General features: G+C 44.8%; 14 protein-coding genes across 14 annotated transcripts; 11 read left to right on the top strand and 3 right to left on the bottom strand.

The window, feature by feature from the left end:
• Positions 1 to 18,550: 18,550 nt before the first annotated feature.
• DFJ58DRAFT_723360 (uncharacterized protein) lies at positions 18,551 to 19,878 on the top strand (the record flags this gene model as incomplete). The annotated part of the gene is made up of 4 exons (XM_041384996.1): positions 18,551 to 18,652; positions 18,710 to 19,143; positions 19,197 to 19,457; positions 19,707 to 19,878. The coding sequence occupies 4 exons, from the start codon at positions 18,551 to 18,553 to the stop codon at positions 19,876 to 19,878; spliced, it is 969 nt and encodes a 322-aa protein (XP_041248408.1).
• A 1,533-nt stretch (positions 19,879 to 21,411) lies between these two features.
• Positions 21,412 to 21,690, bottom strand: DFJ58DRAFT_723359 (uncharacterized protein; the record flags this gene model as incomplete). Its single annotated transcript, XM_041384995.1, has 2 exons — positions 21,412 to 21,456; positions 21,514 to 21,690. The coding sequence occupies 2 exons, from the start codon at positions 21,688 to 21,690 to the stop codon at positions 21,412 to 21,414; spliced, it is 222 nt and encodes a 73-aa protein (XP_041248407.1).
• A 147-nt stretch (positions 21,691 to 21,837) lies between these two features.
• DFJ58DRAFT_723358 (uncharacterized protein) lies at positions 21,838 to 22,365 on the bottom strand (the record flags this gene model as incomplete). Its single annotated transcript, XM_041384994.1, has 3 exons — positions 21,838 to 21,918; positions 21,973 to 22,173; positions 22,225 to 22,365. 3 exons carry the CDS (start codon positions 22,363 to 22,365, stop codon positions 21,838 to 21,840), a joined length of 423 nt encoding a protein of 140 aa, XP_041248406.1.
• A 3,216-nt stretch (positions 22,366 to 25,581) lies between these two features.
• Positions 25,582 to 25,749, top strand: DFJ58DRAFT_627731 (uncharacterized protein; the record flags this gene model as incomplete). The annotated part of the gene is made up of 1 exon (XM_041381145.1): positions 25,582 to 25,749. A coding segment is annotated over one exon (168 nt), but the record flags the coding sequence as incomplete, so codon positions are not given.
• Positions 25,750 to 33,924: 8,175 nt separating this feature from the next.
• On the top strand, positions 33,925 to 35,944 carry DFJ58DRAFT_857143 (uncharacterized protein; the record flags this gene model as incomplete). Its single annotated transcript, XM_041393941.1, has 3 exons — positions 33,925 to 33,983; positions 34,044 to 34,309; positions 35,634 to 35,944. 3 exons carry the CDS (start codon positions 33,925 to 33,927, stop codon positions 35,942 to 35,944), a joined length of 636 nt encoding a protein of 211 aa, XP_041248404.1.
• A 2,016-nt stretch (positions 35,945 to 37,960) lies between these two features.
• DFJ58DRAFT_723355 (uncharacterized protein) lies at positions 37,961 to 39,054 on the top strand (the record flags this gene model as incomplete). Its single annotated transcript, XM_041384993.1, has 3 exons — positions 37,961 to 38,373; positions 38,422 to 38,716; positions 38,764 to 39,054. 3 exons carry the CDS (start codon positions 37,961 to 37,963, stop codon positions 39,052 to 39,054), a joined length of 999 nt encoding a protein of 332 aa, XP_041248403.1.
• A 1,660-nt stretch (positions 39,055 to 40,714) lies between these two features.
• DFJ58DRAFT_837785 (uncharacterized protein) lies at positions 40,715 to 41,648 on the top strand (the record flags this gene model as incomplete). Its single annotated transcript, XM_041392412.1, has 4 exons — positions 40,715 to 40,746; positions 40,830 to 40,959; positions 41,208 to 41,457; positions 41,515 to 41,648. 4 exons carry the CDS (start codon positions 40,715 to 40,717, stop codon positions 41,646 to 41,648), a joined length of 546 nt encoding a protein of 181 aa, XP_041248402.1.
• Positions 41,649 to 42,830: 1,182 nt separating this feature from the next.
• DFJ58DRAFT_837784 (uncharacterized protein) lies at positions 42,831 to 43,427 on the top strand (the record flags this gene model as incomplete). Its single annotated transcript, XM_041392411.1, has 1 exon — positions 42,831 to 43,427. The coding sequence occupies one exon, from the start codon at positions 42,831 to 42,833 to the stop codon at positions 43,425 to 43,427; it is 597 nt and encodes a 198-aa protein (XP_041248401.1).
• Positions 43,428 to 44,785: 1,358 nt separating this feature from the next.
• DFJ58DRAFT_837783 (uncharacterized protein) lies at positions 44,786 to 45,401 on the top strand (the record flags this gene model as incomplete). The annotated part of the gene is made up of 3 exons (XM_041392410.1): positions 44,786 to 44,913; positions 45,110 to 45,194; positions 45,270 to 45,401. 3 exons carry the CDS (start codon positions 44,786 to 44,788, stop codon positions 45,399 to 45,401), a joined length of 345 nt encoding a protein of 114 aa, XP_041248400.1.
• A 1,847-nt stretch (positions 45,402 to 47,248) lies between these two features.
• On the top strand, positions 47,249 to 48,341 carry DFJ58DRAFT_837782 (uncharacterized protein; the record flags this gene model as incomplete). Its single annotated transcript, XM_041392409.1, has 4 exons — positions 47,249 to 47,283; positions 47,342 to 47,928; positions 47,952 to 47,995; positions 48,123 to 48,341. 4 exons carry the CDS (start codon positions 47,249 to 47,251, stop codon positions 48,339 to 48,341), a joined length of 885 nt encoding a protein of 294 aa, XP_041248399.1.
• A 367-nt stretch (positions 48,342 to 48,708) lies between these two features.
• Positions 48,709 to 49,823, top strand: DFJ58DRAFT_837781 (uncharacterized protein; the record flags this gene model as incomplete). Its single annotated transcript, XM_041392408.1, has 5 exons — positions 48,709 to 49,068; positions 49,228 to 49,266; positions 49,321 to 49,639; positions 49,718 to 49,736; positions 49,793 to 49,823. 5 exons carry the CDS (start codon positions 48,709 to 48,711, stop codon positions 49,821 to 49,823), a joined length of 768 nt encoding a protein of 255 aa, XP_041248398.1.
• Positions 49,824 to 50,687: 864 nt separating this feature from the next.
• Positions 50,688 to 53,801, top strand: DFJ58DRAFT_837780 (uncharacterized protein; the record flags this gene model as incomplete). The annotated part of the gene is made up of 10 exons (XM_041392407.1): positions 50,688 to 50,916; positions 51,052 to 51,185; positions 51,335 to 51,439; positions 51,541 to 51,766; positions 51,814 to 51,927; positions 51,987 to 52,007; positions 52,172 to 52,189; positions 52,250 to 52,473; positions 53,558 to 53,633; positions 53,692 to 53,801. 10 exons carry the CDS (start codon positions 50,688 to 50,690, stop codon positions 53,799 to 53,801), a joined length of 1,257 nt encoding a protein of 418 aa, XP_041248397.1.
• A 7,209-nt stretch (positions 53,802 to 61,010) lies between these two features.
• Positions 61,011 to 62,022, top strand: DFJ58DRAFT_837778 (uncharacterized protein; the record flags this gene model as incomplete). The annotated part of the gene is made up of 5 exons (XM_041392406.1): positions 61,011 to 61,331; positions 61,368 to 61,392; positions 61,466 to 61,691; positions 61,789 to 61,818; positions 61,884 to 62,022. 5 exons carry the CDS (start codon positions 61,011 to 61,013, stop codon positions 62,020 to 62,022), a joined length of 741 nt encoding a protein of 246 aa, XP_041248396.1.
• Positions 62,023 to 64,733: 2,711 nt separating this feature from the next.
• On the bottom strand, positions 64,734 to 66,231 carry DFJ58DRAFT_723350 (uncharacterized protein; the record flags this gene model as incomplete). The annotated part of the gene is made up of 6 exons (XM_041384992.1): positions 64,734 to 65,120; positions 65,172 to 65,374; positions 65,607 to 65,712; positions 65,771 to 65,859; positions 65,929 to 66,110; positions 66,167 to 66,231. The coding sequence occupies 6 exons, from the start codon at positions 66,229 to 66,231 to the stop codon at positions 64,734 to 64,736; spliced, it is 1,032 nt and encodes a 343-aa protein (XP_041248395.1).
• Positions 66,232 to 70,713: the final 4,482 nt, after the last annotated feature.

Here is a 70,713-nt window from a genome sequence, read left to right as displayed (position 1 = left end):
CCAAATCTTTAGTCTTTACCATAGCAACATCATGTATCCTTACTTCACTTTCACAATCACTTCAGTTGCCACAAAGCATTGCTGCACATAGAAGTAGTAGTTGGGCCAGCCTCAGTAGCGCTAGCAGAGGCAGGAGGAATATTGACAGGGGCAGTATTTGTGACATTGGCTGAATCAGTACTTCCTCCTCTTGTTCCTCCCCTAGTCCCTCTCGTTCCTCTCATTTGGCCTCTTGTTCTGCCTTGTGTGGTCCTCTGTGGGTCGCTCATGGGTGATATGGGGGTGGTAGTTAGCCTTTGCAGTTGTTCAGACCGCCGTACATGAGGGTGAAGGGCAGGCATGGGTACTTCAAACTCCACATGAAAATTGCCGTATGGATGCCGTGCATTGGGCTGTGTTAGAGCGCTTACTGAATTTTTAGGAAGCGACTCTGAATGACACTCATATTGAGTCATTGGATATCATATAGCAAGATTAAATCATTGGGTATTGCATAGCAGGTGGATACATTTCACATGTGAATTGGTGTGATAACACATAAGATTTCATGGAGCAACATTAGGAAAGTAATACATGAGATGGTAATGAAACACAAGAGTAAAGGATACATGGCACAGCAAAAAATGTAAATAATCCAAGCAACAACAAATCTCAGGCAGTTGTAACCTGCAAAAGATCAGCATATCATTTATCTTCAAAACACTTCCTCTTGCTGACAGGACATAAGTCAGACCAAAGCCACCAATTAGTCTGTGACATGTAAAATTGCTTAAGTTCCTTGTGGTCCTCCATAAGGGTTGGCTACAGCTCAGGAGAATCAGCATTAAGCCATGCTTCCTTCTAATGAAGGTAAGTGTTGAAGATATTAAGAACACCTTTGTGTGTTTTGATAGCCTCAAACCCTCTAGTGTTATTGTGACCAAATTGTCCTGCAATGCCATCTGAACTATAGGTCATCCTAATGAAGCTTTGCCAGTCTGACATTTTCTTCAGCTTCTGTCATCGAGGAGATATACCTTGCTGAGAATGTCCTCTGCAATTGCTGCACAAGAGCATAAAGAGCTGGGTAGCCCTCAAAGAGGGGGGTTGTAGATGTAATGGAAGACTTCAATTGCAGGAAGTTTGCCTTCCTCAAACCTTCTGAATCCTGGACTTGCTCAGGGTCCAGGGTTGTGTGCAATAAGTGCAATTGTTGGGCATCACTGATACAAAACACCGTGAATATGAACATGATCCATAGGATCACATAGAACATTGACTCCATTCATCCTGGAAATCATAAGGTGTGTTCATGTTGGCAACAAGACGAGCAGAGATGAACTGCCATGTCCCTATCAGCCATTATCAGGATTCATGAGTCATGATTATTACCAAGATGAAATATACATACCATTCTGGTAATTTGTCTTGGCCCCAAGTTATGAGTTGATTTAGTGAGATCCTAGTCTGTGAGAACACCTTTGTTCTCATGCACCATGATATTACCTACACTCAGGTCACAATGTGAGATGTTGCAATCCTTCATGCATCCTGGTGAGCTAGAGATAATAGTAGCTAAGATTGCAATCACCAGAAAATATGGAGAATTATGTACATATTAAAGCATCTCAAATTACTTCAATGACTTGATGAGAACTGACAAATGATGTAATCAGGGTGGCAACAATATTAAGGACAAGGCAATGGTGAACATGGGACACAAGTACAGTTCCTGTAGGATGGACCCATGGTGCATCCTTAAAGCGACCAGGTTGGGTGGTATGTGTGTTTGAGCCACCTAAAACATCACCAGAGGCTAAGCGTATTGCAACATGATGAACATGCTTCTTGTTCAGACGCTTGTATACATCCCCCTCTGAAATGATGTCTGGCAAAATGACATGTCATGTGTCCTTCAGGAACACAAAACCATCTCCCTTGGTGTCATATGCAGAAAATCTGCATATATTGCACCCTATGGGGGAGAGTTCCATTGCAACTGGAGCAGGGACTAAGTATATCAAGTCTGAGCCATCTGTATCTTGCATTGTGATCTGGAAGATTCTGGCATTCAATGATAAACTGAGTATTTTTCTGGCGGTGTCTTCTTAGATAGATGATCTATAAATAAACACCTATAAAAACAAATATCACCATGGTCAGTGGTTCAGACAAATACCAATGACTAACAACATGATTATACATGAGTGACTGTTGGTGAGCTGGGTCTGGTTCATCCTCAGTGTTTGGGAATTGGTATCATATAGGATTAGTCATGACATGATTTTCAAGCAAAGGGGGCAGTTCCTCATGATAGGATGCATAGAAGGCTAAGGAAAGGACTATCTAAAGACCTTAAAGAATAGCTGGGAAGATGACAAACAGATCAAAAAAGGGTAAAGTTAAATGGTATGCACACTTTGAACTAATCTAGTGGTAAAGGAGGTAAGGGACCTAGGCTTCTCACTTGCTTCAGTAAATTGTCCAAGCAGTTTGTCCTTGGAACTGCATACCAATATCTCTCCACCAGGATTGTTAGTACCACTGTCAGAACTCTCAGTTCCTTCAAGCACCTTCTGGGAGTCTTCCAATGCCTGTCTAACTGATGCTGATGTTGGAGGGTAGTAGGTGTAAAGGTGGTCAATGGTCTCCAAGCACCAATGTATGAAGTGGCCTTGAGGGGACAAGCAAATGATGCCAACTGGCAAAGTAAGGCAGATGTAAGGAGGGAGACCAGGGTTTCTCAGGCTGTGGTGATAGCTGACTGAGGTGACTTTAACAATCAGGGTGCTCTCATAGTGTGCTATCACTTGGGAAATTCATCCAATGAATAATTTGTGGTAGACAGAAGTGTCATCCAAGCACACAATGTTGCTAAAGGGGATATGGATGCAATAACTGTGGCACATGTGCAGGTATGTCCACTGCTGCTTTGGTGCACTGGTATACCAGTCAGGCATTGTGCAAATAGTAGGGTACTAATGCTCAGGGTCAAGATATGGGGTAGTGGGATGGTGGTGAAAAAGCATAGTTAGAGGGTGCAAATAGATTTGTGAAAAGAAGTGATAGTGAGTAGTGCTGTTTCTGATGCAGCAAAAAACTGAGGGACACTATGGATTGCTCCTACTTTTTCTCTTAACAATATGTCAATGTTGGAAACTCCTAGGATGCTTTGTGTTTTTGATTGACACCTTCAATGCAGAACTCAATGAGGCTATTGCAATCTGAATATGAACAATTCGAGAATCCAGAAACTCACCCCACACCATCCTATCCTTATCCAACCACCAAATAACTTCCACATGCTATTTCTGTGGAGGACCATGCTACACATGCTTGATTGGCTGCAGGGGAGTACTTGTGAGCCAGATGAATCATTTGAGATAGGTAGTACTTCACCTTCTGTCATATCCTGTATTCTGGACCTATGTCTGATAACATTCCCATGCCTTCCAGACATACATCTGGACCTCCATACCCTTATCCATGTCTCCAGACCTTCAGTCCACTGTTGGTCTGGATCCATGCACCTTCGCACATCCGATATCCAGATGCCTGATCCGATATCTGGATCTGTACCTTCATATCCAGACTCAAACCTTAAATCAGTGTCTATCCCCTTATGGTAATCCCCTTGACTCCGGACTGTGGTTATCTGTGTTTCAGTTGATTTATTTATGTTCCGTCTCACTTACTAATGTGTTTCCATATGCTCGTACATAGCCTTAGTCCTCTGCTTACTGATCCTCTCATATGTCCTCCAGTATATAAACCTCTGTACAACTCCTGTAGAGTTTCCTCAGTTCAAATATCATCTTAGACTTTGCTCTTCTTACCCAATCTTCTTCTAGACTTTGGTCCATCTGAGTTCTGTCCTTTCTGAGTCTAGGGATTGACTTCCTAGGCCGGAAATCCAGACCTTCAGATTTGTCTCCTATGTCTCTGTTCTGAATCTAGGGATTGATTCCCTAGACTGGAGTTTTGCCTTTCCAGCACTTACTGTCTTTCTGGACTTCAGTCCAATCCCCATCTATCTGACTCTACCTTAGTGTAGTCTACCTCTGTCTGTTTCTACTTTGGACTGTGTCCAATGTAGCCCCTATCTGTATTCCATACCTCTGGGACTATATCCTATCCTGCTGTCCTTTGTACCTTTTCCTTTGGACTTTCCTGTACTCCTCCAGAACTCATCTTGTGTTTATCCAGACATTTCCCACACTCCTCTGGAAGTCCTCTAGCACTCTACTAGAGTAGCCAGCCTCCCAAAGTCCTTCAGACTTCATCAGACCATCATTGGACTTCATCCAAAATCAAGGGCACCATACTCGGGTAAGGGGCACAGCATATGAGCTGAGGCCAAGCCCTTCGGATCTGTTAACCCTTGACCACGGTCTCAACACATGAACACAATCCATTATTTTGAACTTTTGATATTTGTTTGTTTAGGTCAAATATTATTTATTTGAGATATTTGCCAGGTACAAACACTAGTCTTGCCTTCTATAGCCACTAATCTATTTTAACAGTCTCCTGGTGTTCCCCCTTGAGAACAGTTTGAAAGAGTCTTCATAGACAAATTTCACAACATAGAACATTCTTGCCAAAAAATTTAGTAAAATAAAAATGCAGATCACCCACTTGTTAGCTACAGTGTCTCTACACTACCTGGCACTCTTTGTCAAATTATTCAGTGTTAAGGCTCTAGAGCTTGCCAAGGTCAGATCATCAATAAACTGTTGAGAAATTGAAATACATATTGTCCCTATGCAGCCTTTGAGTCACCTGAGTTATGCTTTGAATAGATATTCAGAGAATAAAGAACATATGATCATATTCTCTTCCTTGCAAGGTAACACTTAACTCTTTTATATCCAAAAACAGGTGTGCTGTCTATTATTACAATCTATTTAAAGCCAAAAACACCAAGGCATACAGTATACTATTGCTTTTGCACAGGGCATAGACAGATCTAATGTCTGAAAAATAGTGATCTTTAGGCCATCATACAGACTCATAGTCAATAGTCAGATGCTAGATTATATAGCTCAAGATGAAGAGAAGTCTTATATATTTAATGTTCAACACCCCTTATGTTTCTGTTCTTCTATTGGAAATGTTTTTAACAGAGGTACCAATAATGCTATGCAAAGTACATCTTCTGCATCTGTATCAGCATTAGGACTCCTCTTTTTTTAAAAAAAAATAATCCTTGTTTATTGTCCATTGGAGCCAGGCCTTATGATAGACAGTACGTACAGGTAGTGGTAGCTGCATGTTTGTAATCATGGTGTGACTTTAATATTGGTCCAAGTGTGAATGAGGACAGTAACACCTGACTAAGGTGGAAAGTAATGGTAGTAACTTCCCAATATATCTGTACATCCCTCCTCTTTTTCTCATACAACCCTCCAGCATCTGTTCTTTCAAGGATAAATAAGTGGTAAATCATGTGATACCTCAACCTACACGTGACCTCTTAACTCTCCCTTTCCCACCTGATTAACATCAGCACTGATGGGCCTCAGTTCAGGGCTGAAATTGGTACTTAGATAGTTTCTCAGGTCAACCACTCCTGGACATGCAGGCCCCTAACTCCACATGCCACCATCAGTTCCCAGTATCAGTATCTTACTAGACTACCCGCACTTTCAAATGTGGAGTTGAGCAAGGAAGTGTTTGTTTGGTATTGTGGTTTTTGTGGCTGTGATAATCACAGTCTGCAAGTGGCCAAAAACCAAAGGAAATAAAAATAAATTTTCCTCCAGGGTAGGAGCAGGGCTTGAACTTGAGTCCTTGTCTTGCTTATATCCCAGTTTACCCAGGTAAGCAGGCAATGGTACCACTACACCCACTACACCTTGCAGCCCCCTATTAGGACTCTTACATCAGATGGTTATAGATATTGCTATAAATGTAATAATGTCATATAATATCTTCCTTTATATTTATAATGTATCACAGGAGCCTGTCTCCATTTAACCAATAACCTAGGATAGTGATTTGATATATGACAACTTCAACTTGTAAATAATCCTATCTTAAGCTTTGGTTCTTGATGCCATGAAGGCCATTTATTAGCCTGTCAGTTGCTCTAATATCATAAATGCTACTGAAGCTGACTTGTCTGTCTTGCATAGTACTCCTAGAAAATGGAGAGTAACAACCTCTTTATGGTGTGACACCATTACTTCTATTGTCTGATGTTTGGGAGCTGACAGGCTCAACAGTTAGCATTTCAACTATCCACCACCTTTTTATGGGTAGAATTGCCCCTTCCTTTATTGCTCCCTAGCAATTTCTGCATTGTTTAGTTGTCTTATATGCACCTCCTACCTCAACAAGTATATGCAAGTCTTGAAAGACTATTACCTGTTTTACTTTGGAAGAGATGTAAAGCTAATCTTGGAAGTTAATCGCAATAGTTGCACTTACATGAATGCCATACATATGAATGAACACTATGCCTTCAAAAGATATTTACATTTGCTCCTTTCTCTTATTGCTTCCAATGTTGCTTACCCTAGTTAAAAAAATTTAATAGCAAGCAACCAGTATGCATGATCAAACATACTATTTATGTAAGATGCTAAAATAGGATATATACAAGGGAGAAATGCAACAAGATGTATGACTGTCATATACCATATTCCCGGGTACAGATCTGAAGATCCAGATCCGATGGACATATCTGTCGTCCAGTCCACAGATCCGATCTAATCCTTGTTTCATGTCCTGTTCATATAACTCTAACTATTGTTCATCTCCTTTCAGCATTCCTGTGCACCAGTATATACCGGTTATTCTTTACTTCCGTTATGCTTACTGATCCGCTACACTTACTGATCCGCTTTAGCTTAGACTTCATTCCTGGTTATGATTCGTTATCCATCCGACTTACCAATATGCTGTACACATACTTTGCTTATACTTCGTACATAGCCTCGCGTCCTGCTTATTGATCATTCCATTAGTTATCCGTAGTATATAAACCCTTGTACATGCGCTGTAGTAGATCAGTTCAAATATCATCTTAGATTGCACTCATTCTGTCTGGACTCTGAGTCCCTCCGTTATCCGTCCGGACTTGAGTACGATACTCTTGTCTACTCCAAGACTTAGGATTGATTCCTATAGTCTATATATCCGTCTCTGTCTTCGGACAGTCCTCACCCGTTAGTTCTAGTTCGGATCCGATCCGGATTAGCCGTTACTATATATGTTCGATATCCAGAAGCCATAACAGATCCGTTATGAGACTTATCCATCTCAATATACACGATACTATAGTACTCTGAAATAAGGGGCAAGACTCGGGAAAGGGGCACAGCGCATGAGCTGAGGCCAAAGCCCTTTGGATCCGATACTACTTGAGTATGGTCTTAACAGTATATTTGAACTCATACCTGTCCGAGTTACTTACACCTATCATGCCTCCAACCAAGACACAAACAACTCTGCACGCGGTCGGACTTACCTCCCTCCGTCGTGATCCGACACCCATAGTCAACACCTTCACCAGTTTCTCTCAGCGACGCGTTAGTCGCGGACCCGCTCAAACCATATCCGAACTCCTAAATCGTCGACACCCAGAAACCCCTACACGCACTCCTGCCGCAGGACCTCCAGACGATGATGATGATCCTGATGATGGTGATGATGACTTCCCTGTTAATCCACCCGATGATAACAGTGGTGATCTGGACGATGATCCGGATGATGATGATGATGAAAACGACGGCCCTAAACCCACAGGACCGCATTATGCTTCGACTATCAGAAGCCATCGATAACCATGCTCGCAATAATTGTCGCGCACCCGCATCCAAAGATTCCAAAGTCAAGGTCCACGAACCGGATACCTTTGACGGATCCAAACCACGGAAGCTCTGTACGTTCTTCGTACAGTGTGAGCTTAACTTCCAGAGCAAGCCTAAGGCTTTCCGTACCGGAAGGGCTAAAGTCAACTTCGCCCAATCCTACCTTAAGGGTATGGCTCTTGAATAGTTTGAACCGGATCTCCTGTCTGATGATTTGGATGATCGTCCGGATTGGATGAGCGACTATTCCGTGTTCATGCTTGAACTCCAAACCAATTTTGGACCTCACGACCCATCCGGTGATGCAGAAATGCAGCTTGAACAGCTCCACATGCGTGACGGACAGCGCATCAACAAGTATGTTGTGGAATTCCAGTGTCTTGCTTCACAGGTCCGTGGCTGGGGTGACAGAGCCTTACAACGCCAGTTCTATAACGGACTTCTGGCCCGAATCAAGGATGAAATCAGTTGCATGGGTAAACCCTCTACTCTTTCCGAATACAAAACCCTCACTCAGACTATCGATGCCCGATACTGGGAACAGAAGGAGAGATCTCCCGAGAGACTAAATCCGCTTCATCCACTACCCCTAAGCAATCCGCTTCTGACCGGACCAACGCCAATGCGTCCGGATCCGGAAATAACAAATCCGGAAACTCCAACTCCAATAACCAGAAATCTGCAAAGCCATCCGTGTCCTCGAGCTTGTCCGCTCCTAGGGTTCTGGACCTTAATTCCAAGCTGGGTAAGGACAGAAAGTTAACGTCCGAAGAGCGGCAGAGAAGATTGGACAAGAAACTCTGCTCGTTTTGTGGCGGACCCGGCCATACGGCTCAGGAATGCAATAAGTCTACTTTGCGCGCTGCCAAAGGTCGCGCTGCAGTAGTCGCTCCGGAAGTCAAACCGGAGGTCTCTACTGAGACAAAAAATAGTCCGCAACCCTCCTAGCTCCGTGCAGGAAGAGGGTCGCGTTGACTCTGCCTGCACAAAGGAGTTAAGACTCAACGCTGTCGCGCTCTCAGATCCGACTTCCCTCTGTCCATATGTTTCACTTCCGTTACTCCCATCCGGTATCCGATTTTCCAGCTCTTGTAGATTGTGGTTCTTCTCATTGTTTCATAGACTCTGCGTTCGTCCGAAAACATAAAATCCCTACATATCCGATACCTCCGATTCTGCTCTGCTTGTTTGATGGTACTTGTAATCACTGCGGGCATTTACTAATTTTCCTCCAAAGAACATCCAAAAAACATTGATTTAGAAGATAGAAAATTTCCTGTATTTTACTTGTGAAAAAATTGAAAAAAAAAAATATGTCTCAAAGATTTTCTGTACATAGAACATGAGTCAAAAATTAGTCATTTTTCTCAAGGAAAATGCTAAATTTTTCATTTATTTTCTTTCAAATAACAGCTTACAACAATGTTATTTTTTTTTCTGTGTTTTTCAAGTGTTCTGTGCATCAAGAGTCTCAATTACTTTATCCCGTTCACTACATATTTGATCCAAGAACATTGAAAAAAAAAATATAACAAAAAATACAAATATTTTTTGAATGTTTTGTTGAGGAAAAGCAAAGAAACTCTCAAAAGTTCCTTTTTCATATTTGGTAAGAGAAAATTTGTGAAACATCTTCCATGTTTTGTAAGAAAAATAAATAATGTTTGCAGTATATTCCTCCTGGACAACACTTGTAAAAAATTTATTATGTTCAGAGAAACAAATGAAACATGATTGCAGGATGCTCCTTCTCAGAACATGAATAAATTATACATTTTATTCTGCACCATAAAATATAATATGTTCTGTGAGATATCATTGAACATGATTGCAGGATACTCCTCCTCAGAACATGAATAAATTATACATTTTATTCTGCACCATAAAATACAATATGTTCTGTGAGATCTCATTGAGAGAAGAGGTGCTGATAAGACGGCAGGTAAATCAGAGGTGTCTGCCGGGCTGCTACTAAGTTCCAGCGTGCTTCCTAAGGCTTGAGAGTGGATACTCTTAGTAAGGGTGGCAATCAATAAGGGAATCAAAGATAATAGATGAGAGCGGCTGAAAGTGCTTTGGTGCATTCAAGCGTGAGTGAGACAAACTCGAGTGGATTCAGATGATAACTGCTGCTATGGACTGCAATGGTTGTGGAATGGAAGTAAGTATTGCTAAGCACTTTCCCATGGTGTGGAGCCAAGCAAGTGAGTATGTATCATATGTAAGGGCACATAAGTAAGGGTCCATGACACAGGAATGTCGTACGACACTGAAGTATTGTCAGGATAACACTGATAAGAGAAAATATGCACCAATGGACTGGGAAGGACATGGACAGGACATTCAAAGGACATGCGATGGGATCCGGCGTGTAAGCGCATGTGACTGTTGGTGCTCATGCCCTGTGCTTGGCCATAGTGCTAAGGCAGCTGTCCTGCACTGCGCTGTAAGTGCGGCTCACTGTGGCTAGTGAAGGCATTGAGAAAGGAAGTGAGATTATGCTCATTATGCACCTGTAGAGGCATGAGTCTCTACACTGCACCCATGATGCTCTGACCTGGGTGGGTATGGGTAGGCCTCTGAAAATGTTGGTACCCACAGGTCAACCCATACCCTAGTCTAATGCAATAATTCAAGTTATGCCTCTCATTTACTCTTCCAAGTTGCTCTTCCTCATCAACCATTCTTGTGACATCCAACACTTGCCTGATGAAGAGAACCTCTACTGACAATTTATAGGTTCGGTTTGGGTTTGGACCAGAAAAAAAAACCCCAGACCATGAGAGAAGTAGTAGTTTTAAAGAACTGTGATGAGGGTGGGCTGTCCATTATATATGGCAGCAGCAGAATTAGAACTTCTATTGAACATTGCAAGACAATGAGCAGCCAACTGCCTCATACATTTGGCATAGTGTGCCTTCCCAATCTACCCCCAGGCCCGATACCTCATCACCCAACTGTATGCACCACCAACTTGATGTCTTCCTACATTAATTCTACTTTGCATGACGATTGTCATATACCATATATCCGGTTACAGATCCGATGATCTGGATCTCAGATCCGATCCAGATCCGATGAACATATCCGTCGTCCGGTCCACAGATCCGCTTTGATTCTTATTTCATTTCCTGTTCATATAACTCTAACTATCGTTCATCTCCTTTCGGTATTCCTGTACACCGGTATACCGGTTATCCTTTACTTCCGCTTTGCTTACTTCCGCTTTGCTTACTTATCCGCTATGCTTACTGATCCGCTACACTTACGAATCCGCTTTTACTTGTACTTCATTCCCGGTTCATGATTCGTGATCCATCCAACTTACCAATACGCTCCACTTAGACTTTGCTTATACTTTCGTACATAGCCTCGCACCTTTGCTTATGGATCATTCCGTTAGCTATCCGTAGTATATAAACCTTTGTATATGCGCTGTAGTAGATCAGTTCGAATATCATCTTAGATTGCACTCATTCCGTCTGGACTCTGAGTCCCTCCGTTATCCATCCGGACTTGAGTACGCTACTCTTGTCAACTCCGAGACTTAGGATAGATTCCTATAGTCTACATATCCGCCTCTGTCTTCGGACAGTCCTCACCCGTTAGTTTCTAGTCCGGATCCGATCCGGATTGGCCGTTACTCTATATACGCGATACTGTAGCTCTCTGAAATAAGGGGCAAGACTCGGGAAAGGGGCACAGCGCACGAGCTGAGGCCGAAGCCCTTCGGATCCGATACTACTTGAGTACGGTCTTAACAACGATGTTTTGGTGTACTCATTCATGATTCTTGTTTTAAAAGTTTTCACTCCAGTGAATGCCTTCATTCCATATGCTTGAAAAAAAATATGCATATATCACAAATGCAAACACCATCTAGATCCAATATGCATAATCAGTAGCAAATAGGGATCCACATGGGTATACCCTGGGGTGTCAGAGGCCTCACCCACACCCACACCCCAACAAGGGGTACAGGTTTTGCACCCAACCCAGACTTGTTGAGGGTCCACCCATGGGTCAGTAGTCAAAGAGACTGCTCCAGGTGCTGAGGCAAAGCAGTACATGAGTTGATTTGGCTGAAAGATGTGAGCAGACATGCGAGAGTAAGAGATGTTCACAGCTAAATAGTTGTTTGATGTCAACAGATGTGGCTGTTAGTAACTAGTTAGCTATCTAGTCCGTTTCATCAACGGTTCTGGCAGACTGAAAGCATCATTTGGTGATGTTCCACTCCCTTGCACGCCTGCAGACAGATGACCCGTCGTTTTTTCCCCCCTTGTAGATAACTGTAACATCGAAAACATTGATCCTCCTCCCTCCCTCCAAACCTCCTTCCACAAACTCGCCTACATGGAATCACTATGCCTCTTCCTGGAATAAATCAGTGAATCCGACAGGACCTACCGTCAAACCTCCAGTCCTTCAGAAAACCCATATCACTGTATTCAGACCGATTCCTGTACTAGCCCGCAAGGGTCAAGTATGCGTTACACTTTCCATTTTGATAGCTATTTACTACTTATGCACACTACCCAAAGTCATCTCATCTTCATTGAAATGCGCATCTAAAATGACTGGCAGGAACAGCGGACTGGTGGGGTACGCCCTACACCAGGGCATTTGTGGTTTCAGAGATGCGCACAGGGCACTGGGGGCCCTTAGACTAGATCACATTGTCCTACATAGAGTTTACTCTGAAAGGACAAAAATTGGAATTATAAAATAAAAAATAGGTAGCTATTTGTTAGTAATTACAATGCAGAATAAAACTTACCAGGGATTCACAGTGAGAACAGCCGAAAATGAGCACAAACAAGCACAAGTGTTTGCAAGATATATCAAATGGGCCAAAAAACACTCATAATTCATGTAGATACATACATGGATCAATAGAATTTGCTAGATGCAGAACATACAAGGTGAGCGCAAAGAAGGTGCAAATGAATGTGAAAGAGGTGCAAGAGGGTGTGAGAAGACAGGCAGTGCAAAGGATTGAGAGGTGTGAGATGCATGCATTTGAAGGAGTGACATGGTGATGTGCTGGAGTAGCTGCTCAACATGAAAAACAACAATATTATGTAGGATAGATTATCAGATTTGAGCACTGGGGAGCAAAATGCACAATACACACACCTTTGTAGCTTAGATAATGATGCAATCCATCCTTTGTGCACCTAGACCATGCTCAACACCATCAACCTCCAGTAAAATGTTGGAGCTCATTTCAATCACCACACTGCTGCAAGACTTAAAACAGTGAGTGGATTGTATGTCTTAATGATATCTCACAGAACATATTGTATTTTATGGTGCAGAATAAAATGTATAATTTATTCATGTTCTGAGGAGGAGTATCCTGCAATCATGTTCAATGATATCTCACAGAACATATTGTATTTTATGGTGCAGAATAAAATGTATAATTTATTCATGTTCTGAGAAGGAGCATCCTGCAATCATGTTTCATTTGTTTCTCTGAACATAGTAAGATTTTTTACAAGTGTTGTCCAGGAGGAATATACTGCAAACATTATTTATTTTTTCTTACAAAACATGGAAGATGTTTCACAAATTTTCTCTACCAAATATGAAAAGGAACTTTTGAGAGCTTCTTTGCTTTTCCTCAACAAAACATTCAAAAAATATTTTGTATTTTTTGTTATCTTTTTTTTCAATGTTCTTGGATCAAATATGTAGTGAACGGGATAAAGTAATTGAGCCTCTTGATGCACAGAACATTTGAAAAACACAGAAAAAAAAATAACATTGTTGTAAGCTGTTATTTGAAAGAAAATAAATGAAAATTTAGCATTTCCTTGAGAAAAAATGACTAATTTTTGACTCATATTCTATGTACAGAAAATCTTTGAGACATAATTTTTTCTTTTCAATGTTTTCACAAGTGAAATACAGGGAATTTTCTATCTTTTAATTCAATGTTTTTTGGATGTTCTTTGGAGGAAAATGAGTAAATGCCCGCAGTGAATAATACTATTTCCGAAGCTATAGATTTGTCCGTCCGTTTTCTGTCCAGTGTAGTCACCTCCGATACATTCTACATTACCCCTTTGGATTCATCTTGTTTTAATCGTTCTTGGATATAGCTGGCTCACCCGACACAATCCGTTGATTGACTGGGTTTTGGGCAGCATCGAATTCTGGACGACATCTCATGGAATGCCATCGACCCCTCCGACGTCACTTCCGTCCTCGGATATCCCTCCTTCGACGGAAACCATACCTCCTCCGACTACATCCGTACCCTCCGCTGATAACACCGTTCCTAACATATCCCTAAACAATGCAGTTGCCTTTTGCCGGGCCTGCAAGTTAGAAGGATCGGTCCAGTTCAGTATATACCTTTGTCCATCCGGTGTCGATCTCCAGTCCGCGTCTCTCTCGTCTGATCCTCCGGATCTATCCAAAATCCCTTCGGACTATCATGAGTTTGCGGATGTCTTCGACAAGGGAAAGGCTGGCCAACTTCCTCCACATCGTCCTTATGATCTGAACATAGATCTGGAAGAAGGAACTAGTCCTCCCCTCGGAACTATCTATTCTCTATCCCTGGTTGAGCTTGCAGCCTCTCCGGAAGTTTCTTGATGAAAATATTGCCTCTGGACTCCTCCGCTCCTCATCCTCTCCTCACAGAGCTCCGGTCCTATTTGTCAAGAAAAAGGACGGCTCTCTCCGCCTTTGTGTGGATTTCCGTGGACTCAACCAGATCACTAAGAAAGACCGATATCCGTTACCCCTCATTGCCGACCTATTAGACTCTCCGAGCCGCGCTAAAGTTTATACCAAAATCGACCTCTGATCCGCTTATCATCTCGTCCGGATAGCGGAAGGGGACGAATGGAAGACTGCCTTCCAAACGCGCTATGGCTCTTATGAATGGTTGGTAATGCTGGAAGGTCTCACTAACGCTCCAGCAGCATTCCAACGCTTTGTCAATGGCATGTTTGCTGATATGCTGGATGTATGCTGTTATCGTATATCTGGACGACATCCTTATCTATTCCCATGATCTTGCGTCCCACAAACAACACATCCGAGAAGTACTCTGTCGACTCCGTAAACATTGTCTCTATGCCAAACCCGAAAAATGCGAATTCCATTCCACCTCCGTTGAATACCTCAGATACCTCCTATCTCCGGATGGCTTGACTATGTCATCCGAGAAGATCCAAGCTATTACTGACTGGCCGGAACCTCGGAAAGTCAAGGATATTCAGTCCTTCCTCAGATTCGCAAATTTCTATAGACGGTTTATATTCAACTACTCGGATATCGTGGTTCCGTTAACATGGCTTACACGCAAGGATGCTCCGTGGAACTTTTCCGAAGATTGTCGGAAATCCTTCGAAGAACTCAAGAAAGATTTCACTACCGCTCCAGTGCTTACGCATTGGATGCCGGATGTTCCTATAGTAGTGGAAACCGATGCCTCTGACTATGCTATAGCTGGAATACTTTCCATTGTATGTCCGGACTCAGAGCTTCGTCCGGTAGTGTTTTACTCTCAGTATGCTAACCGCTCCGGAACTCAACTATGACACCCACGACAAGGAACTCCTAGCTATATACGAAGCTTTCCGGACCTGGCAACATTATCTAGAAGGCTCGGCTGAGCCTGTAGATGTTGTTACGGACCACAAAAGCCTTGAGTACTTCGCCACTACCAAACTCCTCTCTCGCCGTCAGGCTTGCTGGTCGGAATTCCTCCATCAGTTCAATCTCATCATCTGTTTCCGTCCCGGAAAACTCGGAGTTAAACCAGATTCCCTTACTAGACGCTGGGACGTCTATCCCAAAGAGGGGGATAAGGACTATGCTCAAGTTAACCCTCATAACTTCCGTCCAGTATTCATGTCTGAACAGTTAGCTTCGTCCCTACGAGCCTCAACCTTAGCAACTCCAGTTCTTAGAGCAGCTGTTCTAATGGATATTGATGACCTTCGGAAAGACATCCTGACCGCGTTCCCTAATGACCCTATTGCAACCAACCATCTTCCGGTACCTTTGGATCCGAGATGGACAGTGGACGATAGGGGTTTCCTCCGTTGCGACAACCGTATATATGTCCCAGAATCTGATAACCTTTGACTTCGCGTCCTCCGTAATACTCATGATCACCCCTTATCCGGACACTTTGGTCAAAACCGAACCTTAGACCTCATCCGACGCGAGTATACATGGCCGGGTATATGCACCTATGTTAAGGACTACTGTCCGATCCCGCACTACCTGCGCCCGAGCCAAGGTTCCGAGACATAAGCCCTACGGATTGCTCAAACAACTCCCCATACTGGAAAAGCCATGGAATTCCATCTCTATGGATTTCAAAGAGCAACTTACAGACTCATCCGGCTTTACAGCCATCCTCGTTATCATAGATCGGCTATCCAAGCAAGCAATATTTGTTCCGACTCACGATACCATTACCTCCCCTGACCTCGCTCGCCTGTTCCTACTTCACATGTTTTCCAAGCACGGAGTTCCGTCCCATGTTACCTCGGACCGTGGTACAGAATTTGTATCCCACTTCTTCCGGTCCTTAGGAAAAGCATTGGATATGGTCCTCCACTTCACATCCGGATATCATCCGGAAGGGGACGGACAAACCGAGCGTGCCAACCAAACCCTAGAACAATACCTTCAGATATATTGCAATTATCAGCAGGACAACTGGTCGGAACTACTTCCCTTAGCAGAGTTCGCCTACAACAATGCTCCAAGTGCTACTACCGGAGTATCGCCCTTCTTTGCTAATAAGGGTTATCATCCGAACATATCCATCCATCCGGAACAGCGATCTATCCTCCACCCGTGCTCGCGACTATGCTATAGACCTTGACGACCTTCATCAATTCCTCCGAGAAGAAATGGCTCACGCCCAAGAAAGATATCAAGGACCTGCGGACGCTAGACGGAAACCCGCTCCGGATATCAATATCGGAGATCAAGTCTTTGTCAAGGCTAAGTACTTCCGGTCCACTCGCCCATCTAAGAAACTCTCAGGAAAAGAACCTAGGTCCGTTTGAAGTCATATCTCGTCCAGGTACACACTCCTTTACCATCCGACTTCCCGAATCCATGAAATCCGTCCATCCCATTTTCCATGTCTCTCAGTTGGAACCATCCGTTCCGAACATCATTCCTAATCGTATCCAGCCCCCTCCACCTCCGGTCGAAGTCGACGGAGAACCAGAATATGAGATATCCGAAATCCTAGACTCGAAGCTAGACCGTCGTAGACGTCAATGCCAACTCTTATACCTCGTCCGATGGTCCGTATACGAAGGAACGGACGAAGAGACTTTGTGGTTACTAGCCATGGAACTTGGAAACGCGTCCGATCTAGTCTCGGCTTTCCACACCGCATATCCAGACAAACCCGGTCCTATTGCTATACAATGAATATACAAAACGGATATACAAGTACATTAGTAGCAGAGAAAGCGGATCCGGAAATCCTTAGCCATCCATCTCCATGTCCCCAGCGGATCCAGATCCGGATCCGGATTCATCAGCGTCCTTCTCAGTGGCCTCAGATTGGGCTGCCTCAGTGATCCAAATTCCATTCCGGATCCCCTCAAGAAGGATGTTCTGGAACTCCCTCTGCTGCTCCAAAAACGCCTCCAAGTTAGTATTCATCCTCTCCATAGCAGCCCTACTCCCTTCCACCGCTCCGATGCTCTGCTGGAGTAATCTGTTGGTCTGGACCAGCTCCACTACAATGTTGTTAGCAGCAGCAACCCAGGCCTGATCATCATACTCCACTTCCACCTCATCCGCTACTGCCATCTTCATATCCGGATCCGGAGTCGGACTCTGCTGGCGCTTCTTACCCTTGCCTCTCGGAGATGGGTTCTCAGCAGCGCGTTGCCTCTTCTTAGACTTGGAATCCTTGACAAGTCCAGGCCTTCCGGGGCAGGTAACCTTATCCTTCCGGCACGGATTGCAAGCCTTGATCTATCCGAACGTTAAGAGTCACGGATCCGAAAAATCAAGGACGACTCACCAAGGAATTGCTATCGGCATCGGACCATAGACAGATCCAATTCTTCTTAGCGCAACGGGTACAGGACCCATCCTTATCCGCTGAAATAGTGCGAGTCTATGAAATCCGATAAGGGATGGATCCGATAAGCCACGGGTCCAATGGTACAAATCATAACTCACCATTTCCGCTACAATACGCTTCCCTTCAGATCTCAGCCTGTTCAATCTTCCTAATCCCATCCAAGCGTTTCCGTTCCGCCTCCTCCTCTTGTTGCTTCCGCCTTTCAGCCTCTTCCTCCTTCTGGACCTCGGCCTCAGCAGCAGCCAGCGCGGCCTGTACATCCGCTAGAGTCTGCCTAGCAGTCTTCTTAGAGCCGGATCCGTTATCAGCCATGTTTGAGTTAAGCTAGTGGTAGTGAAAAAGTGGGGAAAGGAAGGAACACCTGCGACGCTTTGGCATCCGTATATCTGTCGAAAATCCAAACTCAGCAACTTCTCCCATCAACTTCTCTATTGTCTCGCACTCATACCATTCGTTCCGGATCGCTGATTCTCGTGCCTCTAGGGATCGGCCCTAAGGGGGGGATACTGTCATATACCATATTCCCGGGTACAGATCCGAAGATCTGGATCTCAGATCCGATCCAGATCCAATGGACATATCCATTGTCCAGTCCACAGATCCGATCTAATCCTTGTTTCATGTCCTGTTCATATAACTCTAACTAAAAATGACTTGGCCCATGGCCATCATCAATCTCAGCCTGGAGTCGATGAAGGATGACTACTTGGCTGCTACAGTCAAGCTCGAGGCAGAAAATTATTACCAATTGATGCCCGACAAGGTAAGCACTGACTATGGAGCTCTGGCTTGCAATACTGATTATTCTTTGGCTGGGCAGTTGTTTGTCTCTACATTGCGCATGTGCAGTGGCGCCCATGTCTCGGTGTTGAAAAAGCTGGCTCCTGGGCTTCAATTTCTGTGGGACAACACGGCTACTGGGTTCCCGCCGAATACTTTTATTGTCATCAACACACATTCTGATGAATGGACAGGCATGCTGCAGCATACCGGTGGATCCGCTGGCGGCACCAGCACTTCAATTGGGGAAATCCCGATGGTGTACCTTGGGGAGGAGTGTCTGGATGCCTTGATGAGATTGTTGATCGCTGCAAGGAGCCACAAGACTGAGCACAAAATGGTCAATGGCAGGGCACCTTGGTGCAATCTCAGTGCTCATGGCAGAGGAGGGTGGAGGGGAGTCTTCATGGTCAGCTGTGGCCCTGCAATTGGGGTGGTGCACCACTTCGACCAAGTGATGGCGTTGGTGAGGGAGTAAGCACGCTCCTCTATCGACATTGTGCTCAGACCAACTGACTCTGCTTCAGAAATAAAGTCGACTTTGTGCTGGCATTCGGAGGTTCTGGGACGCTGCTGTCCATGATCTCCAGTGCTGTCCACTCCCTCCTTCTCGAAATTGGTGTCTTCAGTGAGATGGATATCTGGTCAGCATTGTGCAAAGTCCTATCCACCTCCAATGACCTTTTAGACTACACTACAGTGGTGCTAGTGTATGCCATCACATCCAAATCACGTCCAACAACCAACGCGTTGTCGAATGCCGTCAGATCGGCAAGGACATTCATGGGGTGCGCGCCTTCGGGTACGAGTTCAGGTCTTGCACCACCCTGGGATGTCAACCGACAGTAGCAGATCTGCGTGTTTACAACCGGGATACAAAGGTTCACGTGCACTGCTTGAAATGCCATTGGAGGTCTGCAGCTGTTAGTAACAATGAGGACAACAAGCACTTCAGGAGGATAGACAAGGTGCATGCACCCGCCTTGTTCTGGCATCATTATCCTGCCTCCCCTGAACTACAGAACTTCTTTGTCAAGCAAACCGCCTGCCCAGGAAGATGCCGAGCACCCTGACAAAGGAAAGGGAAAGAAAGGCGGAAACAAGAAAGGGAAGGCCAAGCATAAGGACGTCGCTGCCCACATAAAGGAAGGTTCAGAGATGGTGTGCAATTGCCCTGACAGTCAGTTCTCCATGGATGTTGAAGAATGAATGACTCTTAGCTACCTTGTCATCTTGACCTTGAGCTAATACAAGTCGAATCTGTTGTATTTGTATAATGGAAATTTGTTTGGCTGCTACAGGATTGAATTGAGATCTAGATCAGAAGGATGTCAAACTCACGATCAAACGACGGTTGGTGCATACAAGAAGGGTGGAGTCGCAACGGTCTCTCAATCTAACCTTCAATGCCAGAGTGATCCTATGAATGATCAGAAGGATGTTCAACCCACAATCTACCACCGTTCAGGTATACCAGAATGTGTTCTTGTTGCCTGCATGTGAGGCGATCCTTCAGGTATACCTGAACAGTAGTTGATCATGGGTTTAACATCCTTCCGATCTTTCATGTGACCGCTCTTGCATTTGCAGCAACATTGAAGGAACGTGGTGAGGCGACCCATCTGGTATACCTGAACAGTTGTAGACCATGGGTTGAACATCCCTCTGATCTTTCATCGGATCACTCTTGAATTTAAGGTAAGATTCAAGAGTGATCCTATGAAAGATCAGAAGGATGTTCAACCCATGATCTACGACCGTATAGGATCAGAAGGATGTTCAACCATGATCTACGACCGTATAGGATCAGAAGGATGTTCAACCTGTGGTCTACGACCGTTCAAGTATATCAGAAGGGTTGCCTCACCGCGCTCCTTCAATCTTACTGCAAATGCAAAGCGGTGGCATGAAAGATCAGAAGGATGTTAAACCCATGATCAAATACTGTTCAGGTATACCTGAAGGATCGCCTCACAAGTCTCCTGCTGCTCCAGACCTCAGTTCATTTCTACCATGCAGACAACACGAACACATTCATTTGACAATCGGTTATGACAGGCATACACAAAAGAACGTAGGTCAATAGTACTTGTACAGTTGATTGAAGGCATGCATGTAAACTGGACAATCAAGTGTCGGAGTCCAACTCTATATCAAGCCAGCAGCTACTGGAAGTCTTGCCTTGCACCATGATGTGCGCCTTAGCTGGTTTGTCAAACCTCAGCAACTTCCTGCAAGAGTCGTTCCTACATTCGAAAAAGTAAGTTCCTCCTTTGCTTGCAGATCTCCAAGTGTTCACCCAACCACACACTGGGCATTGGATCGGCAAGTTCTGCCACCATGGACGGTGGGCAATATTTGCCCAGCTGTATTTAGTCACACTCAATTCTCTCGTGAGTGGCTCCATCCGCATCAAAATGATATTGGTGTGCCGTCCAAGGTTCTTGGACTGGCCCAGCATCTTCTGAAATGCATTGCAGATTGAGATGCATTCAATGAGCACGAGTTTGACAAAGGCAAGGAGAAGGTGCGATGTGAAACTTGGCTAGAAATGCACTGCATTGAAGGCAATGCTGGCAGTGATGCGGTGACTGGGATGATGTAAGGCAAACCAGGACAAATGAAACTGAGGAAACAGACATACTAGAGTAGAGATTTCTGCAAGGCCATGAAGGACTCACTGTTGTTGACCAAAGCGCCGCAGGAAAAAAACCACAGACACCACAGGAAGGATTCCTTGGCTTAATTGATCAAAGGTTTCCATGGATCGAGAATGATCTCAAGGAACTAAGCATGCATCAGTGGTTGAAGTCAGTTATGATTGGAACAGATCAGAGCACTCACATTGTCCACCAGAGCGGAGATGTACTTCCCATTGACATAACCTGCAAATGGGTCGCCAGTGTCATTGTCCGTGTGATTGGTGATTGCCATCATGACTTGAGACCAAGTTCGCTGCTTCCGGAGGTTGTCCACTAGCGTTTTTACCTGTTCTTGATAGTTCGCTGCCTTTGGGCCCATGGTAATGTCAAAGATTACATCTTTATAGTCAATTCCACCACAGGGAAAGTATAGTTCAAGGAACCTGTAGGCAAGTTCAAATGGCCCACAGGTAGTGTTGTGGTCGATCAGAGTCAGATGAACAAAGACAACCAAGGAAGAGGATATCTAGGCTTGTTTGGAGACTTCAAGAGTGGCGAGGATCGGGAGGAATTTGTCCAATACCTCCAGCCCACCCCTGTAGAAGCCCTGCAGAACACATAAATCAATGTCAACGCCAGGTTAATCATTTCAATCACTTACAAAGTATGGCTGGGGGGTTTCATCCACCAGTTGCTGGCCGATGTGGCACATGATGCCCCAGAAGATCACGTCCTCAGACATGATTGCCTGTCGGAACTGCTGTGGAATGTCCATGCAGTTCAGGCAAGTAACCTGGGGGCAATAATTGCAGCATATGAGTGAGTTGGCCTTGTCAGAGCCGTCTCTGCAGATGATACAAAACTAAGTTTGATCAGTTTAAATGACAATTTCAATGAACGGCGCAACACTCACATTGTTATGGTCGGACCCGTCATCGCATACATCCATGCCTTGAACCGGTGCAACTGAGGAGCTCTGGTCAGGCATTGTAAGCACCATCTGAGGAGCCACACCTCCAGTGGACTTTTTCACCATCATCTTCATTGCAGGCATTGTGAATCGCAAAAGGAGCAAATATGTGTGATGGAGGTTGAGGACAAGTGGGGGCGTTTGTGGATGCCAGCATTTTATTTTCTTGCCATGAGGTTGAACAAATAACAAACAATATTCAAATATTCAACCCAGCTTCACGCCGCCCATCGTGAACCGAGTTACATGAGATTCGAGTGTTGTTACATCCCAACTGGAGTTTTAATGGAGTGTGGACTAATCCACACTTGAAAATTCATTGTCGCGTCTGGAGTTTCAATGGAGTGTGGACTAATCCACACTTGAAAATTCATTGTCACATTCAACAGCAGCCTAATCAAGCAGTGTTCCCTCGCGCCACTGTGGAAGATCATTCTCGTGTGTTCATCATGTTCAAATACATACAATAATGTACTTTACTTTATTTTTGTGCACGCAGTGTTGCTCAGGCACTCCAAAATGAAAGATAATTGGACTGAGCACATTTAAGTACACACATATGGCGGGTACTTGACATAATATAGTCAGTTCAATCCATGCGGCCTCTCAGTGTACATAAATATATTTCATTGAGTTGAATTAAGAGGCTGATTTTGACGCTGAAGGATGAGGCGGCGCGCCCTTTACCATATTTGGTCATGGATCACATGATCATTTTGACCATTGTGTATTTCACTGATGTGGCGCGTTTGTTTGTAACTATTGTATTTGTTTGTATTGGTCGTGGTTCATTTTCTGTTCGTTCTCTCTCTCTTTCTCTTTTCTTTCTTCCATCCATCTCCCAACTACCTAGCACGTCTCTCTTCAATGAGAGGTGTCTCTTATACACTCCAAAGTCTCCCTCCCTCCCTTCCAGCCACCTACCACGCTTCTTGCTATCATGGGAGCCACCTCTCAGTTCTCCCTGGTCGCTCCTCCTTCCATCCCAACCATCTAATGTGCAGCTTCCTGTACTGGAAGGCGATTCTTGTTTAGTGAAGTGTCGCGTTAGTTGGGGCGGGACCACCTCTGCCCTTAAGGGTCAAGAGCGCCCTGAGCTGTACAGCCTGGGTGGGGTCACCGTTGGGACTGGATATACAGTGGTTTACCGTCTCTCTTTGTATCCTTTTTACTAACTGTTTGCCTTAACTGCAGCCTTTCTTTTTGGCTGTGCATGTCCTTGTCAGTGGACTGCTGCCTTTGTGGGTTTTCTGGGGGGTTAGGCTTTGCATGTCCTTTTCAGTGGACTGCCGCCTGTGTGGGTTTTCTGGGGGCACTCGTTTACAGTACCAACCATGTATCACATGACTCCTTGCATGAGGAGGCGACTCTGGCTTTAGCCAGAATTGTGATATATGGGGCGGTGCTCCCTCTGCCCTTTACAGGGCAGAGTATTGGGCCGTATGGCTTGAGCGGAGTTGTCGTTGGATCTGCTGTCTAATTTTCTGGTCTTGTTGCAGTCCCGACCGTGTACCATACAATTCCGTGTATGAGGAGGCGACTCTGGCTTTGGCCAGAATTGTGATATATGGGGCGGTGCTCCCTCTGCCCTTTAGAGGGCAGAGTATTGGGCCATATGGCTTGGGTGGAGTTGCTGCCCTTTAGAGGGCAGAGTGTCAGGTCTTAAGACTTGCAAGGAGCAGCCAAAATCCACTCTGGCGTGACTGATCTAATTTAACACCCTAAGTTGTTTCTTTTGACCATCCTCCTGCCTGCACTAAAATACTTTATGTTAGATCTCAGTGCTCCTGAGGTAAGATTTCTATAACGAGAAGCCACCCGCTCCTCCTCCTGGAGATTCATCTAGTGTCATTTGAGGCTCTCTTTTTGTGCATCTCCTGGTTACAATCCACTTTGATGACAAGCCCTGGGTCAGTTACTAACCACTAACCCATCCGCTGTAGAGAACGCTACCTGCTTGCAATCCACTCTGATGACAAGCCCCAGGTCAGTAGCGGACCCTCGTGCACTGTATGGAATGCTGCCTGCTTGGATGTTGCATCGTGACATCTACATTGACTGCTTTGCCAAGATGTCCCCAAGATCCATAGCTGTAATGAAACATTAGGTATCCTTAGTTTAGCCACTCTAACCACATCGCCTCTTACATGATGGGATGCCCGACTACATAGACAAGTCTCTTAAGGAGATCCAGGGGTGATCATGCACAGGTAACTGCAAATTTTGTGGAAGTATCTGAAGAGCCCCTTGTCAACAGTGAATGGATCAATCACCGACATTGTAACATCATAAGGTTTTACTTTACAGTGAGCTCGGCATTTCTCAGCAGTTTGCTTCCTTTGCTTTAACATCGATCTCATGCTTGTGAGCCTAACTTTTTGACTTGAAGTTCTATATTGTTGACACGGATCGCATTTTGATCTAGCCATAACTTTGAAATCGTGTTCGATTACTGTCATCTGGAGTTATCCAATATTCATCGATAAACCCACAGAACAACTTTTTTAAGGTGTCCCTCTCCGTAAATTCCATGGCCCAATCACTCATATAACCTGCAAGTTGCAGCATGTTTGAAGATGATGAAGACTCTCTCTTTGGCTCACCACCTCCATCTCCAGCTAGAGGTAGGTCACCAGCATTTACCGCTCAAGCAGCCCAAGAGAGGGGCGCAGGCATAACACAAAATGTGGGGGCCATTGCACTTCCTGGTTCCCATATGTCATGTTCTGAACTACCAGCCGACCTATTAGCCTTGCCATTCGGCAGCTTTAACACTTGCAAGCAAAGCACCTTGCAAGCGCTGCAATCACCTTGTGTTGCCCTCATCAGTACATTTTTCAACATCTCGCCCCTCTTTGAGGGCCACAGGAAAATGCAAAACAACGAAATCACAATCAGCAACACCCTGTCCTGCACCCCCTGCCTATACCATTCCCTGACCCAGATGAACCACTACCTTCTAATTTCTTGTGAAACCAGGAAGCGTTATTAGGCATAGCTGGCCTCGTCAGAAACATGAAGCCAACCAGCCTTCCACAACAAACAATCTGCGGGTCTATGCCTTCTAACCCCATCATTTTTAAGGAATCTGATCCGATGTGCCTGCCTCATGTCGATCCTAGTCAGCTCATCTCTGAAGATGCTATCACCTCCCTCATCAGACACCTGTTATCAAGCATTGTGAAACTCCTGGGCAACTCTCCAGCTGTGTCCATCCACCCACTTTCTACCAATGATGGTGCATCTTCATGCCAATGTAGTGAGTCCTCAACGACTGCTCCACCCCCACTGAAACATTGCAAACTCACAAGCGTCCCTGCTGGTGCAGTGGAGTGGGATGTGCCCTACCCATTTCCTGAAGGTGAGGGCCCTAAGGCATATCATGCTACATGGGAGTGGGAGCATGTGAGGCATCTAATTATGCAGCTTGTGGAGTCAATCAAGGCTGCTTTTGAGTCATCTCCACTTGATGATGATCAGGTTCCACCATCTTCTTTGCAGTCATCCATGCATGCCTCTGAACCCTCCAGGCACACATATTGCAGTAACATATCTCCGTATTATACGAGTGAACGGACGTGCATAATATCCCGTATGATACGGGCCAGCGGACCATGGGCCGAAGGTAGATATATCCTCGACTGTGACGGATGGGCCGGGAGTGTTATTATTCCCGATGGAGACGGGTTGGCCCAGGTGGGGAATATGTAAAGTAGATGGGTGGGCCGATGGACATGAATTTTCAATAGACGGATCGGCCGAGGTAGTTGGATATTATGTAGATGGGTGTACCAAGGTAGATATGTATCAAATAGCCGGGTATATCAAGGGTGCTTGTTATCACATAGATGGGTGGGCCGACGAATTAATATTATTTTGTAGACGGGTGGGCCGACGTATTGGTATTATTTTGTAGACGAGTGGGCCGAGGGAGCGGTGAATGAAAGATTTATTATATATGGGTGGGCCAATGGTAGACATATATTGCATAGACGGGTAGGCCGACGTAGGGGTATATAATATAAACGGGTGGGCCCAGGAGAATGATAATTGTAGACATGATGGAGCTCAGCTAGTTGTATATCATGGAGGTAATAATTCAAAGTCATCTAATGATGTAGTATGGCATGGAGCCTTGCAAAGGGGTGAAGTGGAAACTCGAGCGAAGTGTACCAAGTTCCGAGACCCGGGTCTCGACAAACGAATATGTGATGTCCAGCACACTTCCGATCGTCTGGTATTTCATTGAGCAATATATGATAATAGATCTTTGAAAGCCAACATCATCCAAGCCTACCCAATGCCAAATGCCAAGTTCCAACTACCGAAAATCAAGTGAAGTGTACCAATATCCGAGCCCTGACTATCAAATCCCGACAATCGACCATTGAGTCCCGACTACCGAGTCTTGAAACCTGAGTCCCAAAGCCCGAGATTTGAGTCCTGAAACCCAATGCCCGACCATTGAATCCCAACAATCAAGTATCAAGTCCCGACCAACGAGTCCCAAATATTGAGTCCCGACCATCGAGACCCAACACCCGACACCCGACACCCGACAACCGACAACCGACAACCGACAACCGACAACCGACAACCGACACCCGAGATTCAAGACTCAAGTTCCAACTATGGAGTCCCGGATATCAAAAATCAAGTGAAGTGTACTGAGATCCGAGTCCAACCTGAAGGATTCCTTAGGCTGGACTTCCAAACCTTTGGATTTGTCCTTCCATCTCTATCCAAGCTTAAGGATTGATTCCTTAAGCTGGACCTTTGCCTTTCTGGCACTTCCTGTCTTTCCAAGACTTATGTCTACTTCCTGTTATCTCCGACTCCACCTAAGTGTAGCCTACCTCTGTTTGCTTCTACTCCAGACCTTGTCCATGGTAGCCTTTATTCTCCTGTCCTATAATCCTGTCCACTCCTGCTGACCTCCGGACCTTTGGATCTCCGGACCTTTGGATCTCCGGACATTTTACCCTTCTGATATCAAAACCTTCGGATATCAAAACCTTCGGACATTGTAACCTTCGGACATCATGACCTTCAGACATCATAACCTTTGGACATCTTAACCTTTGGACATCTGAACATTCAGATGGCGCAACCTTCAGACATCCTGTCCTCTGGACCACTCCTCCTATCTGATCCTGCTTTGAACTCTGTCCCTTGCAGTCTCTCCTCCATGTGCTTCCATCTAGGAAGCTTACCTTTGAAACTCCTCCAGAGTTTCCTGTACTTCTCTAGAAGTTTCTATACTCCTCCGGAAGGTTCCTGTGCTCATCCAGAAGTCCTCCAGCACTCCATCAGAGTAGCCAGTCTCCGGAAGTCCCTCGGACTTCATTGGATTTCATCTGGACTTCATTCTGAAATTAAGGGTATGTACTTGGGAAAGGTGCAAAATAAAATATACTGACTACCAAGTGCTGAGCACTAAGTGTTGACTTCCAAGTTCCGAGTTCCGAGTTCCGAGTGCCAAGTGCCCCGATGCTTTCGGGTATTAACACCCAGATAGCCCTCGCTCTCAGGGGCCCATCAGAATTTAGATCATCTCAAACGGATGTGATTTGAGTGAGATATGAACAAAATACTATATACCGGGTGAATTTTGGCATCAGAAGTTCGATGCTTTCGATCTTTTTGATGTCGGGTCTCAATGCCTTTGGGTATTGACGTGTAGATAGCCCTCGATCTCAGGGGTGTGGTAAAATTCAGATTGTCTGAAACAGATATAATTTGAATGAGATATATGGAATTCCCATATACTGACTACCAAGTGCTGAGTACCAAGTGCCAAGTGCCAAGTGCCTTCCGAGTGCCGAGTGTCCCGATGCTTTTGGGCATTACCACCCAGATAGCCCTTGCTCTCAGGGGTCCATCAGAATTCAGATCATCTCAAACGGATGTGATTTGAGTGAGATATGAACAAAATACTATATACCGGGTGAATTTTGGCATCAGAAGTTCGATGCTTTCGATGTTTTTAATGTCGGCTCTTGATGCTTTCGGGCATTGACATGCAGATAGCCCTAGATCTCAGGGATTCATCAGAATTTAGATAGTCTTAAATAGATATGATTTGAGTGAGATATATGCACAATCCAAGATACAGGGTGAATGAGTCCCAAGTGTTGAGCGCCAAGTGCTCAGTTCTGAGTTCCGAGTGCCGAGTGCTGAGTGCCCCGATGCGTTCGGGCATTCAATCACTGTCAGGAGGTGTTCCCTCATCCACCTCAGTGCCTTCAGTGTTGCAATCAAGCTTTCTGCTGTGTGCTGAGTGCCGAGTGCCGAGTTCCGAGTTCTGAGTGCCCCGATGCTTTCGGGTATTAACACCCAGATAGCCCTCGCTCTCAGGGACCCGTCAGAATTGAGATCATCTCAAACGGATGTGATTTGAGTGAGATATGAACAGAATACTATATACCGGGTGAATGTTGGCATCAGAAGTTCAATGCTTTCAATGTTATTGATGTCGGGTCTTGATGCTTTCAGGCATGAACATGTAGATAGCCCTCAATCTCAGGGGTGTGGCAAAATTCACATTGTCTCACGGATATAATTTGAGTGAGATATTTGCACCATACTATGTATATACTGACTACCGAGTGCTGAGTGCTGAGTTTGAGTTCCGAGTTCCGAGTGCCAAGTGCCGAGTTCCGAGTTCCGAGTGCCAAGTGCCGAGTTCCGAGTGCCAAGTGCCGAGTTCCGAGTGCCAAGTTCCGAGTGCTGAGTGCCCCGAGGCTTTCGGGTATTAACACCCAGATAGCCCACGCTCTCAGGGGCCCGTCAGAATTTAGATCATCTTAAACGGATGTGATTTGAGTGAGATATGAGCAAAATACTATATACCAAGTGAATTTCACCATCAGAAGTTTGATGCTTTTGATGTCATTGATATCAAGCCTCGATGCCTTCAGGCATTGACATGCAGATAGCCCTAGATCTCACGGGTCTGGCAGAATTTAGCCCATCCCAAATGGATAAGAGTTGAGTGAGATATGAGCAAAATCCCATATACTGTGTGTATTTCAGCATTGTAAGGTCAATGCTTTCCATGTTTGCAATGTCTAGCCTCAATGCATTCAGGCATTCACAAGCAGATAGAACTTGATCTCAGGGGCCTGTCACAATTCAGATCGTCTCACACGGATAAGACTTGAGTGAGATATGAGCAAAATATTACATATCGGGTGATTTTTGATGTCAGGCCTTGCACCAAGGGTAAGCACATAGCACAACAGGAATAAATCCTGTTGTCCTAGTATCCTTATATATTGCATATACTATTGAAGGGATGTTGGGGATCATATTTTGCCTCAAACAGACATGATTTGAGGGAGATATGAGCAAAATACAATTTATTGGGTGTGTCTGAGCTTCGCAGGTTCAATGTTTTTGTTGTCAGCCTTGTGTGGGAAAAATTCTAAAACATCAGGAGAAACATAAAAACACATCATCAGGGACTGCATCAGGTTTGCTATGATCACACCTATGTATAATATGATAGATTGGCTTCCAATGTACTGTTCCAGTCCCTGAAACAGTATCTGTCAGTGGTATGTATCTCTAAATACAAAAAAACTCGAAATTCAAGGCAATCACTGTGCACTGGTGCAAGAAAGTTACAATCACAAGATATATACATCAGCAAAATATGATTTTGCCACACAGTTACCAGAAGGTCACAAGCTTTGACAGTGCTTACTAGACTAAGGATATGATTGTCTTAACTCAATAGTCTTAACTTGCTAGGCATAATATAAGCTTTCTTAATAACCATGACTGTCATATCTTCCATAATAATCCTAACCCTCACAGCTTATGTATTATGTAGTAATCAACAATCATATTAGACTATCAAGTGAAGACTATCATGTAATGACTATCAAGTTAAGACTACTGTATTTTATTCTAAGTCTGTACAATAGACCTGTGATACTTGATGAGTGTCAGCCTGAACAGTATATTAAAGATCACACTATCATACTACACATAGGTATGACTATTGAAGACATGATGTAGTGCCTTATGATGTGTTTTTATGTGTCTCCTGATGTGTTGAGAATGTCCTACATTACCTCATATGTCCATGTGAGGCCATATGAATTCTGCGACACTCCTGACATTAAGGGCTATCCACATGTCAATGAACATAGTCATCTAGGCCTCACATTGAAATCATTGAAAGCATCAAACTCCTGATGCTGAAATACGATCCAAATTCTGAAGGACCCTGGAGAGTGAAGGCTATCTGCATATCAATGCCTGAAAGCATTGAGGCCCGACATCAAAATCATTGAAAGCATTGAACTTCCAATGCTGAAATTCACCTGATATATAGTATCTTGCTCATATCTCACTCAAATCACATCTGTTTGAGATAATCTAAATTCTGATGGACCCCTGAGAGCAAGGGCTATCTGGGTGGTAATGCCCAAAAGCATCGGGACACTCGGCACTCGGAAGGCACTTGGCACTTGGCACTTGGTACTCAGCACTTGGTAGTCAGTATATGGGATTTCCATATATCTCATTCAAATTATATCTGTTTCAGACAATCTGAATTTTACCACACCCCTGAGATCGAGGGCTATCTACACGTCAATACCCAAAGGCATTGAGACCCGACATCAAAAAGATCGAAAGCATCGAACTTCTGATGCCAAAATTCACCCGGTATATAGTATTTTGTTCATATCTCACTCAAATCACATCCGTTTGAGATGATCTAAATTCTGACGGGCCCTTGAGAGTGAGGGCTATCTGGGTGTTAATACCCGAAAGCATCGGGGCACTCGGCACTCGGCACTTGGCACTCGGAACTCAGAACTCAGAACTCGGCACTCAGCACTCGGTAGTCAGTATATACATAGTATTGTGCAAATATCTCACTCAAATTATATCTGTTTGAGACAATGTGAGTTCTGCCACACCCCTGAGATCAAGGGCTATCTACATATTAATGCTCGAAAGCATCAAGACCAGACATCAAAAACATCGAAAGCATTGAACTTCTGATGCCAAAATTCACCTGGTATATAGTATTTTGTTCATATCTCACTCAAATCACATCCGTTTGAGATGATCTAAATTCTGACGGACCCCTGAGAGCGAGGGCTTTTAATACCCGAAAGCATTGGGTCACTCGGCACTCGGCACTCGGCACTCGGCACTCGGAACTCGGTTCTCTGCACTTGGCACTTGGTGTTACAGTCAAGTACGCCCCTATTCATTTTCTTTGCTTTACATCATTGTATTACATCACGATCGCATCTTGCCGTCGCTAGATGATCTATTCTTGTTATCTCTGACTCGTCTTATCTCTGACTCGTCTTATCTCTATGACTTCATCGTACTGGCCCTAAAGTCGTTACCGTTTACTATATAAACTCGTCCTGTTCCATGTAGTTCTTTACTTTAATCTTACTAGGTTTTACCTGGAACTTCCTTCGCTTAAGACCTCCAATCTTAAGTCGTATTGAACCTGATTCAAGTAGAGGACACTCTCCTTTTCTTGTCTTAGAAATACTGAAGCTTCGGTATACGCCGAAGCCTTGAACTGACCTTGGCCGATTGCTCTTATCGAGTAGCCATACGTCAGAACTATCCTAGTTTGTAACACTTGGTACTCAGCACTCAGTAGTCAGTGTGTGGTATTTTGCATATATCTCACTCAAATTATATCTGTTTCAGACAATCTAAATTTTGCCACACCCCTGAGATCGAGGGCTATCTACATGTCAATGCCCGAAAGCATCGAGACCCGACATCAATAACATCGAAAGCATTGAACTTCTGATGCCAACATTCACTTGGTATATAGTATTCTGTTCATATCTCACTCAAATCACATCCGTTTGAGATGATCTAAATTCTGACGGGCCCTTGAGAGTGACGGCTATCTGGGTGTCAATACCCGAAAGCATCAGGGGCACTCGTAACTCGGAACTCGGCACTCAGCACACGGCAGAAAGCTTGATTGCAACACTGATGGCACTGAGGTGGATGAGGGAACACCTCCTGACAGTGATTGAATGCCCGAACGCATCGGGGCACTCAGCACTCGGCACTCGGAACTCAGAACTGAGCACTTGGCGCTCAACACTTGGGACTCATTCACCCTGTATCTTGGATTGTGCATATATCTCACTCAAATCATATCTATTTAAGACTATCTAAATTCTGATGAATCCCTGAGATCTAGGGCTATTTGCATGTCAATGCCTGAAAGCATCAAGAGCCGACATCAAAAACATCGAAAGCATCAAACTTCTGATGCCAAAATTCAACTGGTATATAGTATTTTGCTCATATCTCACTCAAATCACATCTGTTTGAGATGATCTAAATTCTGATGACCCCCTGAGAGCGAGGGCTATCTGGGTGTTAATACCCGAAAGCATCGGGGTACTTGGCACTTGGAACTTGGAACTCGGAACTTGGAACTCGGAACTCGGAACTCGGAACTCGGAACTCGGAACTCCGGCACTCAGCACTCGGCACTTGGTACTCAGCCCTTGGTAGTCAGTGTGTGGTATTTTGCATATATCTCACTCACATTATATCTGTTTCAGACAATCTAAATTTTGCCACACCCCTGAGATTGAGGGCTATCTACATGTTAATGCCCGAAAGCATTGAGACCCGACATCAAAAACATCGAAAGCATCAAACTTCCAATGCTGAAATTCACCTGGTATATAGTATTTTGCTCATATCTCACCCAAATCACATCCGTTTGAGGTGATCTAAATTCTGATGACCCCCTGAGAGCGAGGGCTATCTGTGTTTAATACCCGGAAGCCTCAGGGCACTCGGAACTCGGAACTCGGTACTTGGTACTTAGTAGTCCAGTACTCGGTGGATTCACAAGTCAAAATTTGAAACTAATGTGTAGTATCTTATGTATTTCTGTACTCATTTCACTGACTACTGAGTGCCAAATCTCAGGTCTTGGGTATCAGGTCTCGGTACTCAGTACTTGGTATTTCCAGATGACAAAAATGTATATCATCTTAAATTTGAATTTCTTAACTTGTAAAAATGTATGACTTTCCAGTTGGGTTTTGAATTTGAGTTTTGAGTCTCTTGAGTCCCGATCTGGGTGTTCAGGGCTCAGGTTTCAGGTTTCAGGTTTTGGGTTTTGGGTTTTGGGTTTTTAGTACTTGGTACTTGATATTACCCGATGTCGGCCCACCCGTCTATGTAAAATTCTGCACTTCGGCCCACCCGTCTATCTAATATGACCCCACGTCGGCCCACCTGTCTATGTAATAAATAATTCACCTCACCCTCGGCCCACCCGTCTATCTAATATTACCCCACATCGGCCCACCCGTCTATCTAATAAATAATTCACCCCACCCTTGGCTCACCCGTCTATCTAATATTTCCCTACATCGGCCCACCCGTCTATCTAATAAATATTTCCACCGCTCCCTCGGCCCATCCGTCTACAAAATAATACTGATACGTCGGCCCACCTGTCTATATAATACTATTTGCTATACATCTCTCCTCAGGTCTATAATATATGTCAATCCTACTCTACATATTACCCACATGGGCCCACCCATCTCCATAATAATATTTCTCCCGGCCCATCTGCTATCATCGATGATATATATAACATCAGCATAGATGGGCCCACCCGTCTCCATCGGAAATAATATTCCTCCCGGCCCACCCGTCAACATCGGGTATATACATAACATCGGCCCATAATCCGCTGGCCCTGTATTACACTAGATATTATGTAGGTCGGGTGACCCGTATAATACGGGATTTGTCACTGAAGGGGCTCCCAGGCACACGTCATCGCCATCTCCTGTATCACCTACAACTACCAATACCTTTCAGCATATAATTCCAGACTGCACCATTGATCCTGCACTTCTTGCTATTTCTGTTCCACCATCAGTCACATACGATGCATCTTCCCCGGTTCCCGCACTCGTTCATTCTCCGATCACATCTACCGAATCGTCTGATGGGGCTCTCACCCCACCTGCATATAATGACCAAGGTGCCATTGTCTCAAGATAGTTGGATAGCTGAATATGCTGACTTGTTTCGCACAAATGGCCTAGATTCAGTGGGCTGCTGCCAAAATAATTGTTGCAGTTTCACTACAAACCTGTTGTACTTCGCCTGCTCCCTCACACATAGACATTTCACCGTGGTACTCACAGCATATCCTCAAACTACCCCATCCTGTTTCTCACCATTGACGCACCTGCAGCCAGTCTCCTCCCTAATAATATCTCGATCGCTGTTGGTTCAATCCTATGCACAAACCGGACCCCTCCGTTCCTCATCGCGCCGGCTTCAAGTGGTCATAAGAGAAGACACTTCCCAGTGCAAACGGGAACATTGCTGACAGATAGTTGGAGAGATCGGGGCGGGCAAAGGTGGAGTTCATGGGCGAAGAGCATTGAGGGAGGGGTGGTGGGCAATTACATGAAGGATCCCGCACGATCTTGATATGTTTACTTATGAGATGCGACGTGTATGCAGGCAGCAGTGGCTCAACCCGTTCCCAAGAGCCCATGCATTCACTGTTCTTAATGTTATATAACTACCGCTACATGCTGCTCTCGAATTTGCATTGAACTGAAGACTTGTTGAAGAGTAGGACTTGTGTAACGTGACATGTTTGTTTGTACCTGTTGTGTTTGCTTGTGTTTGGTCATGGTTCATTCTCTTTCTTTCTTTGTCTCTCCTCTTTTGTCTTTGTTCCATCCAACACATCGATCCATCACACCATTGGCTATTCACTCTCCTTTTTTTTCTTCTGTCCCTTTTCTCTCCTACACTATGCTATTCTTACAGAGTCCTGACTCATCTTAGCAGTTTCCGTTGTTTGCTATGGTATGTTCTTTCTTTGTTCCGTCTAACCCAGCTACCCCAGTGCATGACTTCCTTGAATGGAAGTGCGTCTTTTGCTCCATGGTCATGCGCGCCCTTTTGCAGACTAGGTGAGTCTTTTTAATTCTGCGTGGACTCTTGCCCTCCGCCTTCTTCTGGCTCCTTGTTGCGACTGTCGCCAGATCTTTGGGTCCTGGCAGTCCCAACCATCTAGCAGATGTCTCTTTGTATGAGGAGGCGACTCTGGCTTTCGCCAGAATTCTGTTGGATGGGGTGGCGCTCTCTCTGCCCTGTACAGGGAAGAAGTACTGGGCCTTATGGCCTGGCAAGAGTTGCCGTTGGGACTGCTGCATTATTTTGGGAGTTGTTTGCAATTGTCCACAGTCCCAACCGTTTAGCAGGCGACTTATTGTATGATGAGGCGACTCTGGCTTTCGCCAGAATTCTGTTGGATGGGGCGGCGCTCTCTCTGCCCTGTACAGGGAAGAGTACTGGGCCTTATGGCCTGGCAAGAGTTGCCGTTGGGACTGCTGCATTATTTTGCGGGTTGTTTGGGATTGTTCGGAGTCCCAACCGTTTAGCAGACAACTTATTGTATGAGGAGGCAACTCTGGCTTTCGCCGGAATTCTGTTAGATGGGGAGGCGCTCACTTTGTCCTTGACTGGAGAGAGTATTGGGCCTCATGGCTTGGAAAGAGTTGCCATTGCCATTGGGGCTATTGCTGTTGCTGTATTTACTTCCTCCTCTCTTGGAGGGCTTCTTTCTGTTGCTTTCAACCTTCTAGCATGCTGATCTACCATCCAGGCTGGAATCAACTAAACAACAAAGAGTAGATCTGATTTGGTGGACTCTCCATCATCAAATTGCAAATCCACTTTGACTCGACCTCATCTACTTCCCAGTGCATCCAAGTGAGTTGTTTCTATTTACCATCCTTGTGCCTGCAGGAAAACCGACATCTTATTTGTGATATTTCTAGCTCTGCCTGTAAGTGTGATTGATGGGAGCAGTGCTGCCTCTGTCCTTTACAGGGCACAGCGCCCTTGTGCAATCTGACTGTTGATTGTTGCAATGGGTCTGCATCCCCCGCTCTTCAAGTCATCAGAATTTTCATTACCACAGAACATCGTGCAATTGCTGACAGTCCTGGACTAGCGTTTATATAGCTACAGTAATAGTTTTAGTTAATAGTTTTAGTTATGTCGCATAGGATGGATAGGAAATTTTAAAAAAGTACAACCCTGCATAGGACGGTTACATGTCTACATACAACTCAGGGTGATCTCCATGAGCTTTGCCAGTTTGCATGTTTTTATCTGGCGCAACGGAGGAAAGGACATGAATTGATGTTTGCTTATTGTCCAAGCTGCAATGCAGGTTTGCAAAACACTGTAGAACATCAGGTTGTCAATGAACCATCTCATCAGCACCCAGACTTCTTTGAACTCCTGATGACCTTCTCGCCTACCATCTCCAAAACACATGTCTGCATGGGAAAGTTGGATCTTGGCACCCTCATCCCTCATGAAATGAGCAATCACGAATTGTTAACCCAAGGCCTGACTGAATGCTCCAGAACTCCTCTGCCTGGACATCCCCTAATTACATGGTTGCAGTATGGCTGGTGCCCAGACTGACTAAAAGGATCAAACAAAAGTAGGCGAACCGCCAGCGTCTCTATGGCTCAAGGCGAGTCGATTCACGATAACTTCTAACCCAGAGAATATCGAGTGCCATTGACGTGCAGGAGGAAATCCTGCCTTGATGATGCTTCCCATAAGGGTTTACCTACCTGTGGCAACTCTTATTAAAATTGTGGTGTTTTGCACACCACAGTGGACATGGCGAAACATTTCAGCATGCGAAGGAGCAACAATATGGAGGATCGACCTTTCATTTGAAACTAATATAAATAATAACTTGTGGTTTGTACTTATATATTTCTGACCAACAATATAAAGGCAGCTTGTGGACCATTGTGCAGCTGACCTTGGATCGGACAGAAAGATCTTGTGGTAGCAATTAAAATAATCGGGAAGGCTTCTTTCCTCGCCCTTACCACACATCAACTTCCTAACCATACATCAACTTCCTAACCATATATCACAAATATGCCTCCCAAAAGATCCGCCGCCAAGGCTGAGTGACCGCCCAGAAAAAAGGCCAAGGCTCTGGCTAGCGCAATCCTCAGTGGGATCTCAAGATCTGCTCCTGGCAATGTCGACATCAGCAGTATGGTTGATTTGCCCAACGGCCCATCAGCCCAACTTAAGCTGTCGAATATTCTTACGGATGGCAAGAGCTCTGGCAACACCAACACTGCATCCTCGCCTCGTCCAGTTGCAACTGTGGCTCCCATCCCTCCTTCTGCAAATGTGACAACTGGCACCTTCTGTCACTTCTGTTGCGACCATGTGGATTCTCCTTGCAAGCACGAATGCATCAATTGCGGCGCTGTTGTGTGTGAACAATTGTTTCCATGCAGCAGTGGCTACATCTATCTCAATACTGTGGAGGTCAGAGACAAAGATTTCCGGTGCCCCATGTGCTCAAGGAGAGGAGATGGGAAGTACAAGCCCTTGCGGTATGCGTTCATTGGCTTTGGTAGGTGAAAGAAGGTGAAGATGGCCATTGTTAATCTTAACCTGGAGTCGATGAAGGACAACTATCTCACCAAATCAGTCATACTGGAGGCAGAGAACCACTTCTGATCCAACGAAGAGAACATAAGTATATTCAATATGAATGCGATTCTGGCGTCAAAACATCTAAATACCGGATTGACAGTTGTTTACATCCATCCTGCATATGCGCGGTGGTGTGCATTTAAAGTCGTCGAAGAAGCTGGCCCCAGGGGTCGAATCCATCAAATGCAATATCAAAGCTGGGTTCCCATCAAACACCTTTCTTGTGGTGGACACCCATTTGGATGAATACACCCGCATGCTGCAACATACCGGAGGGCACGCTGGCAGTACTAACACCACGATTACCGAAATCTTGCTGGCATACCTTGGAGAAGACTTCGTTAAATCAATGAAAGCATCCTCCGAGGCTGGAAGGAGTGACGAAACTGTGAAGAAAACGATGAATGGGAACGCGCCCCGGTGCAACCTCACTCCCAGAGCTAGAGGAGGATGGAGGGGCTTGTTTATGGTGAGCTGCGGCCCTGCTATTAGGGTTAGCCACTACTTTGAGGCCATGAAAGGTTTGGTGGACAAGTGCATATGTCGCTCTCCACATCAGTAGCCTGCTCACTTTTTTTTCAGCGATTTTGTCGATTTTGTTCTGGCATTCGGCGGATCAGGGACTTTGCCGTCCATGGTGTCCAATACAGTCTGCTCCTTCATTATGGATACCAGGGTCTTCAGACGCACTGACATCTGGTCGGCGGTTTGCGAGTTGATGGCTTCCTCCAACGAGTTCTTGGACTATACTACCGCAGTGGTTGTGTTCGCAAGCACAGTCGACAAACAGCGCATAGTGGAATGCCATCAGATTGGGAAAGACAATCCCGGATCATGTGCTTTGGATACAAGTTCAAGTCCTGTCCCACCCCAGGTTGTCAGCATGTGCCTGCTGACATGCACATGCACAATCATGGTGTCAAGGTTCACCTCAGATGCTTAAAATGCAATCGGAGGTCTGTGTCTACCAAGACTGATATGGACAACAAGCACTTCAAGAGGGTGAACAAGCTAGTCGCGCCTCAACTCTTCTGGCATCACTTCCCCCGTTCTACAGACCTCCAAAACTACTTTGTTGAGCTCACCAACAATGAGCAAGCTCAACCGCACCAAAACAAGGGAAAGAAAGGCGGAGATAAGCAAGGGAAGAGCAAATGCAGGGCGGAAATTGTTGCTGACGTCCAGGATGATTCAGAGATGGCGGGTGACCAATGATTTGTAGCTGCCCTGTTGAATATCACACTTCTATATGTAAATTAGCTCTTCTTTGCCAAGCAACCCCCTAGCATTGATACAAGTAGGATCACATGCTATTAATCAGCGTGAATTAATTCTATGGTCTACGCTGGGACAAATAAACAGCACAGATCATTCAATGACTTTACATGGTGCTAGGCAGGTCCATTGCTTGCACAAAAAGTGACATTTTTGCATTGCTGTTATCTGGTGGCTATTGCACGAAAATCTGCCCATTATTTGATGCCTCCCACACATACTCCCCCACTAAAATTACATCTCAAAGTGTGGTGCTATGGACGCCGAGGACAAAAGCACCGCCACAGGTACGTCGACCAGGTCACACTGTGGATATGAATGCAGGCAGACAATGATCCAAATGGAGAAAATTGCCAAATGTGGACAATGCACATTTCAGACCCTATATAAGCTACTGCTTGTTTGCTTCATCTCCAGGTTTCCATTTTGTCACTCCAAACCCCTGTTGACTCAACTAACTCATAATTAAACATGAAATCTGTCAACAACACCGCAGGTAACATTTTTATTTTTTCCTTATTCTTTTCAAAGCATTAATATGGCATATGCCAAATCTGCAGGCTGTAGTGGAGCAGGAATCCCACTCATAACTCCCATAACATCGTTTTCAATCCCCACAGTGGATACAGAGTGCATCGTGGACGACACTGTGAATGCAGTGTACTACCGCTGAAGATGAGGAATCGTGAGTGGGTCTATACTGAAAAATATAAGATAAGTTGCCTGCAGTAGTCCTCGAACGCGAGTAGAAGTCGGCCCAAGAGGATCTTTACTGAGTCTTTTCCTTGAGTAAATGCGAGGGGATGCGCTGAACAAGTCAGCAAGGGAATCTGCGCAAAGTGCAGGTGTGAGACGCCTTGTAAACGCGAAACGCGCGTTAACGCGACGAAAGGCGAAAGCGCGACGTAGGCGGAACAAGCGCGCTATAGGCGCGCTATAGGGGGCAGTGAAGAGGCGGAAGTAGCGCAAAGGTCTCTCAAGATTTTCTCAAGAGAGCTTGTTGCAAAAGAATAGAGAGTCGCGCAGTGGTTGTGTTGCAAATGAATAGAAATTGATTCACAGTATACACTGATGCAGGATGATGGGATGTAGTGAGTAAGTAAGTAAGTGAAAAATCTATCAGAGTCCCCATGTCTAAGGTAAATGTTCCCAGGCGCTGAGCCAAAGCGGAAGCGAAGCGAAAAAGAGTTGTTGTGTTGTAGAATAAGGAAATATGTGTAAACAGACGAGGTATATAGCTAAAGTCAGTTGAAAAGATAAAGGGAGATGCACCAGCGGATCATAGAGGGACAGGACAGGACATGCGGAGGACAGGCGACTTGGAAAAGCGAACGCGAAGGTAAAGCGCGAAAGCACGCGCAAAGGCGCCGTAGTAACGCGAAAGGCGCTATAGAGGCGCGCTATAGGCGCCAGATGCGCGGATTAGGCGGAAGCAGTCGCGCATTTAAGTCGCCTTGTCGTATATAGCGCGCGTTAGTGGAGACGAAGTGGAAATATGGCCTTTGTGAGGCTACTCGCAATGGAGTCTCTACACCGCCCTCCAGAAGAAGAAACAGATGTCACCGACAAGAACACCGGGAAGACATTCTAAATCTGCCACATGCCTGTCATGGAGGATCAGACACTGATAGGGTACGTACCGCTGCCCTGCTGTGATACTGGGAGGTATGGCTAGAATTATCATACAACATAATTTTGCACTCCAATGTCTGGAGACTCTGGGCCAAGGAGGAGGAAAGGGTGAACAGGAAGACTCAAAAAGAGAAGGCCAGAATCTTGCATCAGAACACTGGCACGCTGGTGGTGCAACACATGGTGGCTAGGCTGCTGACCATCCTAGAATTGGTTCGCTGGCAGTATGATGCAATGACCAATCTTAAAAGAAGGGTTTACACTCTTGATGAATGGAAGCTTTGATTGTCCCGCAACTGGTTCAACATCACTTATGAGGAAGTGCCTGGTCCATACAAAAGACTTCTCAGGATTGGTCTGATCCTACCTGAAAACCAAAGGTATTTTGGTGAGTTTGTCTTGTGTGGTCCCATTATTACGCTGATTTTAAAACACAATTGTAGAGTTGGATTGGAACATAGAAGCTGAGGGAAAGGGGTTGTTGTCTCCACCTGAGGACCTTGGGGAAATGGATTGATGGCAAGATTGATGGAATAGACCAGATCTTTGCAGCCATTGTGAAACATCAGGCCCTTGCTGCATTGAAGGCAAAGGATTATTATTTCCAGTCTCAATTCGACCCAAAGGCGAAGCTACCAGCAAGATGGCATGAGGGACAGGAACCCCGTCCATATTTTTGGAGTGCCAAACACTGGAATTGGGTGGCAAAAGGTGGGGAGGGCAGATGTTTGTTATTGGATCTGTTGCTGACGAATCTTGACTTTGCAGGAAATGACCTCTGGACTAAGCCCATTGACTTTTTGTTCCATGTACTCAATGAAGACCCGCAGTACACCGTCATCGAGGAATTCATGCAAGACCTGAATGCTCTGCTCAACATCCTTACAAAGGAATATGACTAGGACCAGGTCCATAATATTGCGAACCAACTTTGATCAGGAGAGATGACCTGGAGAGAGTTTGTGGACGACCTGATGAGAAATCACATCCGCTCTCCAATGGCGGTCTTCACCACCTTGGAACAATGAGGTATGCAATTGTCACCTTTCATCTCGACCCTAATGTCCACCATTTTTCCTTTCCAGACCCAACAAACATCTTTCATACATTTGAGGCTCACTTGGTTCTGGAAGGCTATGTTCACCGGCAAGATCTGAATCCAGAGACACACTGGGACTTGAAAGACAATGTTCTATGGACAACTTTGAGCAGAGTCACCATGTCATATACCATATTCCCGGGTACAGATCCGAAGATCCGGATCTCAGATCCGATCCAGATCCGATGGACATATCCGTTGTCCGGTCCACAGATCCGATCTAATCCTTGTTTCATGTCCTGTTCATATAACTCTAACTATCGTTCATCTCCTTTCGGCATTCCTGTACACCGGTATACTGGTTATCCTTTACTTCTGTTATGCTTACTGATCCGCTACACTTACTGATCCGCTTTAGCTTATACTTCATTCCTGGTTATGATATGTTATCCGTCCGACTTACCAATATCCTGTACACATACCTTGCTTATACTTTGTACATAGCCTCACACCTTTGCTTATTGATCATTCTGTTAGTTATCTGTAGTATATAAACCCTTGTACATGCACTGTAGTAGATCAGTTCGAATATCATCTTAGATTGCACTCATTCTGTCTGGACTCTGAGTCCCTCTGTTATCCATCCAGACTTGAGTACGATACTCTTGTCTACTCCGAGACTTAGGATTGATTCCTATAGTCTATATATCCGTCTCTGTCTTCGGACAGTCCTCGCCCGTTAGTTTCTAGTTCGGATCTGATCCGGATTAGCCGTTACTATATACATTCGATATCCGGTAGCCATAATGGATCCGTTACGAGACTTATCCGTCTCAATATACGCGATACTCTAGTACTCTGAAATAAGGGGCAAGACTCGGGAAAGGGGCACAGCGCATGAGCTGAGGCCGAAGCCCCTCGGATCTGATACTACTTGAGTACGGTCTTAACACACCAACAAGAAGTACGAGTTGGCCTGGTGTTGGATTATTTCAGAGATCACGTCGGGAAAAAATGTAGCAGATGTGTTGAAAGCAGCGGGGCCATGGTGGAGTGCAAAATTGGCCAGTGGGTGCTTGTTCCATTAATCGCTATATTTCTTAACTCAAACCGATATTCAAAGGCAATAAGGAGAACGAGCACAAGTGTGAGGCTGCTGCCAAGAAAGCAGCCGGTGGTGCAGACAAAGAAGCCTATAACGCTGGTGAGATTGCATATAATTTTCGGTGTGAAACCTGCTCTGACTGTAGCGGTTGTCTATGCAATCCACAGGTCAAGCAGGCTTGCCAGGGGATGGTTCTGGTTCCTCCCATCAACAGGAAGAACACAACAGCCAGAGAGACAAGACGGTGCTGGCACCATGTGTCCTCCTGATGAAGTCACTCCTGAGCAGGAACTGGCCGCCGACCTGTTTTCAAATTATTTGGGACACTTGTCCCTGGATAGGTATGCAGCCGCCCTGCAAGAACAGTTGTCATCGGAGCATACCGCCAGCATCCAGGAGTATATGGATGCCATGAAGGCTTCGGATACATCATCTGGTGATGCCCTGGACAAGCTACATGAAGATTTTCTTCGCCAGATTGTGGCTATTGAAGCGAGGAAAGAGGCTGGGCAGACACGGAAAGATCTCTTGTACTAAAGTCCAGCCCTAGCTCTCAACATGTAAAATACCTATGCGAATGTATGAGTATGCGTCTGTCATCATTGCTATGTTTCCCTTGGAATTTTCCCGCTGACCTGTACCAGGCAGAGCATTCACCGACTTATTGCTCTCAGGTTTCCTTGCGACAATTGCAATCCTGCTTGGATGTCAGGCCGAAAGTCAGTACCCAAACAACATGCTCCGTACATCCGAGCTGAGCATCGTCATGAGAAGTAATAGAAGAGTCGAGAAAGAACTCAAGCTGACATCGTTCCTCCTCCTGTCCAACCAACTTACTGTCACACACCCTCAGAGTCTCTGGAGCTCCCAGCTAATCTCCTCGATTTGCGAGTGAAGCATTTGATTCGCCACCCCAGAGGAATTTCAAATGCTACTGGCAGATACCACTCTCAGGCAAACTGCACATGCATGGCTGACGCGATGTCACGATTTACTGGATGCAAGCAATCAAAGAATCAAGGGATTTGAATGGCTCTGGTGGAACAAAATTTCTGTTTCCAGAAATGGTGCGCCTTGGCGGAAGCTGCAAGGAAGAAGCATTGAAGCGCGGCATTTGCAATGATTGAGGGAAAGTGGGTTGATGAAAGGAGAAGATTGAAAGCAGGAGAACCAATACATAGGTATCATCACTTGCTTCTGCATCTAAGAATGCAGCTGTTGGCAAGCCGCGCTACCCCATGGAGAATGAGGACTGCATTCTGGTCAAGGAGTCCCTGGAGGTGTTTATCATCATAGGCAACGAAATTCTTCTTCAAGCATGCTTTCTCAGATGGCGGTCATCTGCTGCATCTCGCACTACTCATAAGTCAAGATGAAATTTTCACTAAAAGCATTAACCTTATTCACATCAACTAGGCACAAACTATTTATACAGCAAGACTTCCTCCTCCTGTCGAGAATGTGTTTCGATTAGCAACTGGCAAATTTGGCGCGCTACTTCCATGGACAGGGTCAAGAATTGTGGCGAGTATATATATGCTACCTTGAGAGACGAAACAAGCACATTCACCTCCTGTATGGGTGTAAATCAATTGAAGCGCATGATGCTTCCTGCGCTTCAGTTGATTTACCCCAGTCAGATCGAAGTGTGAATCAACTGAAGTGCATGCTCTGTCAGCTTGTCAGACAGAGCATGTACATCAATTAATTCACCCCAGTCAGATTGAATAGATGTGATCCAACAACAGAGTGAGTGCTGGGTTTGATCCAAGTCAGCTCACCTCTTTGTCCAATTTATGGGATGTGAAACACAGCCTAAGGTTTCAGGGTCTTGTGAAGTTGGCGAACCAAGGCAAGGGAGTCGTGGATTTCTCACCAACACTTCTAGGCTGGCCATGTACTACCACATAGTGTTCTTGGCAGCGGTTGTCTTTATGAAGCTGGCTTGGCAAGTTCTTGGTACATATAGGCCTGCCGAATTGCATGACACTCATGCCCCTCCAGAAGTGCATCGCCATTCGATGTGAGCCTTGTCAACCATGTGCTTGAGACTCTATCTGGTGATAATTCCAACCCGAACGATCATCAGATAGAGAGGAGAAGTCAGCAGCACTGGGGCAACTTGAAGTTGATGGTCGTCACTTGCAGAGCGGTCCTAGTCAGCTCATCTCTTTTTGTTTTTTGTCTAATTTATCAATTCTATCTGATGATAATTCCAGCCTGAATGATCATCAGATAGAGAGGAGGAGTCAGCAGCGCTGGGGCAACTTGAAGTTGATGGTTGTCACTTGCAGAGCAGTCCTGGTCAGCTCACCTCTTTTTTCTTTTTTTTTGTCCAATTTATGTACATTGAGAGTAGCGCTCTATGTAGGACAATAGCTCACCTCTATCAATGGAGAAGATGATATCCCAAACCCCTCATCAGAAAGATATATTTCCCATGTTATCAAGCATGGTGAAACTCCTGGGCAACTCTCCAGCTGCGTTCACACAGGCGCTTTCTACCAATGATCGTGCATCTTCGCGCCAATGCAGACCCCAGGAATGGGAAGGGGAAGGGATGCCTGCCATGAAGGAAGAAAGAGATTTGTCAGATATCTCCTCTCATCATGAATCCAGTGCTCCCTGCCTCTTTGTCGCCTCATACCAAGATATGAGGGGATCAGATTCATCCACAAGTATACCACAACATCAAGGAGCAGGTAGGGCAAAAACACTGGGGTTCATCACCCACCCTGGCCAAATGGATACCGCGACAGGGTCTGTCTTGGTGAGTAGTTCAAGGGGGATGCATGCCACATCCAACCAACCCAAGGAATGGAAGGGGAAGAAGCAAGTGGGAGGCTAGCCATGAAGAAAGAAAGAGATGTATCATCCATCACTACAGGATGTGTGCATGTATGCAATCCAAATGATCCATCACTACTGGATGCATGCATTCATCACCACTGGATGTGTGCATGCATACAATGCGAGTCATCCACCATATGGAATAATGGAGGTTGACTCAGTTATGGGGCCAAGATAGATGAACCCTAATGGCCTCATATCTTGTTGTGAGGGGGAAAAGAGGCAGGGAGCACTGGACTCAGGATATGATGGGGACGCTTGGGCATGGGATGTGGAAACCAGATTGGTGTCAAGACTTGCCATGACATATCTGTTTCTTCCTTGATCAGGAGTGTCCCTGTTCTGGAGTGGAGTGAGGTCGACCTTCACCTCAGATCACTCTGGGATGCCTTTCCAAGTTCTGGGGGCATGCTTCATATCCTGAGTCCAGTGCTTCCTACCTCTACGACTTACAACAGAAGATGTGTTGGAGGCACTGGCTAAAGGTCAGGAGGTAAGTTGGAGTCAAGAGGGCAGCAGACAGGTCATGGGGCTCTGCAGAAGCTGTATCTGGTGAGACTTAAGTGCATAGACTTTGACCATGCATTCAAGATGAAGGGACTGGCATGAGACAGGACAAAGGTGAAAGCAAGCAACCACCACCACCACCAGCGCCACCACCCTAACCCAAGCCAGGGAGCATAAATGTAAACGGAATATCAGATTCTGGGGTTGGCTCCTCCAGTGAGGGATGGAGAAAACTCTACAGCAAAAGAGGTGATATGGGGACATGGGGTTTGCATTGATAATAACGCTGAGAGATAAATATGCCTCTCTTGCAGGATTTATGTGGTTGAATGAATGGATAAGATTGGATGCATTGTTGAGGGGCGAGGGAGGGGCGGAGTTTTATTGGGCTTGGTTTTCTGCAAAAGCTTAATGAAGACGAGGTGATTATATAGGATTTTCGTAAGTAGGTATGCTTATGCTGGTGGTGTGCTGGTGGTTTTCCAGAAATCAAGGCCTATGTACCTCCCATTCCAGATGCGCAAGTGACAATATGTACGTATGTTCTGACTTGCGCAAGTGATATCATGTATGTATATTGTAACTTGTGCATATAGAACCAGTTCCACATGCACAAGGGATATTATGTATGCCAACCATTCCACATCTGGAACTCATTCCAGATGCGCATGTCATGACATAAATAATACTAACCCTTGCGCATATGGAACTAGTTCTAGATGCGCAAGTGACAATATAGCCGCGCGTTCTAATGCCATATATATATATCACTATTTGATTTTGAGTGTGCTATTTTTAACAACCAATTAAAACAACCAATTAATTTAAGTACTGATAAACATATATACGTTACGGAATAGAAGTGATTGAAAAAATATCAAGCAGTGTAGGGCAGGAGGAAGACAAGTCTAGAAGCGAGTTAGATGCAGGAATGTAATCGATCGGATGAGAGATTGTGCGACATACAGATACATACAAACCACCAACATCGAGTTCTCAACATGCCCTGCAAATCCAAAAGACAGCTGATAGTGAAGTAAGTGACATGTGATTGCAATGCCGATACAGCAGCTGACATACCCTACATTGTGGAGCAATACATTTAAGTTGGACACACATCCAGTCCAGGCAACATCAGTCAATGACGAACAGACACGCAAGAAACATGAGCTGGATGTTGCAGTAGGAAAGGCAAGAATTGGGGTCAGCAGGATCAATATTCTGGAGATCGCAAATGAGTTGCGTTTCGGCACTTATAATGACAGGCCCCAGAATTCGAGTGAGGTCAACAAGATGATCACATTGTTCGAGAAGCACGGATGGCAGTGGTACAAGGAGAGCAATGCACTAGCGATTGTCATTGAACCGAGCCATCTGTGCCCTGGACAGAAGTTGGATGGGAACTGGAGTGAACCAGAGAGTTTGGAGGAGGTGAAGTTTGTGGATAGGAAGCCGCTGATACTTGCCTATGGGCAGTACCATGTTGCCGCACTGAAAAAGATGGCACAGACGTTAATCAATGAAGAAGCCATGCTGGAGAAGTGGATGGCACGCATCAAGGCGATGAAGGATCCGAGCAATGATTCAGTGGCAGAGCACAAGGAGCGCCGAACATGTCTTGCTGCAGTGAAAGGCGAACTCCAAGATCTTGGAAACTGGGCCGTTGTCCTATATGACAAAGGTATGTCATGTATACCATTGCAGTGGCGAGGTTGCACATCCAGAACTGGATCTGGATGCGCAAAGATGTGTGCCATTGAGACAACAATCTCGATGTCACTGTAAATATGTTGAGTGGTTGTGTATACTCGTGCATCTGGACCCATGTCTAGATGCACAGAGAACACACGGTGCACATATTATGTGCGCATCTAGATACAACCCCAGATGTGGAGACGATGGGTGATATATGATGCTGATAACTTACTAGATGTCATCGACGGCGGCAAAGCTGGACTTGGCTCGCATTTGAGTCAAAATCAAATCTTGCACATCTACGCTGAGATGCAGGAGGAGGAACTTGTGTTGAAGTTGCGTGACTTTTATGATGTCTACCTGGAGGAGGGAGAAGAAGCTGCCCTCGAGCTGATTTAACAAGAATATGAGAAGGGCAAAGATGATAAGAATTGGAAACTCATGAAGATATGGAAGAACAAACGGCTCATTGTTACCTTGATGCGCGACATCCTCCCAATGTGACCTCATTATTGATATCGGGATGAATTATCAGTCCGCTGGCTTTCAGGCAATATGTCAGTGGTCATGGGGGTATGTATATGTCAATACTGAATGGCACGAAGTGATGAATGACATGCTCACAGATGTATACGATATACTTGAGGTGCAATGTCAGCTCATTTCGACAGCTTGCGTCGACAGATGAGTTCCCATCATATCGTGAGGTGCGCAACCAAGTCGAAAAATCTCAGGGGAATGAGGAAGCAAGGAGTAGGTGGGAGAGATGCGTCAAAGGATACTGTCCAGTGCGGCCGGCGACCCCAAGACATTTGTTCCCTATGTCACGGACATCGATGAGCGAGCCGTGACGTGTTTTGCCACATACTCTGGTAAATTTGGACCAGGCAGCAAAGAGTACCCTGTTGCCCTGCAAAATTATTCCCATGACGTCTTGAGGGTCCTTGAACGCAGATTGAGCAAGAAGTCAGATTCTGCGGAAGAGACACTATGGTCAGATCGTGTCCTTGCACACACCTACATATGGTTGTCGTCCTTGGACATGGTACCGCTGCCATTGATGACGGGCATGGTCATGAGCCGCATGTGGAAAGAGTTGGATGATGTCAGGGAGGGTTATAAAGAGGTATGGGGGACTAACCATTCACATGTATGCAACCAGATACTTACGGTGCATTGAGGTGTCCTGGTGGTTTGAGGTCATGTGCCACACCATGAAGGTCGCTTGCCCCCACTCACATGCCGTCGGAACGACTACACTGAGGCATTGTTCTGTATGATTGAGCGCGAGAGGCAGTTGGATTCGCGGATTGCCATTTATGAGGTACGTCGAAATGAATGTATAACCAGACTTACAGTCACCGAGTGTGCATCACAGGTCTGGATGATACTATTTGAAGCTCGGACATCGAGCGTCCTGCAACTTCACAATGATATGTCGAAGATCGAGATGCAATCAGAGATGAACGAGCAACTGACAACCAAAGGTGATTTTGCTACAAAATGGGAATCAATGTCAGCCTCTGTGAAAGCGAAGACAAGTGAGCACTTGGAGGAGCTGAAAAAATACCTAGGAAAAGGGAACATCAACATGGCACCAGTATCTCACTCCAAGCCAGGAATGCCTGCCCTGATCGTGACTGGATGGGACTGGCACCGCCCAGTGTCCTCTTACTTAAGGGTCTTATATACAACATGTATATAGTGACAGCACAACTATATAGGATAAGACTTCTTGCCAGTCCTTAAGTACACGGTCTACGACACTTTTCTAGTTTTCGTGGTAAATAACATGTGAGTTCTTGGGAGGGTTTACTTAAAAATGTCCCCTTCTTGCTTTCTCTCTGTAGGTTTGCTTTGAGGTCTTTGTCAATTAAATAGGTTTATTTCACCCTATGAAAGTTTGCCTCAATGTGAAGTAGTTCTCTTAGTTTGATTCTCCCTTCCTATGAAAGAGAGAGGTTATTTGTATGTGTGAAGTTTAGTTTAAGTTTAGTAGGTTAGTTTGTTATATAGTCCAACCCCTGTAAGGTAGTATATAACTCAGATAGATGTTTCTTAGTCTTACTTCAAGGCACTAGATTTGCCTGCACTTTATTTCTTAGGTAATCTCACTGATTTGAGAACAGGGTTTAAAGTGGGAAGCTTTAAATTGACAGTGGCAAAATGGGCTCCTTTTATACCTTTTTGGAGGCCATCTTACTAAGCATGATTCAGCACATGGATTGGTAAGAACATTCTTACAAATCAATCCTTTTGGTGTGTTGAGTCAGCTTGTTTACTAACTAGCTTATCAATACAATGTAATATTACAAAGAAAGATGAATAAAAGACATGAGTCATCCCAAGGATTGGTAAGAACATGCTTACAAAACCAATCTTTTGAGTGAGCTGAATCAGCCTTCTTACTAAGTAGCTTATAAATACACTTGCAAGTCTTACAAAGCATGATGCATCATGACAAAAACATGATAGAGTCAAGGTGAATCCTTACAAATCAGATTATTACCAGTCACATGCAAGCTTACAAACATGCTTTGTGGCTGGAGAGGAAGTCTGATGGATAAATATGCCTATCAAAATGGAAACCAGATAGAATCTCATGGAACAAAATAGAAATACATGGAAAAATTGGAAGTGAAGTTTGAAAGTGAAAATACTAGCTAATAACTAAGGGAAAAATGATGTGGGTAACTTGGTGATAGGATACATTCTGGTGTATTATCCTCCCTTATTACTCCTGCTATGTATATGTCATGGTATGAGTCACATGCCATGCATGACACCGGGCATCAAGAAGAATATTACAAGAGAGTCCGAGTCAGGTATTCAGATGGTGATGATGGAGCTACAGGTTGCCAATCATTACCGGCCAAAGTTCTTGCAGATCCAATTGTTTGGAACCTGCATTCAATGTTGAGGAATGTAATGTCATCTGCCATGTACCAATTGAACCTTGACCTGGCGACGTCAGGTTTGCTCGGGATTCTGAAAGAGTGGGCCTATTGGGACAGCATTGATGTACCAGAGCCAAACCGTCGAGGAGGATGCACCCACCCGACGAGGAGATGTTGAAAAACCCAACTCAACACACTTAAACGGGTCACAGCAGAGAAATCTGATAGGGACACCATCATCAAGGTGGTCAAGCAGATCACGTCCCTCAAGCTAGTGTGCGCCACATGTCACAAAAGCAGCGAGATATTGAGGGATGTGGCGGACACTGTGAACGCTCTGATTGAGGTGAGTCTCATCATGTGTGTGCAACCAGAGTCGACACTGGATGCGGCACAGTGTGTACAATCAATTGTGCGCATCTGGAGCTGTGTCTAGATGCGCTTGTTACCAAATCATATCTTGAAGAGAATGTTTACTCACACGTTAACAAACAGGTGCTGATTCTAAATGCATCTCGATTGCTGCTTCATGAATTGAGCGATAACGACACAGCTGTGTTCGATTGGCGTGAACATTATGTTGATCTGGGTATCCCCATAGTCACTGGTGACATAGATCTGTATGAGATCATTAACATGTGTTTATTCCATATACAAGATAACAAGAAATACTACCCATGCTCACATATAACACCTTAAAGGCAACCACAAATCAAGCCAACATTGAAGACAGTGCCAAAGATGTCAGTAGCAACAGGATGGACAACACTGCTGATGATGCACACGCTGCTGAGAAGAGCAATGGTCCCATTCAGGCCACCCAAATGTCCCTGCCAAAAGGGAAGAAAAAACCTACTCCTGTTCCACACCGTGCACAGAAAGTAACACCTGTCCTGCAAGACGCAATGAATGTTGAGCATGTCAAAGGTAACTGGTTAGTATGAATGGCTAAGTCTATGGCTCACTGTTATCAGAAGAGGAACCCTCTGGCGCTAATGATGATATTGAAATGGAGCAACCCACTGGCCTAAACGACGCAATTGCTGAGTCTAACCCTCGCTCATCATCATGCATCACTTTTGATCAAGGTGAGTGGCCCATCCAACCATCTCACAATATGGAGATACTAATGACTATTGTATATCAGTGTTAACAAACGATCCAAAGGGTATGTATGCCCCAACTAGAATTGACTCCAGATGCACAACTTATTCGTCACCTTGACTTGTAGATTTGTTCCATCCTGATGAATGAGAACAAGGTATGAACACTCGGTGTTAGAGTTATTGTAATGTGATACTCACATATGTATGGGTTACTTTGTCGCTCAAGTTCGAGATGTTCAAAAAGGTATGTCTGCGCAACTAGAGTCAAATCCAGATGCGCATCTCATCATTATCGGATGCATAGGTGATGCTAATGATTGTGTCGTCGTCAGGGAATCTGGAACAGCGCATCTGGAGTCAGATCCAGATGCGGCCACATTGTTGTATAAAAGCATCAACCAGTTGGCTCTGGAACCAGGCAGCCCGCTCTCCAATCCTGCCTCACTTGGTGATGGTGATGATCAATCTGCCGATGAGGCCATGCTTGCCAAAGATGTCAACTTAGTAGCGGAGCTTGATGCTTCTGATGTCAAGTGTCGCAGTGGTAAGGCTACTCCCACTCATCTTGCATGCATATTTGGAGATCCTCACCCTGTGGTTGCAATTAGCGCGCCCTAGACATCAGCCTGCCCTGCTGTAGAGACTCGCGTTTCTGCAGGCTGTTATGGGCCCATATTATGAATTCTGACAACTGGCGTTTCATGGCACAACTCACACCATCATCCATATGACTTCCACCAAGTCTTCAGTTGACTCTGCATATCATGCACTACTTTCCTGCGAAATGCGCCATAGGCGCGCTACTTTCCCGCACTATGTGCAGCATTCCCACGCGCGTGTCTTGCGCGCTTTCTCACGCTTAAGAGCACTGCATCGCGCAGTCATCCAGGAGCATCCATCCATCGTCCAACCAGTCCCTTGGTATGTCCCTTTCGTTATCTGACTATATTTGGCATATTACACTTCCCATTTCGTTATGGACCCTTACTTTACATCATTTACATACTTAGAGTGCTCCCTATTCGGCTCTGAGCCCTGGGAAAGCACTTAGGTAGAACTTACATACTCTGATGTTCATTTTACACCTTACTACATTACCACCATGTTACTTGGCAGTTAGTCCCATGCAATGCATGTATTCGCTGTCATAGGCCCCAGCAGCAGTCTCTAGCTAGTGGCAACATCAGTATCAGTCTTCAGTCGCCTTTCTTGTCCTATCATCGTCATCAGTCACCTCTCTTCAGTATCAGTTCACGTCTTTTTCACTTGTGCACTGCTTGCACTACCTTCCCGCACTTCGCACTCTTTCGCACTTCGCTTTCCCGTGCATGCCTTCAGCGCGTTTCTCGCACTTTCATCACCATTCACCAGGGTTGATCAGCATCATTCTGTGGATCCTTGCTTTCCTTGCTTCCCCTTTAGGGTTGAACGCTCTTGCATTCTGCAAGTGTAGCAGCTAGGCAGAGCCAAGACTCACTTATACTGGTTGGGCATTTTAGATATTTCATATCAGCCCAGCCAGGTTGAGATCGCCTCACCGCATGCTGCTCCGTCTTCCACCAGGGCTGTTTCCAAGTCGAAATCCAAACCCACATCTTGTGCTCTTTCGCAGCAATCTGCCTCAGCGGCACCATCCATTGCGCCTTCAGAGGGCTCTTTGGCGTCCAAACGTTCTCGCCAGGATGCCAGTGAGTTTTTTTTTTACACTGCTGCATCATGTCGCATGATCAATCAATTTATGTTCAGTGCTTATGTCCCCGAACAACAATAAGAAACACAAACATGCCACCAACCAGGCTCAGTCGTCACATGCAGATGATGGTGATGTTGGTATCATCGCTGCTCCTGGCATGTAGTGTCCTTTTCCATACATTGTTTACTTCTTGGTTCTGTCGTCACGCATTTCACTCGTCTCTGTTATTGTTTGTTCAACCAAATGTGTCATTTTACTATCTTTGAATTCTGCATGTATAGTAGTGATTGAATCAATTATCATTGGTGTCTGTTTGATCACATGATGTTCTCATAAGCAGACACATACATCAGATAGGCCACATTCATACTCTGGCTCATCACGTGACTTAGAGGTCAAAAACACATCTTTGCCTCATAACTCTGCAGCAACCTACAAGTAGCAAGAACTGTTCTATGATTTTGGAAGCATGTACTGATCAGTCATTGACTACCACATGTATTTAGTCCAACACCTTGTAAAATATTGCTGAGGCTTCAAGACTTGGTCAATCTTCTTCTGCGACCTTTAAAATGGGGGGAACAAGTTTATTTCAATGTTTTATGATGTTTGGAACCTTTGCATTCAAGTCAACCCCTGTCTGCCATATGTGTCTAGTCCAACTCTTCACAAAAAATTGCTGGAGCTTCAAGACTTGGTTAATCATCTTTTGTGACCTTTAAAATGAGGGGAAGAAGTTTAGTTGCATGTTTAATGATATGTAGAACTGTTCTATCCAAGTCAACCCCTGACTGCCATATATATCTAGTCTAACTCTTCACAAAAATTGCTGGAGCTTCAAGACTTGGTCAATTGTCTTCTGTAACCTTTAAAATGGGGGGAACAAGTTTAGTTGGATGTTTGCTGATGTATGAAACATTTGATTATAGGCCAGTTGATGACTACCATGTGTATGTAGTCTAACTCTTTATAAAAAATTGCTGAGGCTTCAGGACTTGGCTAATCTTCTTCTGTGACCTTTAAAATGGGGGGAAGAAGTTTAGTTGCATGTTTGATGATATGTAGAAACATTGTGAAAGAGTAATAGCGACTAGGCTGGTTAGAAACTAGCGCTACTTATCCAAATAGGCGCGAGTGTAGTATTCGACCCAAGAGGACTGCTATTGAAGCAACTCCCTTCAAATATGCAAGGGTAGCGAAGATGCGAAGGGCTAATAACCTATAGCGACCTAAGACCAAAAACCAATGAGTAGCGCTGTAGCGATCAGCGACTAGCGACAAGTGAGTTCCGACAGAGAAATGTGCGTATAAGTAAGTAGTGCTATACAAGTTGTCCTATGCGATAGCGCTATGCGACGTCTGACTAGCGACAGCGAGAAGGAATCAAAAGAAGGGAAAGTGAGGACTAAGGTATGATGGTGCAAGTGGAATGCCTGATAGCCACTAGATTATAGCTTGACTACCGATAGCAATCCCAACGTTGCAAAAATCAAACTTATGAGGGAACTTTAGTGACGTGCACTCAAAACAAGTCAAGTGACACGCGATCAGAGAGATTGGCAAGAGCGGAATCGATTGCACCAAAACTAGGATATAGCGACTAAAGTGACTCCGACACCAGCAAAGGTCCAGGGAAGGGAAGTACTGTACTGTATGTAGGATGGGTCATTTTATCATACTGCATAGGGGTTCGGGATGTGTAGGTGAGTATAGTAGCGACACTGGCGAGGGCATGATGTAGCGACAGGTAATAGAACATGCAGCACTGCGGAGCATGAGGACACATGTAATAAGACCTGCGACTGATGAGTAGCGACATTTAAGGAAAAATAACGCACCAGCGGAGGTAGGTGGACATAGGTAGGACATGGGAGGGCGGAACACCTAGATGTCACACCGGGTATCACGCTATGGGAAAAAAGTGGTTCCAAAGCGGATAGCTTGGGAGCTGAATAGCGCTGGTGACTAGTGTCTTACTCTTTTCTTCTAGGCAAGTCAAAATATGCCTATGACATTCATACGCACCTAGCGCTGGTATGATTATCACACCGTTCTATCCAAGTTAACCCCTGACTGCCATATATATCTAGTCTAACTCTTTACAAAAAATTCCTAGAGCTTCAAGACTTGGTCAATCATCTTCTGTGACCTTCACAATGATAGGAACAAGTTTAGTTGGATGATCAATGATGTCTAGGATCTTTGGGTTAGAGTCAACCTCTGACTGTTATACATATCTTGGCTATCTCTTCACAAAAAATTGCTGAAGCTTCAAAACTTGGTTGATCATCTTCTGTGACCTTTAAAATGGTAGGGAGAAAGTTATTTAGATGTTTAACCTCTGACCATCATACACATCAGACCTGGAGTTTAGGGGGCAAAGAGGATGCATACCAATGGGTATATAGACCATCCCAACTCCAAGGCTTTTGTAAGGCTGAGCTTTCATCAAATTTGACCACTTTAATAATGTCTTAAAGTGCAGGCAATGGTTTTAGATTGATAGATGAAAAGGCAAAGAGTTTCTTACCAGCTCATATTGAGGCTTCTGACCATTGAGTGAGATCTGACTGCAAGAGCTCATGGGTGCCCATGGAAAGAAAGTGGAATCTAATTGAGAAGCTGATTTGAAAGAATCTTCTTCTAGATCTTTGGACCAATACCAGCGTATTTTGACCCAGAAAGGCTGTGAAAAAAGAGACCATGGATTCAAGGATAAATGATAATGGTGATATAGTGAGTTGATACAGACAGACCTGTGAAGCTTTTGGATGTTTGTCCACATGGAAACACTCAATGATTCCATACCATAAATCATTGTCATCTAATCCTCTCCTTCCTTTCTTGGGGGCATATACTGAAACACTACACTCAATCAAAATTAGATCAAAAAGACTCCTCCACTGATTCAATAATCAGCATTCCTTCAGAAAAACATGCCTTTGTCCAACTTTATATTCAATTTCTGACTTCACTCCTTCATCTAATACAATAGAATTAACTGAATTGTTTTCTTGGGATCAGAGCAAAATATTCAAAGCACAAAAATGGACTCACTGATTGCTCTTGTGGTGGGTAAGTCATTGAATTTCTTTTGTGTCATGCCTTTAGACAGCTCTGCCATTCTAAAACAACTTCTGATACACTGGACACAGAGTTAGATTTTGAGAGTATATAATACGTGTCATTCCAGAATATACAAATATAGTCAAACTATTTATAGAAGCCTGTCTGGGTCACATCCAGATCAAATTCTAAACACCAAACTTTGCTGTATGTTTCATCCACCTCCTTCAATTCTATACCAAGTTGCAGATTAGCTTGAATTGCCACCAGGTAGGATCTTATTTAATACACCAAGAATTAATTCATCAGTCTCAACAGCTATTATGCCTGCATCCCCATCATGTTCAATACAGCATACTTCAACATGGGTAGACATGCAGCTATCTTCTGAATCAGAGGACTTGCCTCATGGTTCATCTGTCATTCAAAGCTCATGGCTTCAGTTGCAGCTATCATCAGAGGACAGCTTAGAAATGCTGTCTGATACAGGCCATAACAAAGGAGTTTCCATCATGTCATCCTCTGAGGAATGTTTAGAAGATATGGATGGTTCTGATGCTAGAGTCAGACAGCATCATCTGATATATGATGATTTATCTGACGTCCTGGAGGAATATGTTCAAAGACATGGATTATTGTCTGAAACAGAAGATCTACTGTCACAATCAGATGATGATAGTCCAGCTGATAATTATCAACCTGGAAGCTCAGAAGAACATGGTCCTTCAAGGATCAGATCTCCCTAGGCTGATGATCCAGCCACAATTCCAGAAGTTCAAGATGATATTAAATCACCAGGTGAACAGTGTTGAAAATGTTAAACTACAAACCTCTCTGACTAGATGCTATAGTAACTGTTGATCTCATACTCAACCTGGCACGCCCCACCCTATGGCTTCCTGCCCTAGAACAGCTTCATACATTAAATCCCCAGATGCACATTGGAGCTGCAGTTCTGAATCTATTTCTAATGGCTAAGTGGTATCCTAAATATGGGTAAGGTCCTCTGAGATATGCTGATATGGCAGCTATAGCTCCTCTACTGGTCAACAATGTGGATAGGATGCCAAACATGGATGAGATCCAAACTTTTCAGCAAAGACACTTCCTGCCTTCTTCTCAGAAACATCCTGCAGCTCAGGTTAGCTTCATCTTGGCTATATCCCAACATTACTATGTGGTCATCTTTGACTACCACAGGCAAAGTGCTCACATTCTAGGTCACTATACAACTTCCACAACTCAACCTGGAATCAGTTCACAGAGCAACTGAGAGAAATGACATGGTCCAGCATATTGGAAGAGGCTAGCCATGCTGTATGGCTGGCCCTATGGAGATGTTACTGCTATACATGTTCATGAAGACTCTGGATCCCACTTGCCACAGACATCAAATTGTGATTGTGATCCAATCTCATGTACCATATTGAAGCATTTTCTGAAGCAAGGGCTGAGCCACCATCTTGATGGGAGACTGCAGCTTCCAACCATACCTTGTGCACACACTATCCATCTTAGAATGTTGGAGATGGTGAAACTCAGCTGCAGATGCCAGTGGAGCCATTATCTATATCTTGGTGATGTTCTACTAGATAATTGGGATCCGGTGGATCACATCTCTTAGGAAGCCTTGACCATCAGATTGGAAGAAGCTCAGCAGATGGTACATGGTCACCAGGCCATCATTACTCAGCTTGCCACCATGCTATACAACTGCCCTAACTGTAGACCAAAACTAGGTCAAACCACAGAAAGCAAGGCAGCTATCAGTCTAATACCAGAGAGTAGTAGAAGCAAGGATGATGAAGCTCAAGATCTAGATCCTGAAGACAACAATCTCACTACAAATCTGATCCTCAGCAATCAAATGATACCAAATATGAAGCAGCTCTTGGATTATCAATCATTGACCACTGGCACTCACCTCCGTGACATCACTACCATGCCATCCAGATGAAGGCCATTTGATGCCAAATTTGATCAATATTGGGATGGACCTACCTTGGAATCTATGCAGCCTGTGATGGATGCTGGAGAGATATGGTATTCATCCCAGAATACTTGGATCAGTGAACTAGGATCTGCCATGCTCTTCAGAGATTATGGTTATAGGATTCTCCCTAGCTTCTCTCAGATGTTCTGGTTAGGCCCTGCAATGGATACTCTAGATTCCATGATGAGCATTGGGGTATCTGAAACATATGATCCCAGCTGGCAGGTTAGTCACTGGAGAGCAGAAGGTCACAGCCTGTCTAGAAGCTCTATGTTTCCTGATGAAAGAAGAGTAAAGTGATGTTAGGATCATGGCTGCATCTGAGATACTGCTAGATGTCAGCCACCTGGCTTCAGAGCAAAGTGGAGTGTATGAAACTCTCTCTTTGTTTATGAAGCCCATCTCATTGGAGGCTAGAGGATCATATTGGACCTAGAGACATGGATATTCCTGAAGAAATCACCATCTCAGTGGACATTAACAGCTACATCTGGGTTACTCCAGATTTTTGTCCGGCCCTCAGTTTAGGAATCTACTTGGCTCCAGTAATTGATTAGTAAACTCCCATCCACAAGCACAATGACATATATGTGGACATTCTTGTTCCTCAAAGTGCAGAAAACTAGGATCCAGATGGTGCTCAAAGAGAGGAGTGGTGAACCAAGTCAGTCCCTTTGAGCTCCATACCTCATGTGCCATTTGGAGTGCTGAGCACAGCAAATCACACCTCTAATCTCCTGCTGTTCTTTCTCCAGATGATTTATAACCGTTCCAACTCATCTTTGAAGACCACTAGGATTCCTGTTGATGTTATTGATTTATTCTGGAATGAAGTGGTCCTGCCTTCCATATCTCAGGAGGCACCTAACTCTTCTCTACCTTATATGAATACCACTGTGCATGAGATCAGATATAAATCAAGAAAAGGTGGCTCTGGTCAGTCTGGAAGCCATAGACCCAAGGCCATCCCTGTCTCTGGAGTAGCATTTGAAAGGATTCAAAGAAGCATGAGGACCCGGGTCAGAGATCAGGCAATGCTGGCCCCTTATGGATTCTTCTTCTTTGTCTTGGAAGGCAAGGGCATCAAACTGTAGACAAAGAATGGCCAGATTGACAGATACAACTCTTTTTATGAAGCTTTAAAGGTCAACTTCACAAATTTGGACTAGGACCACATGATGGACAGGAATAATGGAGGACTGAACTTGGATGTGGGGATCAGCTTCAATCCCACTGGTCAGTTTGTGGGTCTGTGGAGGCTTAATGCTTTAAAGGCTTCTTTTCAGAAAGGAGGATTTAAAAAGGTGTTATTCATCACACAAACACTTTGGGGAGGTATGGAGGCATTCAGGCAGAAATGCTGCTGGCTTATGCAAGACCTAGCCAAATCTGCTTCCGTTTAGCTTACCAGTTATGTTATGAAGGCCATCAGACCCAACAACAACCAACCCAAGTTAATCTCTGACAGAAATGCCTACCATCTTACAGAGGCATATCTTAAAGAATGTGGATTGATGCATGAAATATACAGTGGTGGTTCTTCCCGGAGGGCTTATGGGTGTAGAGATGGGTATAGGATGATTAGACAAGCTGCTTTGAAGGTGCTTCCCTATTTGAAAGATCAGGTGAGTCTTCAGCCATCAGCTTTACCTTTCATCTCTCTCACACACAATGACCAGGCTGAAGCTTTTATGAAGTCTCAACCTATTCTTTGGATTCCTTCTAAGGTTTGGTTTGGCCTGATGAACAGCAGACTAGAAGGCTTGAGACATGCTCAAAAATCATTGAAAGTGAAAAACCCCTCAACTACGGCATCCAAACTAGCATCGTGTGTCATCTTCTATGGTCTTTGACTTCTACCCCTATTGTGATGAATCTCCATCTGAGGCAGTCTTTTCAAAGTCTGGATGTTGAAAGGATTAGGGACTGTAATGGCATGCTCTTTCTTTATGATGCACAACAAATCATCATCAAAGAAGACAATGCTGAGGTTCACAAGGGAGTTTTGGTTGCAGCTAGGTGGAGCACAGACCACCAATGATTTTATGGATGCTATCACTATCAATCCCAGGATCTGTGATAATCTCCAGGAAGCTATGGTCTGCTGGTCCTTGGATAGGGTGAATCAATGGATCATCTCCATTAAATTCCAGGCCTGCAGTGCTGGACTGGAGGGAGACAAACCTGGGCACCTCCACCTCTCATTTGTGCAGAGATGCACCACATTTTTTCACTCATAAAGACACAGCCCCTCCACAGTCATCAAAGTGGAAGATTGATTGGACAGAGGGTTACATTGCACACTATCATGAAATGTGCTCTGAACTATCTGAAGCCCAGCTGGAGCATCTGCATGAACATCTAGATATACTGTTTTCCAACCTCCAATGTCTTCCTGATACCAACAAGCCTACTGCAAAAAGTCCTGGCTCCACTTGGACCCTAGCTTCTGGTCAAGACAGTATCAAGATAGTGACCAATCCATGTTTCTACCAGATACAAAAAATTGGAGGCAGAAAAAGGACCGTCAAGAGGCCAGCTGTCATCAGGAGGCCACAAGATTTTCATATAACCATTATGAATATGCAGGGATGGGATTCAAAGAGGAAAAAACCAGAACAAAGAAAACCTCAAGTTGATAGGAGATCTCTAAAGGCCAAGCTGTGCTAGAAAACCACCAATCAGGCAGATCAAGGTATGTTATCTTCAAATCACATAACTTCACACATCACTCATTCTTTCATAATCTTCACCACATAAGACAACAGGTCCAGTGACAAGTGCCAGCAATAGAACCAACAAAAAGCACAGTGCAGACCTGGAGTATAACACCAACAGCAATAGCAACACCCATGATGGCAGTGCCTCTGAAACAAACTCACTGTTTGACCAGAAGGATGATAGTACTGCAGAGTCTGAAATGGATTCATTATTTGATTATGATGGGAGTGGAGAGGAAGCTGATGAGGAGGGTAATGACTCAGATGTTAGCATGTATTGAATATGATTGTGCATATAACTCCAGATTCATTCATATACTAGCATTTCAAATCCTGTGAAAAATAGTCCAGTTATCTAAAAATTGACATAGAATGTATGATCTTGGAGATGAGGTAGAATAGTAAGTCAGAGCTGGATCTCACTCTTTCATAGAGCAGGTATGTGAAATGGATGCTTGATATGTAGCAGAATATTATCCTTGCCTTTCAAGAAGGATGCAGCTTCAGATGGAAGATCTTCTGCCAAGATGGTTATACTTGTAGAGTCTTGGGCATCATCTATGGACTGGTCAAATTTATGGCTGAAGGATCTTATTAAACATTGAGCAAAGATCTGCAAGTCACCTGATACCCAAGCATCAAAAAACCTGTTCCATTTTGATGAGAGTGATTTCTCATCTAGATAAATTGATCTATATCCACCTTTTGACTCCTGAGCATGGACCACTTGAGCAAACTTGTGAACTGCAGCAATGATGCCTGGAATTTTGAGACTGGTGCCAGCAACTAGTAAAACATCTGCTTTCACTTTTCCATCATCTCCATTAGCATCATGGGTGATACATTGTGCTAGGTGATCTACAGCTGGGTGTGTCTGACCATAAGGACTATGGTTGGAATCAATGTTCCTGATATATGGGGACACTTGTGGGTCATCTGGCACTGTTATTCAATCTGCTCACAGGCTGGACATAGTAGTAAGCAACTAGTTGCTAGAGTTTCAGCATGCAAGTGCAATAGTGACTGGTAGCAGCACTTGATGCATGCCAGTGTCTCCAATGTGCCATGCAAAGGAATGCATTGGGGTGTCTCTTCAGAACTCTGTGTCTGAGGCACATCAAAGGATAGACCTGCCTTTGATTTCAGCAGGTCAATGTTTTGAGTATAGACCCGGTGCAGTCCACCTTTTTCATCCAACATTTTAAGAGCCAGATGAAAAGGAGTGAGAGATGCTTCAGAACATTTTTGATGCAATTGTGCCAGTGTTTTGCATAGAGATGCAGCCTTTACAGTTGTCTGAACAAGAGGACATGAAATTAATGATTTGATGATAATAATAAGTGGACAACAGAAAATTTGGCACCTTCCAAACACTTGTATCCAGCAAATCCTGGCTCAGTGCTCCAGTAGTAAACAGTCCTTTTGAAGAACGGAAATCAGGAATTCCTGCTGATACTGACACTCCTGCTCCTACATTTCTTGTGGTTTAAGATGAATGCTTCAATATACAAGAGAGTCAAACTTACTACATATAGTGATCAGGTTCTTAGCTTCTAGAATTGCAGAGATGATTGCTGAAATGGCTTCTGATGAAGTTCCACATGTCAAAGGCACTTCCACCACCATGGTACATACAAACTTCAAGCACTGTGATAAGAGGTGGCTTAGAGAGTATTGGTCTTGACAGGCCATAAAAACCATAGCAAATGACAGAATATCTGCTAAGATCAGGTGACTCCCATGGTTGATTGACAGGTATAATTTATTACTTGTCAATCAATATTTGCAGTAACTTTAAGATGAGTTCAAGTTGAACTCAAGCTAAGCCAGGCTTTATTTCAAGATGATGACTTTTCAACTCAAACCTCCAAGCCAAATCTAGTCATGATCATTGTAATCCAAGAACTATCTTGACCATTAAGACCTTGATCATGATTGATAAAAGATACATCGATACTTAAATACTATAGACTGGTTAAAAATGACAAAATACTAAGGTAAAATGAATTACTCTCAGCTGCATGGCTACAAAACAGGGAATACCAAGGCCTCAGCGCTAGCAATAATGATCACAGCTATGACCTCCACCTGTTAAGACTGTAGCTCAAGGGTTAATGGATCCGAAGGGCTTGGCCTCAGCTCGTGCGCTGTGCCCCTTACCCAAGTACGTGCCCTTAATTTCAGAATGAAGTCCAGATGGAATCCGACGAAGTCCAAAGGACTTCCGGAGGCTGGCTACTCTAGTAGAGTGCTAGAGGACTTCCGGATGAGTGCAAGAGAATTCCGGAGGAGTATAGGAAACTCCAAAGGAGTTTCATCCACTGTATTAGATCTGAAGGTAAGACTTCCCAAGGTAAGTTCCCTAGATAGAAACACATAGAGGATAAGCTGCAAGGGACAGAGTCCAAAGCAGGATAGGATAGGAGGAGTGGTCTGAAGGATGGGACATCCGGAGGTCCAAAGGTTAAGATGTCCGAAAAGTATGTCGTCCGAAGGTTACGACGTCCGAAGGTTACGACGTCCGAAGGTTACGACGTCCGAAGGTTACGACGTCCGAAGGTTACGACGTCCGAAGGTTTACAAGGACCGGAGGAGCGGACAGGATTAGGAGAGGAGGGGAAAGGCTACTATGGACAAGGTCCAGAGTAGAAACAAACAGAGGTAGACTACACTATGGTAGAGTCGGATAGACGGGGTTTAGACAGAAGTCTCGGAAAGACAGGAAGTGCCAGAAAGGCAAAACTTCAGTCTAGGGAATCAATCCCTAGACTTCAGAACTGAGACATAGGGGACAAATCTGAAGGTCCGGATTTCTGGCCTAGGGAATCCATCCCTAGGCCTTGATGGAAAGGCAGAACTCAGATGGACCAAAGTCCGAGACAAGAATGAGTGAAGTCTAATGTGATAGAGCAAAGTCTAAGATGATATTCGAACTAAGGAAACTTTACAGGAGTTGTACAGATCTTTATATACTGGAAGGGATCTGAGAGGATCGGTAAGCTGAACACAAATGCTATGTACGAGCATGTGGAAACATATTAGTAAGTATGAACAGAACATAAGTAAATGAACTCGGATATGAACAGAGTACAAGGATCAATAAGCAAGACGGAAACTGAGATAACCGAAGTCTGGAGTCAAGGGGATTACCATAAGGAGATAGATGCTGATTTAAGGTTTGGGCCTCAGATATGAGTATATGTCGGATCCGGAGGTCTAGAGATATCGGATGAAGCGTCTGGATACCGGATGAGCGGATCCAGAGATCTAGGTGAATACGAGACTAGGATATGGATCATGGATATAGACCGATAGTCTAGGGAAGGTAGAGTCCGAGATGGAATGAGCTCGGATCCGATAGGACTAAGGGTGGATGGAGCAGGCTTAGCTGCGGAGGTCCGAAGGTATTGATATATGGATGTACGAAGGTGTACGGATCCAAACCGATAGTGGACTGGAGGACTGAAGGCATGGATAAGAGTATGGAGTCATGGATAAGGGTATGGAGGTCCGGATGTGCATCCGGAAGGCGTCCGGAAGGCGTGGGAACATCATCGGACGAAGGTCTGGAATACGGGATATGACACCACCCTCCACCTCCACCACCTCCACCCTCTTCATCATCTTGCTTCATTGAGAAGTCCATAAGCTCTGGCTTCCTTGATATCACCATGGTGTTACTAGCAGGATTATGGACAGCATCCTGATGGGCAGCAACAACAATGTGTCCAAAAAAGTCTTACAGATCCAGCACCAAAGAAACTTGAAACAGATCTTGGATTCCAGCCTTCTCCAGAGTAGGCATATCCTGGTCCATCAGAATGGTTGAGGGAACCCCTATCTGAGCTCTGGACTGTGCTGCTTGGGCAAATTGTTTGATGATGGTAGAATAGTTGGAGTGAGGGATAGGATGAACTCCCACAGCCAGGACCACATCCACAAGATTCTTGTCCTGAGCTAGAATATTATTCAAATCTGGTTTTTCCTCTTCACAACCACAATATTTGGACGCATGATGCCCATGGTGTCCATGGGTGTTGTAAAGTTTGCAGGTGGTGCATATAGGTAGCCCTCGGAAGCAGATTAATTCAGAAAAGTGGCTGATTGCACCATGTGGCGCCCAACAGTGCAAGACATCTGATCCAGATGTCCCCAGCAATGGAATGCATCTTGGACAATCATGGTTGACCTATCTGAGATGACGTTGGAAGTCCAAAGAATAACACTCCAGCGGTCTTTTCCATGGCATCGATATTTTTCAGGGTCTGAAATACCAAAGATGACTGTGCCTGGTCCTACAGATGCAATGATGTGTGAGATACTCTTAAAGACATGTAGAGCCTTGTATCATACCTGCCATATTATAGGATGCAGTAAATTAAAAGGATCCGATAGGGACTGGCATGAAGATCTGATAGCAACAGGAACAGATACACCTGGACCTGCAGAAAGAGTTGGATGCAATAGGATTTCTTGAGCATGAAACTTTCAAGAGGTGGACTTAATCATACCACAAATGACCACCAGATTTTTGGCATTTAATATGATCTCCAGAAGTTTTTGAACCTCTTCACTTCTAGGGGTCTCCAAGACCAAATTGCTCATGGGTGTATCATTAGATATTGATGATTCAGAATGATTCAAGGATGAGGGAATTTTGGGTTTTTTAGAACGGGTATACACCATGACCATCCTAAGGCTCCCATGTCAGCAAATTCGTCTAGAATATAGTTGACCCTTCAGACTTACTTGACTTTCTCAATGGCTTTCAATGCAGATTTCTTTGTAGGGTCACATTGGATCAGAGTACACATGAGAAATCCAGGTTTGAGAGACCATCCATTGCCATCATGATGAATAGACCACAAGACCAGGTGTCTTTTTGTTTTTGATCAGCCAGTGAGGTGTGATGGTGGACTGGCCAGTCTTTGAATCTTTGTTCCAGTGATTTAATCTCTGGATAGGTTTCATGTTTTAGCTAGTATTCCAGGCCAGCAGCTGCATGCACCAAATCCTGATAGAAAAATCATGACTTCAGATGCCCACATATTGTACATCAATTAAACATTCTACTGACCTTTTGAGCCCAGGCAGGACGGATTCCCAGGCTATCAAAGAAACCTATTTTATGGATTGACCAGTCCACCCAACCTAGGACCCAGTGAGAGGGGCTTCCTCCACACAGAGGAAAAACCCAATGCTTGCAGGCAAGCATTCTACATTTGATTGTCTGGGTCAAAGGGACTGGCAAGATTAAGTTTATAAACCCCAGTTGGAAGCATATACTAACTACAGAAACAATGTTATCCAGGGTTGTTGCTCCACATGAAGTTTTTTTTGCGTATCATGTGGGAGACCAGTGAACTGATGATTACACATCCTGCTTTCTTCAAACTGTCATATCTGTTAGGTACAAGAAGAGTATATGCATTCATGACAGTGCTACAGATCCTTTCCCTTGGATATCTCAGGCAATCCAGGTCCTCCTCTACAACCTCAATGCCTCCTATGCACCATGATAGTAGGCTCTTGGACAAGGATGTTTTACTGGATGCTTGTAGGGATGATTGTATTGCATCATCCAGTTCTATATCTTGCTTGATCCTGCACTGGTTCAGAGTGGTTGGAGAAGGTAGTGGATCAAGATCAAGATCTGACATGATTATTGCCTGTCTTGTTTAAAATGTGTTGAGGAATTGAAGAATTAGCAAAATTATGAAGGAAGCCTTGAAAATGGCAAAGCAAGCTGAGATCCAGCAGGTCTAAGGTGACCCACCCTAACCATCTAGTGGACCTGAGTGATAGGCAGTCATTCAAATCTTCAACTTGGTGAAGTAATCCTGAATTCAGAGATCAGAAGAACTGTCATATACCATATACCTGGATACAGATCCGAAGATCTGGATCTCAGATCTGATCTAGATGTGATGGATATATCTGTCGTCCGGTCCACAGATCCGATCTGATTCTTATTTTATGTCCTGTTTATATAACTCTAACTATCGTTCATCTCCTTTCGGGATTCCTGTACACCAGTATACCGGTGAAGGATCTTCAACTCAGCTGAGGGTGCAGCTGATATAATTGTTGAAGGGAGGAAAATATGAGTGCGATATGTTTGTCCCTTAGGGGAAGCGGAGAAAGCAAATATCCACTGGTCAACTCTAGGGGGAATGCGCAAAGCGCGTGATAAGGCGAAAGCGCGGGGAACAAAGGCGCTATAGGCGCGCGAAGCACGGGAAAGTCCGCGCGTCGAAAAGCGGAACTGGGGTGAAAGCGGTATGCGAGCGATAGTGAGATGTTTAAGACGTGTACTGAGATGCTGATAAGACAACTGATGCGGATATGGCCACTAGAGCTACTGCTACTAGGGCTTGCGATGATTTATTCAAAACATAATAAAAACTCGGAGATGGTGACTGTCTATGATGATGGTGGTCCGTGGTAATGTGTGTTGTCTCCAGTAAAAAATGTGTAATGAAAAATGTGTACCAAGTGAAAATAAACATGGTACGATGTTGAAATAAATGATAAATGGAGAAATGCATACCTGGGAACTTGGTTGGACATGGGAAAACACAGTGGGAAGTCAGGCGCCCTATAGCGCTTAGGCGCGGGAAAGTTCGCCTAAAGCGGCGCGCAAGTTGCGGAAGTGTCGCCTATGTCGCGGAAGTGTCGCCTAAGTTGCGCGCGTCGCGCGAATGTCGCGTACATGCATGATACTGTAGACTCGACCTACGTTGCAATATGTGCCATTGTGAGGCTACCCAGGATCGAGTCTCTACAACGTGATTGATGATGACCTGATATGGAAGTGATGATCAGGGTGCGGAAATTTGATAGAAGCGGTGGACACAATCGATGAGCCAGAACAGTGGGTGGAAGTGTAAACACGCGGTGGTCACGATCAGTGGAGTAGAACAATGCAAGGAATAATAGGCATGCGGTGGTCGTGAAGAGTGGGTCAGGGTCAATGGAAGTGTGGGCTAGATCGCAATTCCCTATAAGAACCCTCCAACCTTTCCTTCATCCGCTCCTTCATCTCATAATTCTTACCATGTCTTCCTTCACCTTTTCAGAAGTCGTCAACCCCAATGTCGACAAGCTGCAATGCACTTTTGCTGATCTGCACCTCAAACATCTGTCGAAGATCCCTGGCCACATGAGGATAAATTGGTGTAGTCGCAGCCACCATCCTTTCCACATCCTGGGATTTCAGGTATCAGCTGGAGATAATGATGGACAGATGTCATAAATGCACAGCGGCGTGAGTAAAGAGCAATCTGATGTGGGATGTATCCATCACTTCCATACCAGCATAGCCCATATAGGTGTCTCCAGGCTTGCCCCCAGTAGGTTTCCTGGAGCCTACTAGATGCATCTTACTCCATTCAAATTGGCGGAACTGGCTGCCCCGTTTGATGGCTTTGGTTTCCTTTCCGGCAGAGGATTCATAATGGATCTTCTGAAAGTCCTCATAAGAAAATGTGTCAAAGGAAACTCCTACCAACACAGTATTGGGCGAGCTGGCATCAACCAACAGGGTGACGTCCCAACCACAGCATGCTAGAACATCTGCACAGCAAGAAATCTTTCTCAACCCCAAGTCCATTAGAGGAATATAGTCGGTATGGACCGCCACACCCTAAGATAAAATAATTTCAGGACAAGCAGGAACATTGATGTCAAAATCCTTACCTTCCCTGTGGGAGGAAGTCGATCAGGATCGTTGGCAGGATAAGGCATGACAACCTTCCCATGGATTTCCGAGCGATAACTGGGCTCAACAGTCCAATACCTGACACACTTGGAATCTTCGGCCTGATGATAGCATGTGCGACAACCCCGGGTACTTGGATCTACATTTTTGTGGAACTTCTCATGAAAACCTTTGGCCAATTCTTTGCATAGGCCCCTCAGCTTGGCAGATGACTTCAGAACCAAAAGCAGTTCTTCATCCAGATGAAGGGCATCCAGATCGGCGGCAAGAGAAACCACAGATCAAGCAGAATAGATGGTTCAATGAGGCCTTGCATATCTGTTAAATAAATCATATCAATGTAATTGCCAGTATAATCAAAGAGTGCACCCACCCATGTCACAGATGGCGCCTTGGCAGCCAGGGTCGGTAACATCCATCTAACAGCTTCAGCCAGGAAGCATCTCTCAGATGAAAATGCAAATACTGAGGAGTAATTGGACCGAAATGGACACACACAATTCCGGGACAGGAGTTGCAGAAATTCCTGGGCATTTGCACTTGTAGACCGGCCGGTCTCAATCCTGGGAGGTAAGACTCAATCGACCCATTCAAGCAAACAACTAAGCAGACTCTCTTTCCAACAATATCACTGGAATCTCAGGGACAGATAAGGGGTCTTGTTCTCCAAACCCACTTGTGGGTTGGCGATCCGGAGGATTTCATGACCCAGGCCAGAACGCTGAGACGAGTGTCAAAGACCAAAACATGCCAATGGACATGGAAGATGTGGTGTTTACCAAGATAACTGATTCCATCGTGGATTTGCGGGCGGCATGCGGGTTGTGAGTCCATTTCCTCATCTCCCGCAGTGTAGTTATGGCTGGAGCCTCCAGCTCCTGACACACTTTTAGACAATTGGTTTTCCTAAGGGATTGTCTGAGGCCTGCTTACCCATGTTCCTTGGCCAAAGAAGTTGGCCAAAGCGGATTTCCATCTAAGACAGCACTCTTTAGCCCCATGGGACCAATCAGAGATTAATCCCTCAGCATCAATAGTTTCCAATGGAGTGTCATCTTCAGATAATTGGTCATGCGTGGTCAGCTGATGAGTGTTCAACACATTAGACAGGGGGGCAAGCTTTCTGAGGCCGCTCACCAACAAGCCTTGTAAGACCAAGCCCTCAGCCACTCCTTGCAGCAAAACTTTCATGGCCCCCCGTTGATGACACATTCTCATTAAGCTGAACTGAATATAAGCTCTGCATAAGGATTCATCTGGCAGCTTAGCCCAACGTAATTCATGATGGTCTTGATATGAGGTCTTTGGTCCAAGCATCTATAACAGGAGAAGAGTGCATTAGTATATATCATGGTTAGACTAAGATGTGACAGGTGCTCACCCCGGGGTCCTTGCGCAGAAGTACAGACATGGTTTCATCCTCCCACCTAGAGGCTTCCAGTTCAGTGAAATGTGGTTGTAGTACAGCTCTCAATACCAAATGGTTCGTCCAGGGTGCTGTAGAAGACATGGCACTGAGGTCAAGATAAGATCTGGGCCTGTTTGGACATGGATATTATTACCTACCAAAAGACCC

The sequence above is a fragment of the Suillus subalutaceus genome, assembly GCF_016647625.1.
Source record: "Suillus subalutaceus strain FC151 chromosome Unknown DFJ58scaffold_13, whole genome shotgun sequence".
NCBI classification, from domain to species: domain Eukaryota; kingdom Fungi; phylum Basidiomycota; class Agaricomycetes; order Boletales; family Suillaceae; genus Suillus; species Suillus subalutaceus.
Note: the sequence above shows the minus strand (reverse complement) of the source record. Positions and strands in the feature narration are given on the sequence as shown.